The sequence below is a fragment of the Bidens hawaiensis genome, unplaced genomic scaffold (genome assembly GCF_021521415.1).
Source record: "Bidens hawaiensis isolate Kalapana, Puna unplaced genomic scaffold, B.hawaiensis_p1.1 tig00029340_1, whole genome shotgun sequence".
In the NCBI taxonomy this organism is placed as follows: domain Eukaryota; kingdom Viridiplantae; phylum Streptophyta; class Magnoliopsida; order Asterales; family Asteraceae; genus Bidens; species Bidens hawaiensis.
In genome coordinates this window covers 184,548-247,384 of record NW_027494856.1, presented here as the reverse complement: position 1 = coordinate 247,384, position 62,837 = coordinate 184,548, and the positions used below count along the sequence as shown (strand labels likewise).

The following is a 62,837-nucleotide window of genomic DNA, read 5'->3' as shown; positions in this document are numbered from 1 at the left end:
CGTACCGAACCAGTACCGACCGAACAGAAAATATCAGTACAATATATGGTATACAGTTTCACTCATTTTTAGTATCGGTGTCTTTCACCCTGGTACCGGTACTGGTACTGTACCGATCTCATCTCTAGTATTTGCTTCCAATAGACGGATTTTATGAATCAGTACTGACCGAATCGAAAACAGTTTACGTCTTACTTGTTCAACAAGTTAATAATATTAGCTACGAATGAGCATTTTTTTTACCGAATACTGTTACCGTACTGAGTCGGTACTGACTGAACATAATCATTTGTTTTTCATGTTTTCGGTATTTGTGCCATTTGGCTTCGGTATTATGGTACCGGTATCGAACAGAAAAAATCAGTAGAGTATTCGGTATACAGTTTCACTCATTTTTGGTATCGGTATAGGTACTGTATCGATCTCATGTCTAATAATCGCTTTAAATTTACGGATTTTGTGAGTTTCCGGTTTTAGAGTTCATATGATTATGAATCTCATATAATTATTATTACAGTATTTTAATTATTTATAAACATATAATTATGAATCTGATATGATATTTTGATGTGTAATCGAACATGTTAATTTTATATTAATTTGATATACGGAGTAATTTGCTTTTACACGCGGATTTGGTCAATATCAGAGCCCGAGGAACCAAGGATTTATATTTAGTAGAATAGGCTTTGCGATTCAAAAGGGGATAGCGGCGCAACTTGTTGCTCGCTTACCCATTATCCAGATGTAGCTCGGTTTGTGTTATATATAAAATCGAATTACATAAAAAATAAATAAATTACAAATAATATGATTGATATGAATCTGATATAATATATATATTAGATGCATAATTTTATATCGATTTAATTTCAGGTTGTAGAAGATATGGCAAATGCTGTTATAGTCAATGACGCCATTAATGGACTGAAGAAGCTTCTAAGGTTATGGTTGTTATTATTATTATTTTCCGAGATAACGGGATCGGAATCATTCTTTTTAGTAATTTCACGCGCTTTGAATTTATTGCTATAATTTAATATTATAGATACTCGAAATCGGATTGATAAAACACTCTAAATGAGTTGAGCTGAGCCTTTTCGAGCTCAAGCCGAGCTGAAACCTCAAATAAAGTTTGTTTAGTTACGAAACGTGAGCTTGAGTCTTGTGTATTTTTTTAAAATTTACTTGTCTTGGGTACGTATGTATTGATTTTAAAAATATATAAAAAGTAAGAAAAAACATAAAATAAATGAGTTGTGCTTGAGCTTGAAGAACAACACACAAGCCGAGCTCGAGCTCGAGCTCTCGTAAGTCAAGATGAGATGAGCTCGAGCCAAGCCGCGTTCGGACTCGGCTCGACTCGACTTGTTTACACCTCTACCCCAAACATTTGAAAAACCAAACCAAAACAAAAACCGAAGTTTTATATTGTAGTAAAAACTAAACTTATGGCTCGGTTTAGGTTTTGTCGGTAGCAAAAACTGAAAAAAACCCAAACCGGACATATAGATTTTTAATATTTTTTATAAGTTTTTAATATATATTGTTTTGCTGAAATATCTTAGGTCAAAATGCATAACAATAAGTTAATTATTAGCTAACAAAAGAATTTCATGTCCAAATTCATTATTTTTAACGAACATTTCTTTTTCTACCAAAAATTTTTAAGCCGAAATGACAAAACTGAAAAATAAATGACGAAACGTTAAGGCCTAAATTGAACAGTTTTCAAAAACTCATAAACAACGTTTCAATTTTTTGTTCGGTTTGGCCCAAAACTGATCAAAATCGACCCATGCACACCGCCAAACTTAATCACCATAGACACTGAGATTTGACATTTTTGCAGCGAGAAAGATGGCCTTCTAGCCGTCGCGGCCACAAAGATCAAAGAGCTCACCGCGGAGTTGCAGGCGCTAACACCACACCACCAAGGGCGCTAGAGGGGCGCTAGAGGGAGGCTAGAGGGAGGCGTGAGCATGGTAGCGGGAGAAGAGAGAGAGGAGGGCCCAAAAAAAGAGCCGTTGGCTCATTAATAATTTAAAAAAATATATATATTTTCTATATAAACTATATTCCATTTCACCCATTTTTATACCAAAACTTCAAACCTTCACCCAAAATCAATTCATCTTCTCAACTTTTTTTAAAAAAAATGGCTGGAAATTGGTTCCCAAACCTTGATTCAGATTATCTTGACGACAATTCATTTTATTTTTAGATATTAATGTGTTTTTTTATTAATGAGTGTTTTTTTTAATAATTTATGTGTTTTTTTAATACTATGTTGTTTGAATATATTTATAAAAAAAATAAAAAAAAATTTCGCTGGAGCCCCTGCTGGAGCCCTCCACACCAGGGGCCAGGGGCTCCAACACCCCCCTTATCCAGTTTCCCTCTCTGCCACACGTCATAATATTATTGGTTCTTGGCTCCGCTGGAGCCCCCACTGAAGCCCCCACACCCCTCAGTCTTAGGAACACATGGTTTGTGGTTCCATTTTGGCATTTTGTTACCACCCTTAACCTATCAAATTCATGGGAAAATTAAAAAATGACCCAAAGAGAGACAATGCAAAACTAACAATTTTTTTTTCAAGATTTCATAAAAGTTCTTTCGAATCCGTTGGGTCAGACTACTTTTGAACGAAAACTGTCACCTTGGACGACTTATACGAAGACCGTCATTTTTAAAATTCGTGTTTTTGAAACCACTCATTTTTTGATAAAACGGCTGGTTTCAAAAACACGAATTTCAAAAACGACAGGTTTCGTAAAAGTTGGTAAAAACGACGGGTTTTGAAAAGGTTGGTAAAAAACGACGGATTTCAAAAACTCGAATTTCAAAAACGACGGGTTTCGTAAAATTCGTCTAAGTCGACGGATTTGGAAGGACTTTTATTGAATCTTGAAGAAAAAGAGGGTTATTTTGGGATTATCTTTTGGATCACTTTATGAATTTTCCCTATCCTTTATTAATTTTTTTATATTTTTTAGTTTTTTTTATAGATTGAAAGATACATGACTAGAAGAGTATAATTTTACAAAGGCACATAATTAAGCATAATCATCAAACTGTAAATACAATCATGTTTAAGAAGTTATTATAGATATAATGCTTGTTATACAAAATCAACTTTAAATAGATAACTGTCACAATTGCAATCGTAAACATTTATAACTATCACTTTAACTATGATCCATATTCCATAAGATGATTATGTAATGAGTGTACAAGTGTGTATATAATTTTGACAGTTCTCTAATTATGTACTGTATGTGTTCGTGTGTATTTATTAAAACTTAGACACGTTTCATGGTTTTAGAGTGTATAGTCAATACCATGATTTTTCTAAAAGAATGTTATTTTCTAGGATCTTGAAATCGACTTTTATTTAAAAAAAACATAAAAAGTTGATATGCTATATTATATTTTGAAAATAATGCATTAAACTAATTATTAGTAGCAATTTAAAGATATATTTATTTTATAGTATAACTAGTTTTTATCCCCCGTATTACGGGGGCTGTTTTACATTAGTCGTTTTTAATATTTATATACTTTTTTGAGTTTAATTTTATTTATTGTTAGGAAATTTATAATATAATTAGAGTTTGATGATAAAAGAGTATCACAAATAACTAAGATGTTATAACCCGGTTTAAAAGTTATATGAGTTTAGTGAGACCCAAGACCGCTTATTTTTTTTACTATAAAGTTGTTTCTTAATTATAGATAATATCTTTTTTTTATTAAAACATATAATAATTTTTAGTATATCCTATTTTATAGGATTTTCACATCAATAATTTGGTGAGAATAATTTTTAATTTAATGGGATTTTATAACCTGTTTAAGTAATATCTGGGTTTGGTAAGACCCATACCCGTGAATTCGGGTCAAATACATGAGAAACCTCCATTTAAAAATCAAGCAAAACTGGTGACTCCAAAAAAAGGGGGAGCGACCACATCGCGACACGTAGGATTTTTATGTTTTCGTTTATATATATTATAGATTTTATAGTGTTATGTTCTTTACTTAATCAATTTTAAATATAAAATTAAAAAAAAATCGAGAAAACAAACCTATATACAAGTGTTATTGTTATTGTAATTCTTAACTAATTAATTTTGTACTTTACATGTTCACTGTAATAAATTCTTCGTATATCTTATTGTATTACTTGTATAATTTTAAATTGTGTACACTTTATATGGATAAAATTGATATAATGCTGAAGAAACACTAATCGACCCTGGGCATATTACGGATAATCTGGGGGTTAAGTAATGTTTCCCACGAGGATGAGGTCCAGCAAAGAAGGTTGTTATTCAGGTGACCTGCAAAACAGACACCGTAAGCTCGTCACTGAGAAGGGGGGGGGGGTTCCTCCTTGTGACCACCCTCCGGCGTGAGAATCAGACTAGATTGCTCTGAATATAAGTGTATATTAAGAGATTGCTAGAGAAGATAAGATAATGATATATCAGATGATGTCCTTACCATTCCAAGGTGTTGGAGTATTTATAGCCGAAGGTAGGTTTCCTAGAAGGTACAGCCGGCTGAATAGTATTCCTGTTCTACCAACAGTGGGCTACGCACAAGCCATGCTGGTTGGTGGATAGGCTGCGGCCGATAGTGACAAGGTCGGCTGTATACTGTTCCTTTACTGCCGGCTATGCACTGTTCCACCAACTGTTGGCTGCGCACGTCCCATAGTAAGGGTTGGTGAGTAGGCAGCGGCTAATAGTGACAAACAGTACTAGAGGGTGCTCCTCCTCGTACTGTTGTCGGTGAGCTGTCACCCTGTGATTGGTTCATGGGCTGTTTTGGTCAGATCGTCTGTTTTGCCCATACCTTGGCAGGTATAGTACAAAAGATCTTCCAGAAGCATACGGACTGGCTCATTTGGGCGGGAGTATTCCCGCCTTGCTCATTCCTTCAGGTGACTACTGAAGTAGCAAGAGTTAGTGCCTTGTGCGTGTAGCCTTGCTATTAGTGCGGGTAGCCTTCCCTGATGGCTTGTATCCGCAACTGCGGGAACAAGCGGGGTACTTCACCATTGGGAGGCTTTCCCTGCGGGTACAGCTGGCGTACTGCGCGTAAGGTCTTCTCTGAGCATGGTGGGTCCTGCGGAAGCAGTTGGTCGTTGCGCAGACGTCCCTCTTCAAGGTGAGTCTTGCGGGTCCAACTGGGCTCTGCTGGGACCTACCTCTTCAAGTCCCCCCCAGTCCAATGTTCTTCTCATGAATTATTAATAAGTGAGGTGAACTTTTAGACTAGCAAGGGGTTTTGAAAAGGGTTTTTAGTTTTAAGGTTTTCCGTGGGGATTCTTCCCGCGGTTTTCCTAATGTCACGCAGAAATTCCCGACTTTTCTGCTTGATCTTTGGGTATGAAGCGGGTAGGTCTATAACCTCCTCGCAAGTCAGGAGCGTTAAGTCCCACTTGTGTGGATTCTCCATGGGGTTTTGATAGTTTTCAACATAGTGATCAATTATGTTAAAACCACCAATTCCATCTTGGAGTTTCAAACAATATAATTCTCGACGTTCCCGCCATGCGGGGATGTTATTCCCGTTTCCGCAAGCATGGCCCAGAAAATCCTTCTTGGTTTGAATTCCCTGCGGAGCGCTAAGTATGTGAAGGGTTTTGCCTTGACACTGTACCCGCACTCGTCTTACGGTTACTTTACTTCCAAGGTATTCCTGGCGTCAATTCCCTGCGGGTGCTAAGTATGTGAAGGGTTTTGCCTTAACACTTTACTCGCACCTGTCTTATAGTTACTTGGATGCCAAGGTAAGGGGTATTTTCCCGCTTTTGAATCTTTTTGAAATTTTGAAATTCGAAGAGTTGGTGAAAGGATAAGAACAGTCCAAACTATTGAAACGTCGTCCGACGGTTTCTTCTGACAGTGTCAGGACGTGTAGGAAGTTATGGCGACGTGACAGTATATGGTCATTCCAGGCGCTTTTTCAGGCGCGTGGGCGCGAATTTTCGGGCGCGTGGCCGCGAAATTACTGGCACGCGTCCTTTCAACAACTGTTGCCAGCTTGCTTTTTGCCACGTGTCATAGTTTCATTGCACCTGCGATTTCTCTCTCTTCCGCATTAAATTCATCGCATTAATTGCGATTAGTATATAAAGGGGGAGAGGGTCCTTTGTAATCCACACTTTCACTTTTCTCTTCATCTTCAAAACGATTTCCGGCGAATATTCACCTTTTCAGTCGAGCATTCTCTTGAAATCGTTCTCTTTTTCATACCTGCAAGATGTCTTCGGTTCACGATCTTGAGGCTACAGCCCAGGAGGCTGGGGTGTACGCCGAGAACCCGTCATCCACGTTCGACAAGGATGACAAGAGTACTGCTGGCGAGTGCCAGTGTGCTCTGCCTGTCGATCTATATCAGTACATCGTCAGGAAGTTCATGCTCGAGTCTCTCGAGCCTGAGTTTCCTGAACCTCATCAGACGGTGTATGATGCCCCCAGAGGCAAGATCGGGGTATATGCCGCATTCTTTGTCTATGGGAATCTTAGGTTCCCTTTGACGAAGTTTGTGTACCGTGTTCTGGAGAGGCACGGTGTACACCTGACCGAGGTACACCCGATGGCGATCGCAAAGATTCGCCACTTCGAGTGGGTGTGCCGGATTCTGGGCGTTGAGCCCTTCGTCGACCGCCTGATGACCTTCTACTCTTGGAGGTGCATCCAGGGGTGGTATACTCTGATAACCCGGATCAAGGGTTTGAAGATTTGCGCAACCGAGCGCAGTCTTCGTTCATGGAAGCGGGAGTTCTTTTATATCTCCGCTTGCGCCATCCCCCTTGCCATGAAGTTCAAGAATGGGCAAGCACTCCCCAGCCTTCACGCCTCCAACTACCAGGAGGCGGAATGGTTCTCAAAGATATCCCGAGTCCAATCTCCGGTTTACCGCTTTGCGGAGTCCGGGATGGTGATGCTCGGGATGAGCCGTGTGGAAGGATGCGGAGGCGCAAAAGATCCCGATCGTCCTTGAATACGGTTTGAACTCTGTCCCTTACGGTATGCTCTGTCTTCTTTGTTTATATAGGTTTGTCTTCTAACTGTTTTTCTTTTATTTCAGAAGGGAACGACTTGCAGTCGCTCCTGTATCCGCGGGAGGCTGATAGTCCCGCTCGGATGGGTACTCGTGCTCTAGATGAGAACGAGTTGCCCATCCTTGAACAGACGGCGGATCGGTTCGTGGAGGTCTACCCGCCAGGCCACGAGATCCTGAGCGCCAGGCGGCCAGGTAAGGCGTTATTCAACCCTCGACCCCTCAATGCTGAAACCTCTGCTGGAATTCCTCTAATCTTGTGTTCTGATGAGGAATCCGCAGATGGTCCTCCGTTGGTGCTGAAGAAGAAGGCTGCCGGCGGGAAGGGGAAGGCGAAGGTAGCCTCCACTGCCGATCCGGTGTCTCGGTCTGATTCAGAGACCGAGAGCGAGGAGGTGGCGGGGAACCCTGGTGGTGATAAGACCACTGCTCCGGAGGCTGCGACGACTGTCACCTCCGGAGAGCCCAGGATGACGACGGTGAGCGGCGCAAAGAGGCCGGCTCCATCGGGTTCGTCCCCGCCTGTCCGCACTTTTAGGCTCAAGAAAACCCGTAAGTACAAACTTCCTTTATTTTTAACTTCATAGCTTTCCATCATTAATACTTATCTTCCTTGTGCAGGCGTGGATGCTACCGCATTCCAGGGTGGAGCGGGGAGGAGTACCTCCGGACCCATGACGGTAGGCTTGGTCAGCCTACCTGAGGCGACGACTCAGGCGGCTGCGCCTGTTTCAGTTGGTTCAGTTGCTCACCCAGTTGAGCCAACTGTTCCAACTGTGATGACATCACCGCCGGCTGTCAGTGCCATATTTACCGCATCTTTCACTGAGCCGGCGGTTACTTTTTCTGCGGACTCCGCAGCGGCGACCACGGTTGTGAGTTCACCTACGGTGAGTTCACCTCCGTTGGTTTCTACTACCGCGGCGGCCTTCACCAATGCCTCCTCCGTCATCGGCAACGACGACCGATCCTTCAGGTATGCATGGGGCTTCTCGCCAACCTCTGCCTCCTTCCCATCTACCTGACCTCTTGGACGGAATTGCCTTGGGTTCAGGTGATGGGTTTGGCGGCTATCGGCCTGTTGTTGACCCTACAGGTGCGTAGGGTTCTTTTGGCCTCTTTTTTTTTTTTTTCATCTTTTCCTAACTGCTTTTTATTTTTTGCAGTGTCAGATTCCAATGAAGTGTATGTTCCACGATGGAACATCCGCCGAGGAACAACCCTTCGCACACCTGTGGAGTGCGTGGAGTGGGCTCGTCACGCAGCTCCCAGTGGTGCGTTGGGGGAAGCCATGGCTAGCTACCAGGAGGGTAGGCTAACCGATGAGCTTCGGGTTCTCCTGGCCCGGAGGCAGCCGTGCGTCGAGCTGCTTTGTCGTGAAAACGACAAGTTAAAAGCAGCTCGTATCCAAGAAGTAGCTCAGTCGCGGGCTGTCCGGGAGGAGAATAGGAGGCTCTCCGCCGCTGCTGCGGAGAAGGAGAAGGCGTTCAAGGGCCTTGAAGTTGAAGTTCAGGCCCGTCTCGAGGCCCGTTCCAAGGCTGCCCAAGCTGTTAACGAACAGCTTCGGCTGGCTAAGGAAACTGCTCGGAACGCAACTGAAAGGGCCACCAAGGCTAAAGCTGTTGCTGAGCCTCTACGCCTCGAGAATGAGGAACTCAAAGCCAAACTAGAGGCGCTCCAACAGGCTCATGATGCCTTGGCGATGGAAGACACGAAGAAGCTCCAAGAGATCCTGGACCAGAGGGGGGTGCTTGACCAGACTGAGCGGAAGCTAAAGGGCGTTGAAGAGGCTGCGGCTAAAGAAGTGTTGCTTGCCAACCTCAACAAAAGTGAAGCCGAACGCGCCCGTAACCAAGCTCAAGCTGCCATCCAGGAAGCTCTGGTTACCAAGGAATGGCTTCTTCGAGAAGCGTTGTCTCAGGTATGCGTAATTTCATATCTTTACTCTTTTCTTTGCACATGGAAGAGATTTTGACTTTGTATTTTTTCTTGTAGGTTGTGCATCGAGTCTTCACGGACACATCATACGACGATGCCATGAGCGCAGCCCTCAACGCTTCTCATGAGGATGGGGAAAAGGCCGGCTTCCTGCTTGGTCTAGGGTTCGTTGAGAAAGGCATCCCGCCTTCCAACTTCCCTTTGTACGATGTGGATACTGAAGCTGTTTATGACCAAGCAGTGAACCAGTATGCCGCTTTCCCGCATCCGGTGGTGGAGAAGGTGAACGAAGTTGCTGCTGCTGATGATGGGCTAGCTATCCTTAAAGCTTTCCTTGAACCGCCACGCTCTACTGATGGTGCGGGTCCAAATGGAAGTGGTCATGAAGCTTGATCATGAAGATCCCTTTCCACCATTAGCGTAGATTTTTGTTTTTGTATAGCTTCTTTTGTATGCGGCTATGCACCCAGCAATCTTTGTAATATTTGAATTTTGATGGAATAAAGATTGTGTTAATTCCTTGCCATGTTTATTTTACGCATGTTTTGATTTAACTTAGCAATTTCTTTAGTACTTAGATAAGTTAAATTTTTAACGTGGCAAATTATAAGTTTGTTTCGCTTCCTCTTTCATGATTGTGCGGGTATGACCGTCACTTACACTTAGTAGGATGGCTTAACTTTACTTATATCTGACCTGCGTGGAAGTTTTCCTCATCTTTTCCTTTGAAATTTTCTAAGTGTTTAGAATAAGTTAACCTTTGAACGTGATAGATAATAGGTTGAAGTTTTGCCTCCTTGTTCGTGATTGTGCGGGTAAGACCGTCACTTGCACTTAGTAGGATGGCTAAACTTTGCCTACATCTGACCTGCGTGGAGGTTTTCCTTAAAACTTTTGAAATTTTTACCGTTTTGTGTTTATGCGGGTTTTGCCGCCTTCCACACGTAACGACTTACTTCTTCCCATATTTATGCGGTGAATACCGGCACATCAGTGTGGGAAGTTCATAAGTATAAAGGTAAGGCTATCAACACATTGTGAAAGGATAATCATTTCCATTAGAAGTGGCTCTAGGCCTTTTCTTTACAAGTTTGGAATTGATCTACATATAACATTTGCGTAATTGAGCTCCATTCCATGTTCTTGGGATGGGAGTGCCATCGAGCCTTTCGAGCCGGTATGCGCCCTTTCCCAGAACTTCTTTGATAATGTATGGCCCTTCCCAGACCGGGGCCAGTTTTCTTGGGCGTTGTTGGTTCGAAGCCTCGTTGTTACGCATTATGTAGTCTCCTACATTGAAGTTGCAGAGTTTTACCCGCGTGTTGTAGTACTTTTGCATTTGTCGCTTGTAGTTCTCTTCACGCACTGCGGCTAAGTCTATGCGTTCCTCGGTTAGCATAAGGTCTAACCGTCTTTCCGCATCATTGTCTTCTGGCTGAATCAAGACTCTTGGTGAGGGTAAACCAATTTCGACCGGTACCATGGCTTCAGTGCCATAAGTGAGACTGAATGGGGTTTCTCCCGTACTGGCCTTTTTCAGCGTTCTGTTTGCCTAAAGGATGTGCGGAAGCTCGTCCACCCAGCCGGATCTGTGTTCCAAGAGTCTTTTCTTTATGCCTTCGACGATGCTCTTATTTGCTCTTTCTACCTCACCATTACCCTGCGGGTGCGCCACTGAGGTAAAAGTGTGGGTGATTTGAAGTTCTTCCAGCCACTTTTGTAGCTTCTTGTCGGCAAAGTTGGTGCCGTTATCGCTCACCAAATTCTGTGGAAGTCCAAAACGACAAATAATAAATTCCCAAATAAATTTTTTGATATGTTTCGCGGTTGTTTGGGCTAAGGGTTTTGCTTCTATCCACTTGGTGAAGTAGTCGATGGCTACCACTAGGAACTGAACATTTCCTGCTGCTGTAGGAAATGGGCCTGTCACATCGATGGCCCACTTCTGAAATGGCCATGAAGAGGTGACTGGAACAAGTTCATTCTTCGGGCGGTGCGTGTTGTGACATCTGACCCGATCCGACCCGACCCAGGTACCCGTTTCTCCGATCCGATCTCTTTCTTTTATGATTTAATATTTATTTATACTTATACTTTATTTTTAATAATAACGTTTTCCTTCCCGCCTCTTCCTCTCTTTTCCTTTCCGCCGTCCCGTCCCTCTTCTTCTCTCCGCCTTCTTTTCCCTCTTGTTGCCGTCCCGCCTCTTTCTCTCTCTTGTCGCCGTTCCGCCCTTACGCCTTGAACCCCTTTTTCTCTTAACTCTTTGCTTGTCCTTTGTTTCTTCCCGCCTAAGGTTGTCTGCGCAGCTCCACGCGCCAGACTCCTTGCAAGGAAGCCTGCGCGAAGACCAGTTGTTCCTGCGATACGCGAGGCGAACTGTTCTCGCAGTGCGCTAAGAATTGTATTTCTTCCCGCAGCGCGCTAAGAATTGTAGTTCTTCTCGCAGCGCGCTAAGAACGGTAGTTCTTCCCGCGACGCGCTAAGAATTGTAGTTCTTCTCGCAGCGCGCTAAGAACGGTAGTTCTTCCCGCGACGCGCTAAGAATTGTAGTTCTTCTTGCAGCGCGCTAAGAACGGAAGTTCTTCCCGCGGCGCGCTAAGAATGGTAATTCTTCCCGCGGCGCACTAAGGATAATAGTTCTTCCCGCGGCGCGCTAAGGTTTGTTCTGTCAGCCTTCGCCCTCGCGCGTGCGCTCGAGCTTTCTCGCGCTAAACCCTTTGAGTTTCCTTCTGTTTAATCTAGCCGTTTGCTTTTATGTTGTCTTATCTTCTGTGCTGTTGACCTGACCTATCTTATGTCTGAAAAGTTACTTTCGGCGTAGCATGCGCGCCAACCCCATTGGTTGACAGAAAAAGTGACTGACATTATCTTTGGAGATCTGCTTTTCCATGCTTGACCAGTACCTTTTCTGACACCTCCCATGCCTGTTTACTGTTCCCTGTCAGTCTTCCCTTTTTGCTTTTTCTCTTTTCCTGCAGCCGTCATATCTTTTGTTATCTTTTGGTTTGTCTTGTTCTGTTTGCCTTGGAGATCTTTTCCCCTTTTCTAGGGATTGTGTTCCCTAGGGTTTCCCTATAAATAATAATGTTATTTTCCTAACACTTCACACACAAACACTTATTTTAACCTCCTCCTTGATCTCTCTGCCCCCTCCCTCTCTGCCTCCGTCTTCCTCCCTGTTCTGCCCTGCTTTTCCGGTAATATATATTATATATAATAATTTACTTATTAATTATGCTAACTTATAATCAAGACTTAAAACCAATCATTAAAACAATAATCTTTAATTATAGGTTAACTTGTGCTTGTTTAAAGTTGGTTCTTGCTTTATCTTACACCGCATCGTTTATCAAGTGAGTAATCCCGTACCTAATCCCTTTTTATTTTTAATGTTTTGGGATGTTCATGTGTTCGTACAAACTTAGAGTCTTAAACTTGTTTATGAACTTTAGTCGCGCAGTATCCCATGTGTTGAGGACGTTTACTTGGCTGTTTATTTGTATGTGTGTATCATTAACCGCTTTGTTCGGCCTATTCCGAAGTTTTCATGGATCCATTAGATGAACACGGGAGACCTATCGTTTACGGTTTTCTTTGTTTACACTTGCACAGATGTTTTCTCGTTTTTGTGCTCATTTGGGAGCACGGATTGAACTATGAACTATGAGCTATGATCTATTTAGGCTTGATCACAATCAAATTGCACCCTTGTTAAACACCAGACATACACGTGTTGCGCGCAGATTTATTGTTATCTATGTATTGTATTAAACTTGATTTCTCACCAACACGCAAGTGTTTGACGTTTTATTTTAACACATGTTCAGGTTTGCTGTAGCTACATTTGGAGCTTGTGGACACGTAGGACGTTTTTACTTTTGGACCTAGATTAAAATGTATCAAGACAAGTTATTGTTGTTCGAATATTCTGCCTTATAATATATTGATTATTGTTGTTTTATGTTATCTTCTGTCTACTTTGCGTGTGCGCGAATGAATGTATTTATTAAATATTGACACCCAATAGTGTCACGAGTAATGAAACAATATGTGGCGCCCCGATGTATAATCCGCCTTTGGTCGGGGTGTTACACGTGTTGGGTGCGTAGAGCTGACAAGACCTGCATTTTCTGATGTATGCCAGCGCATCCGTATGCATCCCCGGCCAAAAGTATCCCGCGTTGTTTAGCTTAGCTACAACAGCGCGTGGACCTGCGTGTACTCCACAGATGCCTTCGTGTACTTCCCTTAGGAGGTAGTCAGCATCTTGGTTGTCCACGCATCTTAAGAGTGGGCCAAGAAAGTTACGTCTGTAAAGGATGTCATCGATGAGTTGATAATTCAGTGCTTTACAGCGTAGTTTTCTTGCCTGTGTTTTTGACTCTGGTAGTGTACCTGCCGCAAGGTATTTTATTATTGGTGTCATCCACGTTTCTGTGCCGGTTTGGATGACACAAATTTCCTTGTGCGGGACCGAAGGTGCCTCGAGGAGTTCAATGCGGATGTCCTTTCCCAAGTGGGTGAAGGCTAATGATGCAAGCTTGCTTAACGCATCCGCAGATTTGTTTTCACTACGCTTGACGTGTATGACTTTGCAATCGTTAAAATCGCGCATAAGGGTTTTTGCTTGTGCGAGGTACAGGGCTATTGTGTCGTTCACGGCCGTGTACGTCCCGTTGATTTGGTTGGCTACTAACATGGAATCCACGTGGGCTTCCAAGTGTTTCACTCCCATCTTACGCGCAATTCTCAGCCCGGCCAAGAATGCTTCATACTCGGCTTCGTTATTCGTACTTGGAAAATCCAGTCGAATAGCGTAAGTGTATTCTTGGCCTGCTAGGTTGGTTAGTTTCAGCCCTGCGCCTGAACCCTCGTTACTGGCTGCTCCATCTGTGTAGAGTCGCCAGACATCATTGATGTTCTGTGCTGGAGAGGGTTGAGCCTCTTCCTGGCACTCTTTTTCCCGCGATGCAGGCACTTCCGCAATAAAGTCGGCCAAAACCTGGCCTTTTATGGCTGGTCTTGGCTTATACTTTATCGCGTATTCCCCCAACTCAATTGCCCATTTGGCTAGGCGTCCCGATAACTCGGGTTTGCGTAGAACGTTTGCAAGTTTGAAGTTGGAGAGAATGGTGATTGGGTGACGCTGGAAATATCGTCTTAACCTGCGTGAAGCGTGTATAAGTGCTAAGACTAATTTTTCGAGGGTAGAGTACCGGGTTTCTACGTCTGTTAGTTTACGGCTGACATAATAGATTGGCATCTGGATGCTTTTCCGTTCAACTAGCAGGACCGCCCCGGTTGCTCTATCTGTTGCGGAAAGGTATAGGATTAACTCCTCTCCCGCTTTTGGTGCTGTGAGCGTTGGGAGTTCGATCAAGCGTGACCGAATCTCCTGAAAAGCTGCTTCCGCTTCTGGTGTCCAGCGGAAGTGCGTTTTCTTTAAACAGTTTCTCAACGTTGACACGAAAGGAAACGACTTATCCGCGTGGTTTGCCAAAAAGCGATTAAGTGCCACTAGTCGTCCATTCAGTGTCTGAGCCTGTTTGATGGTAGTAGGTGATTCCATTTTGATAATGGCTTCGACCTTTTCAGGGTTCGCTCTGAAGCCATCTTTAGTGACGATGACCCCCAAGAACTTCCCTTCTTCCATTCCAAAGGCACACTTGCTCGGGTTGAGTTTCATGTTTATCTTCCTAAGCGTGTTGAAAGTTTCTTCGATGTCTTTCAACATCGCTTCTGCGTCAGGGCTTTTGATGACCAAGTCATCCATGTAGACTTCCAAGTTCCTCCCAATTTGGGCATGAAACTGGTTGTCCATCAGGCGTTGGTATGTGGACCCGGCATTCTTAAGTCCAAATGGCATCATTTGGTAACAAAATGTGCCATCGGGCGTCCGAAAAACGGTTTTGTCCTGATCATCAACGGCCATGTGGATTTGATGGTACCCCTTATACGCATTCAGGAAGCATTTAAGGCGAAACGGTGCTAACGAATCCACCTTAAGATCAATTTCGGGTAACGGATAACAATCTTTGGGGCATGCTTTGTTTAAGTCCTTGAAATCTATGCACATGCGCCATTGTTTGTTATTCTTCGGTACCATAACGGGATTTGCAACCCATGTTTGATATCTGCTAACGCGTACGATGCCTGCGTCAAGGAGTTCCTTGACTTGGGTTCTACACGCGTTAGTTTGTTCTGGCCCCATTACTCTGCGCTTTTGTACAACTGGCGTAACAGCCGGATCGCACTTGAGCTTATGCTCTGCCTTACTTCGGGGTACACCAGTCATGTCAGCTGGTGTCCACGCGAAGATGTCAGCGTTTTTCTGTAATAAGCGTTTGAGTAAGGTGCGTGTGGGATCAACAACTGTTGGGCCAATGGAAACGGCCTGGTCCGGATATTTGCCGTTGAAGGCCCATCTTTCCGGTTCGGTGATGGTTGGTTTAGCTATCTTTGGTTTGGGTTTAGATGAGACAGATGCGATGCATACCTGGGGAATGCCGGTGATCATCGCTACACCCTCAGCTGTTGGCCATCCCATCATGCCGTGGACTGAAGATACCACGGCGTTGAATCTTGCCATCCCGTCTCTTCCGAAGAGAATGTCGTATGTGTGGTGTGGCTTCCTCATCACGACAAAATCCACGTCTTCTGTGCGTGAGTGATTCCCGTCCGTAAGAGTGACGGGGAAAGATAGGATACCCAGGGGGGTGTTTGTGCTGCCGTCGAACCCTTCCATCGAGGCGTAGATCGTTTCCAGGCGTTCCTTGTCTTCGTCATCTAGCTTGTCGAAGAACTGCCTGTACATCACCGTTGACGAGGCGCCGTTGTCAGCAAGAGTGCGAGAAGTGATGTAGTGCCCCAGCTGGCTTTTGATGACGATAGGGCCTTCTTTGCTGGGTCCTCCTGGCACTCGCGGGAAGCGCACCTCAGCTTCCTTCCACGCGCATGGTTCTGTCGCTCGCCTTTTTCTTCCTCTGATCTTGCCATGAACCATGTTGATGCTGATGTCAACGGGCTTTCGTCCGTTGCCTCTGTACCGGTTATCATTCCTTCCTCCCTTCTTGATTGATGCCACAAGGTGTGCAAGTCTTCCATCCTTGACGAATGTTTCAACAATATCCTTCAAGGATGTACACTCCTCCGTACTATGACCTTTTGTCCCGTGGAAGTCACAGGATTTGCTTTGATCCGCATTAGGTCGCTGCCGGATCATTGGAGCTTTTGGCCATGGTAGTTTTTCGGTGACAAATATCTCCGTGACGCTTTTGGTGAGTGGCGTCCACCGGTGTTTTCGGCTTGAAGGGTGTGTGTTATCTCTTCCGCCAACAAGAGGGTGAGAGCTGGATGAGGTGTCAAAGTTTACCCTTGACTGCCAAATACCTAGCTTCCTCTTTTTGTTCTGCCGGGCGATCCGAACATTGTTTTCTCTAGTCCTTTGCGTGTAGAGGTGTGTACTCTGGGGAAGATCCCTTCCCAGTTGCTTCTCCGTCTCGGCAAAGCGCTTGGCCGCCGTCATGATGGCATCCCATGTCGATGGCATGCCGTCCTTACCCGTCAATGTGCGGATAAGCTCTGGGTATTCGGCGCCCTGGATGAAAGCGGCGCGAACAAGATCTTCACTTATGTTGCCCAGACTCAGCTTTTTGGAGTTGAAGCGAGTAATGAAGTCTAGTAAAGATTCATCCTACTCTCTAACGCAGTTGAGGATCGTCCACTGTTATTCAGTTTATTTCCTCTGTTGGCTGAAGTGTTGGCTGAACTTGTTCTGAAAGTCCGCCCAATCATAGATGTGGTGGACAGGTAAACGATCGAACCATGCCCTGGCCGCTCCAACCAGAGTCATCTGGAACATATAACACCACGTGGGTTCCGTCCAGTTACTGACGGTTGCCCCCGCAATGAATCTGTTCAAGTGGTCGTCTGGGTCGGATAGACCATCATAAGTGCCGATGTTGGACATTTGTCCCACGGATGGCGCCAATGAAGAAACACTAATCGACCCTGGGCAGATTACGGATAATCTGGGGGTTAAGTAATGTTTCCCACGAGGATGAGGTCCAGCAAAGAAGGTTGTTCTTCAGGTGACCTGCAAAACAGACACCGTAAGCTCGTCACTGAGAAGGGGGGGGTTCCTCCTTGTGACCACCCTCCGGCGTGAGAATCAGACTAGATTGCTCTGAATATAAGTGTATATTAAGAGATTGCTAGAGAATATAAGATAATGATATATCAGATGATGTCCTTACCATTCCAAGGTGTTGGAGTATTTATAGCCGAAGGTAGGTTTCCTAGAAGGTACAGCCGGCTGAATAGTATTCCTGTTCTACCAACAGTGGGCTACGCACAAGCCATGTTGGTTGGTGGATAGGCTGCGGCCGATAGTGACAAGGTCGGCTGTATACTGTTCCTTTACTGCCGGCTATGCACTGTTCCACCAACTGTAGGCTGCGCACGTCCCATAGTAAGGGTTGGTGAGTAGGCAGCGGCTAATAGTGACAAACAGTACTAGAGGGTGCTCCTCATCGTACTGTTGTCGGTGAGCAGTCACCCTGGGATTGGTTCTTGGGTTGTTTTGGTCAGATCGTCTGTTTTGCCCATACCTTGGCAGGTATAGTACAAAAGATCTTCCAGAAGCATACGGACTGGCTCATTTGGGCGGGAGTATTCCCGCCTTGCTCATTCCTTCAGGTGACTACTGAAGTAGCAAGAGTTAGTGCCTTGTGCGTGTAGCCTTGCTATTAGTGCGGGTAGCCTTCCCTGATGGCTTGTATCCGCAACTGCGGGAACAAGCGGGGTACTTCACCATTGGGAGGCTTTCCCTGCTGGTACAGCTGGCGTACTGCGCGTAAGGTCTTCTCTGAGCATGGTGGGTCCTGCGGAAGCAGTTGGTCGTTGCGCAGACGTCCCTCTTCAAGGTGAGTCTTGCGGGTCCAACTGGGCTCTGCTGGGACCTACCTATTCAAATGCAGTTTTTAGTGTTTGCCCATCACACATCCTGGATTTTCAACCCGGTGAAGCCTTTGTGGTTAGAAACATCGCCAACATGGTTCCTCCTTATGATACGGTATTAATTCAAACTCTTACAAGTAAATATGACAATCATGGCTCATTCGTCACGAAATGAGCTTATTTGAGTAAATTTTGTTTACTTTTATATTTTATATATATGTAAACTTAAAATGGATCCAAACGGGTGAGCATCACCATTAACATTACGGGTGTACGTGGTGCGGTTTTGGGTTTAATGTAGATTACTTAAAATAAAAATAAAAAAATAAAAATCTTGAATTTGGTTCGGTTCTTTGGTTTTTATTACATGTAAAACCAAAATCAAACTATAAGTTCAGTTTTTACAACAACATAAAACCAAACCGTGATTTTTGTTTCGGTTCTTTTGATTCAAGATATATTTGTTCGGTTTCTTACACACCTCTAATTATCACTATGTAGGAGATTTATAATAATTGCAAAATATCAACAGTTGACTTTATCTAATGATTTGAAAGTACAAGTGGATGCTTTGAATAATAATATTTAATTTGGTTCAATAGATGTTGGATTCCTTATTGCTTTGTTGACTCATCAAAAGTCAAAAATCACTTTGTGTAGATAAAGCACTCTGGAGCTGGAGCAGCCATTGAATATGCAGTATTGCACCTAAGACTGAGGGGTGTGGGGCTTCAACGGGGGCGCTAGAGCCCCTCCGCTCGCGCCCCCAGGCGCTAACACCACACCACCAGGGCGCTAGCGGGGGCGCTAACGGGGCGCTAACGCGAAAAACAATGCAGGCGTGAGCCGGTTAGCGGGAGAAGAGAGAGGGCTGCACAACTTTTGATGGTTTTTTGACCGTTGGGAGCCGAACAAACCAAAAAAAAAAATATTTTTCCTATATAATTATACCCAATTTCACCCATTTTTATACCAAAACTTCAAACCTTCACCCAAAATCAATTCATCTTCTCAACTTTTTTAAAAAAAAATGGCTGGAAATTGGTTCCCAAACCTTGATTCAGATTATCTTGACGATGATTTATGGTCGTCACCGCACCAACCGATGTTTTATTCGGAGCCGCAAGAATCATCCGGCTTTCAACCATCCAACACACAACCGTCTCCTAACTTTGTTGTTCCGGAGACACAAGAATCACACGGTGAAGCTACGGGACCAAAAAGACGCGTCCACCGGAAAAAACAAGTTGCAACGGACGGGTCGGGACCGGCTTCGACTCCGAGGACAAAACGGAAAGCCACTCCGTGGTCATCGGATGAGAAGGAAGCCTTGTGTCGGGCTTGGATAGTCATTTATGAGGATCGGCGTTGCGGTAATTGTTTTAACGTTTTTAAAAATGATTTTTAATAAAAAAGTTAAATAAAAAAGTTAAATGGAAATCTAATTTATTTAGTCATTTTGCAGCCGACTACCAAAAGAACAAGATTTTTTGGACAAAGGTTAGGGAGACGTTCTACATGCTCGTTGGGAGTACAGAGCGGAACGCCGATATGATTTCGGGTCGGTGGTCCGAAATCAGAAAATTTGTCGGCTTGTTTACTAATCTTTTCAACAGGAACAGCGGTCGTATGAGACCAAGTGGCAGTGATGATTTGGCGGTTTACAATTTCACGGTCGAAGATTGGAAGCAGGAGTGTTTGCGGAGGTATGGGATGGTGAAGACGTGGGACGATTTAAAGTTGTGGGAGAGGTTGAAAAGGTGTTCCAAGTGGGTTGAGCTGGTTGCGCCGGACTTTGATGCGGAAGTAAGGCCGAAACGGACTAAAACTAGTTCGTCTGGAGCGTATAGCACTTCAACCGGGTCGGATTGCCGCGTTGGATTCGACCTAAACATTGCGGAGGAGGAAACGTCTTCACCGCCGAGGAGGTGGCCATTGGGAAGGGACGCCAAGGGGAAAAAACCGGCTGAGGGGGAAGCCGTAAACATCGCCAATCTTGTTGAATCCCTCAATAAATTCAACAAAACCATGGAGGTGGTCTCTTATGACAAAAAGGAAAAAAGTCGAATGAGAGATTTGGACTTTCTTACTAGAGACTTCAGTAACCTAAATCCGGTCGATCAAATGCTAATGGAAAAGCAAAAGGAACGTATCCGAAAGAGGTTGATCGAAGAAGACCAAGCCGAAGAATAAGAAGAATGTTTTTTTTAGTACTTTAATTTTATTTTATTTTTAGATATTAATGTGTTTTTTTATTAATGTGTGTTTTTTTAATAATTTATAAGTTTTTTTAATAATACGTTGTTTGAATATATTTATAAAAAAATAAAAAAAAAATTCGGTTGAGCCCCTGCTGGAGCCCCTCCACACCAGGGCCAGAGACTCCAACGGGGGCTCCAACACCCCCTTATCCAGTTTCTCTCTCTGCCACACGTCATAATATTATTGGTTGGAGCCCCCATTAAAGCCCCCACACCTCTCAGCCTAAAAGTGAATCTTAAAACCTTTTATAGTTTCATTAGTCAACTTATATCTAAAATATTATTAAAGAGGAATAATTTTTATTACTAATTTGTTAAATACATTTCATTTTTCTAACAGCAAAAATAATAAAAATTTAGGACTCTAAATGAGTTGAGTTCTGACTAACCATGAGTTCGGCTCGTTTAATTTAAAAGAGCTCAAATGGAACTAGTTTTATTTAGTTATCTTTTATGTATAGCATTTTAGGACCGTAAATGAGTTGATTTCTGACTAAACATGAGTTCGACTCGTTTAATATAAAAGAGCTCAAATTGAACTAGTTTTATTTAGTTAGCTTTTATGTATAGCATTTTAGGACTGTAAATGTGTTGAGTTCTGACTAAACATTTGTTCGGCTCGTTTAATTTAAAAGAGCTTAAATTGAACTAGTATTATTTAGTTATCTTTTATGTATAGCATTTTAGGACCGTAAATGAGTTGAGTTCTGACTAAAAACGAGTTCGGCTCGTTTAATTTAAAAGAGCTCATATGGAACTAGTGTTATTTAGTTATCTTTAATGTATATCAATTTAGGACCGTAAATGAGTTGAGTTCTGACTAAACATGAGTTCGGCTCGTTTAATTTAAAAGAGCTTAATTGAACCAGTATTATTTAGTTATCTTTCATGTATATCATTTTAGGACCGTAAATGAGATAAGTTCTGACTAAACACGAGCTCGGCTCGTTTAATTTAAAAGAGCTTATATGGAACTAGCTTATTTAGTAATCTTTTATGTATGTCATTTAATATTTGCTAGTTGTTTTATACTTTTATATAGTTACATATATAAATGTTAATATTGTGTTTTTAGGTGGAGAATATTGTAGTTATTGGACACAGTTGTTGTGGTGGAATTAAAGGACTCATGAACATCCCTGATGATGGAACCACTGCTGGGTAATTAAATTAGTTGATATGCCATTTACTAGTAATAAAATTTAATATTATTTAATTAAAACTAGCTGAAAAAGGGGTGGCGGCGCAGCTTGTTGCCCGCCTACCTGCTATATTGATGTAATATCTATGTTTCATCAGTAGAAATAAATAAAATATAAGATTTATAAACTAAAAAAAAAAAAAAAAAAAAAAAAAAGCTGAAAAACCACTCCTGTTTTAGTTTTCTTTCTTTGCTGTATTTTATTTTTCATAAATTACTTTAGGTTAGTATTAAAAATAATAGCATTAATAATAATTAAGTGAGTTTTATTAGTGTTCTATTGACAAAATGTTTTAGTGATTTTAGTTGGAAAAAATTGGTTAAAACCGGTTATCTTGCATCATAACGCTCTTTTTTTCTCTCTCCCGTTAAATCTTTAAATCACTATCTACGAACCTGTGCTACGAGGCACGTTTATTACAAAACCAATTTTATATACGAACTTCATAAATCTTATAGTAAGGGATAGAAAGAGAGACAATTACGCAATTAGTCTAAATTATGATAATTTAGAAAACATGTATAAATATTTATATATAGTTCTTATAGTTGTTTATTTAAAATCGGTTATATGTTAACAAATATGTTTCGGATTTTAAATGATTAGTGACTTCATCGAGCAATGGGTGAAAATCGGGTTGCCCTCTAAGAGCAAGGTGAAAGCCGATTGCAGCGATTTAGAGAACTCAGATCTGCATACCAAGTGTGAGAAGGTATGTTTATACTAAATTACCTCATTTTTTATAATTTAAAGAGTTTATAAACATCTTTTAGACTATAACCGGAATAATATACGACTATTAAAAGTGATGATAAAATTTTGGGCCAAAACGCTAACTACGACTTGTTAAACAAACCAAAAGTTATTAAATTGTCAAACCGTCAAAACTGAACTGTGAACGGTGCATATCTTTAACTGACTTAAACCTCCTAACCTCAATAAATACTTTCTTTTTTCGAACCGCTCTTAATTAAATGCATCCTGAATTAACCCATTTTTCTAAACGACTTAGATTTTAACCGAATGTAGGGGTGCAAACGAGCCGAGCTGCTCGAGATTGGCTCGCTAAAGATATCGATCGAGCCCGAGCCTAAAAGTAAGCCCGTTTAATAAACGAGCCCGAGCCCGAACTTCACTTATCAAGTTCGAGCCGACTCGTGAGCCTAAATGAGCCTATCATTTATATCATTTTTAAAATATATATTAAAAATTATTAATTAATATATATAATGCTATGAAAAAATAAACAAAAATAACTAAACATTATATACTATTTTATACATATAAAATTGTAAAAGAAAAAAATTATAAAAATAATTATAATTATATAAAATATAATTGAAAATAGTAAACGAGCGAGCCCGAGCCGGAATCAAGCTTGAAAAGTTACTCACGAGACGAGCTCGAGCCTTGAAATAGAGCTCAAAAAGAGCAGAGCTCGAGCTCGAGTACTGTGTAATTTAAACGAGCCGAGCCCGAGCCTAAAAGTAAGCCCGTTTAATAAATGAGCCCGAGCTTCACTTATCGAGCTCGAGCCGGCTCGTGAGCGTAAACGAGCCTGTCAGTTATATAATTTTTAAAATATGTATTAAATAATTATTAATTAATATATATAATGCTATGGAAAAATAAATAAAAATAACTAAACATTATATATTATTTTATACATAAAACTGTAATAGAAAAAATATATAAATATATTATAATTATATAAAAAATAATTTAAAATAGTAAACGAGCCGAGCCCGAGCCGAACTCAAGCTTGAAAATCTACTCACGAGCCGAGCTCGAGCCTTGAAAATAGAGCTCGAACGAGCCTAGCTTGAGCTCGAGCTCTGTGTAATTTAAACGAGCCGAGTCTAACCGAAAGTTATGTGTTTGTGCAACAAAAACAGGAAGCAGTGAATGTATCTTTGGGGAACCTATTAACATATCCATTTGTGAGAGAAGCTTTGGCAAACAAAAAGCTATCAATTAAGGGAGCACATTATGATTTTGTGAATGGGACTTTTGACCTTTGGAATCTTGACTTTGGCATCACACCATCTCTACTTTAATGAGTCATCTTACTCTGCATATATATCTTTACAATATCTATGCTAGTATGCTATAACTATGCTTTATAAGTCTTTTAATTTAGTTTTGGACTTTATCATAGTTGTAAAGTTTTTGGTATGCATTTTATATATGTGTAATATATGTTCCGAGTTTCGGATATCTGTCTTTTTATTTCATTTAGTTTTCGTTTATGTGTAACATCTCGTGTTTAATCAGAAGACTATGACATATGAGCAGTGTTGTAAAAATCGCTAATCGGTAGTCGGGCGGTGGGGTGGAGACTAACGATAAATTGGGATTAATCAGATCGAAAGATGATGTATATTTTTCAATTTTATATATGCACGCATACATTTTTATGTGTAAGTTTCAGTTTTTATACACACAAATATATTTTGGCCCAAAAGTGGCTGAATTCTCGCTGGAAACCGCTGGTTTTTGCTGGAATCTCGTCGGAAACCGCTGATTTTGGTCGGAATCTCGCCGGAAACCGCCGATTATGGCCGGATTTGACCGTTGACCGATTAATTAGCCGAGTAGCCCAAAATTAATCAGTGAAGTGGGGACTAGCGATTAATCGGGGATTAATCGGCGCCTAGTCGGGATTTTTGCATATGAGGGAATGAAAAGAGACGATGATGAACACAAATGTCTAAAACTTGTATCGAACATTAAATGTATTAAACATGGATTTTAGTCGTGTGTAGTGTTACTCTCGCGTTTATTCTTACTTAACTTGTTTTTAACAAAAATAAGCACGCATGATTTAACAAACATGTGTTAACTACAAGTGACATAGGTATTCATGGCCTAGTTTTAGTAACTTTAGGTTAAACCGTTAGCCAAACTTGTTTTAAAACTCTTTAAACCAAAAGCGAGAATGATCGCTGATTTTTGTCAAACTGAAAGCCACACCGACCGATCCAGTTAGAACATATATAAGATTAGCAACCATAGTTTTTTTAGTTAGACCTTGAAACAAACTTGATGTCTGATTTAGGCGGTTTCAATGGGTTTAACCGACACATAAACACCTCTTACATCTAATTAATAATGGGACTCAGACCATCAACTGTTTGAAGAGGAACACATTTTTACACATCTTGATATCGATAGGTTACAAACCATACTTATAGTTTTGGTAAATGTATAAGTTAGAGTAAAAAGTTACATAACAAGACCGTGTGTCCCACTTAAAAGTAAAAGGTATATATGTTCATACGGTTTCTTAACTGTTCACTTAATATTTTGTTCTATATTAGTCGTTTATGATGCATCTAACTAGCAACATGCTAGTATCAAACATCAAAGTACAAACACTACCAATTATAGTTACAAGAAGACATCACACTAGGAGACCATTGTAATGACCCGTACTTTAACCTTTTCTTTTTTTCACACAAAGAAAACCGAGCGTCTTGATCTCTTCCATAATTTCATGGATCAAGGCGCCTTTGTAATTAAATATCTTATTGTTTCGAGCTTTCCAAATACACCAACACGCCACAAGGAGGATATCATGCCATCACTTTCTTTCTCTTTTTGTCACCTCGAATTAAATATCGTATTAATGTTTCCTTTTTTCTGTTCACCATCTGAAAATATTAACTTTAACAGAATTCGATTATTCCATTCAAAAGCGAAATTTAAACTCCTAGTGTTTTGTTTTTCTGAACGACTAAATAAATGTTGTATCATACATGGGTTTGAACCCTTAACATTCAATTTTATTTTATTATTTTACATATTAACCGTCTTACCACCCCATCAAAGTGAAATGTGATCAGTAATATTACATTTATTTAAACAAACTTGAAACAATGCTCCCTTATCTTTTGTATCGGACTCCATAAAGCAAGGTTGCAAAAGTTGCATGGTGGACCCTAGGCGGCTGACTAAGGAGTTGGGTGTACTCGGAGTACTTGGGGAGTACTCGGACATGGTAAATATAAAGAAACTTAGTTTTTGGATATTATATATATATGTCGAATATCATAAATTTACTAATATTTATAACAAAATAGGTAAATATCGATATAAATAAGAGAAATACATTTTTAAATAATAAATTATTTTAAAAATTGTTAGTCATTAAGTAAAAAAATGATATTTATTCTTTAATATTAAAGAAATACGAGTTATATTTTATTCTTTTAATCCAAAATCGGCCTAAGTTTACTGACTAGATGCGATTCTAACTAAGGTTGACCACCTTTAATCAATTCTTAGTAACTAGGCGGAATTAAAGAAACACGCCTCGGCGACATACCTTGTAGCGAGTACTCGGCCTTGGAAACATACCTTTACAACATTGCCATAAAGTATAAAGTACAAACTGGTGTTTCGTGTTGTATCATATATGGGAGAAGCGACGTGCCTTTAATTTCATGTTATAGCGGGTGTTTGAGAAGCGTGTCTCTGTGCTTATTTTTTGTATAATGTATGGGGGTGGTGGTTGTTTTTGTTTGTTGTTGGTGTCTTGTTTGTAACGATAGCTGTTTATTTTAATAAAGTTTTAGCCGGTCGTTTAAAAATAAATAAATAATAAAAACAGCTGAATATCCATGGGTACAAATCGGGGCTCCATATTCGTTTTCGTCAGCTATAAAAGCCCTAACCATCAATTTCAGTTCCTTCCTACACAGATCTTCTTGTTCTTCAACCATTTTTCTCGATCTTAACGAAAATCAATTACTCAGGTAATTATTATTATTATTATTATTTTATTATCCGATTTGTTCATCAGATTCTGATCTACGAGTTATGGTTATGCATCTAATTATCTGCTCAAATTCGTACGGAATTGATGATTAATCGTGAAATTTATACAATTAGGGTTCCGATCTCGTTTAATTTGAGTTAGCTACGTTAGAATAATGATTTAGATTCAATCTGCTTGTTGAATTGTTTTATAATTGGAAAATTAGGTTTGATTTTAACTCCATGCATGTAATTGTGTATTTGATTGTGGATCGATTATTATTTAGCTCAAGCTCAAGGTTCGTCTATTATTTATTAATTAGTTTATTTATATATCATTATAATGAATGATTTACATATAGGAGTATATATTTTGTAACTTTTATATATTTTTATAATATGCCTAGGGGTGGAACCGAGCCAGCCGAGCCGCTCGATCTCTGCTTGTTTAGATTTTCATTTTTAAAGCTCGAGCTCGTGCTCGTTTATTATTTATTAATTATGTTATTTAAATATCTTTACAATGATTTACATATATATATAATTGTTATAATATATATTTTAGTCTATTATATTAATATAAAACTTGTACATATAAAATACTTGTGTAGGCTTGCGAGCTAGCTCCAGCTCGTGCTCGTTTATTAAATGATCTTATGTTAATGAGTTAGATACGTTAGAAGAATGTTGTAGATTCAATCTGCTTGTTGAATTGAATTAAAATTGGAAAATTAGGTTTAATTTTAACGCCATGGATGTATTTGAGTATTTGATTGTGGATCTATTATTATATGCCTAAGGGTGGAGCCGAGCCATTATTAATTAAGAGAGCTCGAACTCGACTCATGAGTAGTTTGTCAAGCTCAAGCTCAAGCTCGGCTTCGGTAAGCTCGTTTATTAATTATTTAATTTATATATCTTTATGATTATTATTTACATATAATTATATATGTTTATAATTATTTTATTTATCTATATATGTGGAAATTTGGGTTTTAATAAACCAAACTACTAACCACTGGTCAATAATAATCCCAATTAACAATCTGACCGGTGGCAGACCCAACTTTCAGTTTTGTTATCAATAACAATGGCAGTCTGACAATCTATTTACTCCGTTAGTTACTGAGATTGTTATTGATAACAAAACTGAAAGTTGGGATTGTCATTGGTCAGATTGTTAGTTGGGATTATCATTGACCGGTGGTTAATAGTTTGGATTATTAAAATCCAAGTTTCCATATATATATATATATATAAAACATATAATAATTATAAAGATATATATATATATATATATATATATATTGTGTGTGTGTATGTGTTTATAATTTTTATATATATAATATGATATATATAAACTAGTTATATTATATTTTATTAATATAAAACTTGTATATATAAAGAAGCTCGTGTAGGCTCACGAGATGGCTCAAACTCAATATGTGAAGTTCGGGCTTGAGCTTGTTTATTAAATGATCTCGTTTGATTTCAGTTAGATAATTTAGAGGAGTGCTTTAGAATCAAGCTGCTTGTTAAATTAGGTTTAATTTTAACTCCATGCATGTATTTGTGTATTTGATTGTGGGCCGATTTTTATAACCTTATTTGCCAATTGTTGTTATTCATATAATTAAAAAGTCAATATTTTTTTGTTTGTTATAAAGATATTTGTTGAATTAGGGTTCTGATCTCGTGTAATTTGAGTATATACGTTAGAAGAATGCTTAAGATTCAAGGTGCCTGTTGAATTGTTTTAAAATTGGGAAATTAGTTTATATTTGAACTTCATGCATGTATATGTGTATTTTCTATTGGATCGATTGTTATGTACATATGCGCCTAAATTTGCCAACTGTGATTATTTGGATCATGAGAAAGTCGAGTAATTTTATTCATAAAAATATCGTCTGTTATATTGATGATCATCATGCATTTATACACAGAAAAACTGGCTGTAGTTTAAGACTGGTGACTAAACTTCGGTTCGGTTTTTATCCATAACCAAAACCGATTACCGAAATCAGTCTGCTTCAGTTAATAGACAGATTATTATCATAATGAAATGGAGGTATAAAAGCTAGAATATTTGCCATATGTTTTTAGCCAGATCATGAAAAACACGCTAGTTTAATTTATGAAATAAGTCGTCTGTTTTGATCTTATTAATGGTGATCAGTATACATGCATACACAATGCTACATTCAAATTAAATAAAAACTAGTTGTAGTTGTTTATGCATGCATCTAGGGGTGTTTAAATTCCGTTAAACCGGCGGAACTGCCCAAATTGAACAAGTGGGTCGGTTTGAATAGGATGTGGTTCTCGGTTCTGTTTTGATGGTTTGGAATCTGGAACTAGCCGTTAACTGTTAACATTTATTATTATTATTATTATTATTATTATTATTATTATTTCCCCGTTATGAATATGTACTCATTTTTCCGAAATCGTAATTAGCAATTCGGTTCAAAATGTTTGCCAAAACTGTCCGAGCCGGACAGCTGTGAACACTTCTAGGCGTATCGATACATCTTTAAATTAATGATTCTTTGTTTTGTTGCCAATCATCTTTATTACCCTTTTACACAACTAAGTGTCTAGTTAAGGAAAATATCTTAATTTTAGGCTGTTATAGTATCTAACACTCATTAATCTTATATGATTGCGATCATACAAAATATCACATTTTGAATGTGGAATTTTTTTTTGTAGTTTCAGCCAATGCATATATCTTTGTTTGGCAGCCAAATACACTTTTTTTATAAAGTCTTACACAGTCTAAACAACAAAATTATCAAATTTTAGGTTGTTACAATATTAAGTTAGTGTTTGAGTTAAAAAGGGCTTCTTGTTAGTGTTATATCGTATACTAACCGAGCCTTGAAAAAGTGTGTTTTTCATAAGTATATCATTGGATTCAACGTGTAGATACGATGATTGTATAAATCTGGTTCCTTTTCTAACTAATGTTATTGTTTGGAAAATATTATTTTAGGGTTTGTTGGAAAATGGCTGAACAAATTAAGCAGCAAGCAGCTTTCGTCAAGATCAACCAGCTTCGTCCCGGTGCTTTTGGTCTTAACCTAACTGTAAAAGTGGTTAGCTCAAAAGCAATAACGACACGAGGTCGCAACGGAACTCAAGGTCGTAACATGCGTCTTGCTGAATGTTTGGTTGGTGATGAAACTGGAATTGTTGTTTTCACTGCTAGAAATGATCAAGGTATGATTTACTTACTCACTTTCCATAAAACATGGTTATCAATTATTACATTTACTTGAAAAGATTTCTAAAACCAATGTTTTAAATCCGATTTTTAACTCGTATTGGATTGGACCAAAAAATGGTACAACCGGTTGAACCTTCAACCTTGTAATTTCAAATAAACGCAACTTCAATTCAAAAAGAACCCAAAAGTATATGATTCCATAACAAAATATAATCCAAAAGTTAATCTATAATTAAAATATAATACAAAAGCACTCGATTTTCAAAAAAATAATCGAAAAGGTTACTCGTTTCAATGTTAATCGTTAGGTTAAAATTAAACTTTTGAAAATATGGGTCGCAAAATATCAAAAATATCTTGGGCTTAAAACCGGTATTTTAGAAAAAAAAAACGCTGGCTTGATGTTCTAGCAAACCGCCCAAAAATACCGGTCTCGATTCAAACGGCTGGTACTAACTGGCTTTTAAAACACTGTAAAACTACCTCCATATTTAGGAATGCAATGAAACTCACAAAAATATGTGTATTCTCAGTTGACGCGATGAAGGAGGGTAGCACTGTAATTTTGCGAAATGCGAAAATCGACATGTACAGAGGGTCAATGAGACTTGCAGTTGACAAATGGGGCCGTGTTGAAGTTACCGAACCTGCTGATTTTTCTGTTAAGGAAGAAAATAACTTGTCGCTTATCGAGTTTGAGCTTATCACCGTTGAAGAGTGAGAAATTACCGTTTTGCCCTTGCGTTCGCCCTCGAGTCTAAACAATATGTGTTCCTGTGTTATAGGGCGGTTTATTTACAGCTTTTAAGTTAAGAGTCTGGTAGTAGTACTGAAAAGTGTTTGTTTTGGATTAATATTGAAATGAGAAATAGCCTTTGAGACCATATAAGTTGAAAGTTGTTTATTTATTTTACCCTTTGTTTTGATTTGTTTTTAAGCATGATTTTACATGATTAAAATCTAATTAGAAAGTGTGAGGCGCTCCGAGTAGGGGTGCAAACGAGCCGAGCCAACTCGTTTAACTTACATAGAGCTTGAACGAGCTCTATTTCCAAAGCTCGAGCTCGGCTCGTGAGTAGAATTTTCAAACTCGAGCTCGGCTCGTGAGTAGATTTTTCAAACTCGAGCTCGGCTCAGGCTCAGCTCGTTTACCATTTATAAGTTTGTTTTTGAATGTTATAATTATTTTTATATATTTTTTCTATTATAATTTTTTGTATAAAATATATATATTATTTAGTTAATTTTATTTATTTTTTATAACATGATATTATACATATATATATATATTAATTAATAATTATTAAATATATATTTTAAAAAATTATATAAATGGCAGGCTTGTTAAGGCTTGCGAGCCGGCTCGAGCTCGATAAGTGAAGCTTGGGCTCGGGCTCGTTTATTAAACGAGCTTACTTTTAGGCTCGGGCTCGGGCTCGATTAAGTTCGGCTCGTTCGAGCTGTTTAACGAGCCGATCTCGAGTAGCTCGTGAGCACGTTTGTACCCGTAGCTCCTTTGTGTTTAGGTCTGGAAAGCAAAGGCGAGAGCTTCATGTACACGAGGTGTTGCTCTATGTACAAACCAATAAGCTTTATGAACAACCAAAAGTTGCATCTTTTTTGTCTCTTTTACGTATAAGCCTTTTAATCAAGTTAAACATATCATAATCTATTCATCTTTTGGTCATTTATGCATACGAGCTTCCTCTAGACCTTATATTTGACCAAATCTGACCTTCGTCTAAAGGCTTTTGAGATGATTTTACGACGTTTTGAGACTTTTTAAAACTAAGGGTCTCGTGAGTTTTTCGGTAACAAATTTTGATGGTTAGCCAACAAAACTGCATATGATCAATATTAATTTGAGTCATATAATTCATTTAATTTGCTTTATTGAATGTGATAACTTGTTTTAATTTAAGTTGCATGACAATCTGGCAAAAATTGCATAATTGTAAAGTGATTTTGGCATTATTCGATTTTAAGGCTGTTGTGGAGGCTCTAAAGAGGCTTTAAGATGAAAAAAAGTTGTCACGTTTGGTCAAATAGACTTGGTAGAAAGGGCTCCACAGAGAAGGCTATGCGGCCATACACATGAAAGGGGCTTGCGACCAGTACCCGTCCACGCCCAAAGGGCCAAAGCCCCTTCCAACACCCTATGTTGTGTTGTTGGGGCGCTAAGTATGATGTGACATGTGGGGTGTTGTGGGTTTGATTCGCACAATACATAAACTAAGGTTGTTTTAATTAGTTAGTTGAATCGATATAGTGGTTTGTTTGATAATTGGTTATCCGGTTTTCAAGATATTCCAATTGGTGAATTGAATTGTTAGAGCGTTCGGTTTGATGACAATCGGTATGGTTTTCAAATCATTAAATATAAGGCTATGCGCACTGGGCGAGAAATTGGGGCGAAAAGGGGCGATTTTTGTGGAGCACACCGCCCCCCTGGCCGAATTTGGGGCGGGGGCGGGATGTTTTTGTCGCCGGAAGAGGGAGGGGGATATATTATTATTTTATGCATATGTGTGTGTGTTATGTGTTATATATATACATATATATGTATATATTATTATATTACTATTTGTAGCCCTACACCATTACACTCCCAAAAACAAATTCCTATCCTTTGCTGATTGGACGTCACATGGCGCAAAACGCCCCATTTTGTAGCCTCTCCACTACGCATAGCCTAATAAATAACATTATGGAATTCTGTTTACACACTTAAAAATAGTTATATTAAAAATTAACGTTGCAAGCTTCATATAGATAATGTGATATCTATTTTGATTGATGACTTGTCGACTTCTAACATGACAAAAAAATGAAAATGTTGATTTGTATTCAAAAAAATATATTTTATTTTTGTTAATCTTGAATAGTATTTAGTTGACATAAAATCAAAGAACGGCTATTATTTGACAATTTTTTTTATTTAATCGTTATTTATCACGTTTGTAAAGTAAATACAAAAAAACCCATTATAGTTTGCAAAGATGTTTAATCATGGACAAGATTTATTTGTCATGAGAAGGAAATATAGATATATGAATACTACATTATAAATTGCCTCACGACAGCATCGTACGGGTTTCCTACCTATATATACTAATACATGTAGGTCTATAGTAAACTGGAAATTACAATGATCAAACACAAAATGTAGATGTCAACCATAATGAATCAAGAATCGTCAGCATCGTCATTTCAGTACGAGGTAATGACCACATACATATGGACCGAGGATGGCGATGCTAGACAACGATTGATATACATTTCTATTGTAAGAACATTATCAATCATTGTATAGATTGATCTTTCATATACTTTTAATTCCATGTTTATAATGTTGTCAACTCGCATGTGTGCTAGATACTAAGTTAACCCTAAGCTCTTTGCATAACTTTTGTAATGAATCGTTTTTAAGTGACTCGGTCAAAATAGTTGCATCCATCATTTGAAGACGGTCAATTTTTAAGACTGGATTGACACGAGGAACCGTGAAAACAGGTTTATCAAATAGTATGATTTTGAAAATATCATTTTCAACAAAAGCAAAAGACAACTATATAAAAAAACCCATTACATACTAGTAATATGAACCAACGCACGCCAAATCACTTTAGGGGTTTTTATGGTGAGAGGCCAGTCAATATCGTACAATTACTGTACATAAAACGTGTGAAACCATAATCCGAAAACCACACTAATTGAAAACACCGAGACCAAAAACATGAATGATGAGTACCGATGTCATACTAGTACCATTGTAAATATCATGCCCGATATTTTCAATCAGTATAGGTACTAGTTTTTGATGTTTTCAGTTTCGGGTATTTCAATCGGTACAATATCCGGTATATGATTTCACTCATTTTCAATACCAGTATATTTCAATACAATATCGGTCTAATCCCTAAATAAAATACTGAATACCATACCGATCGATACTGACACCACTAAAAATACCGAAACCTACTTAAAAAACAAATACCAGTACTCGTGAACGCTCACTCCTATAGTGTCAAGTTATCAAAACTTCAGGGTTACTTCTGTTCATATATTGAAACGTCCAAATATCCCTAAACGACATCGTTTAAGCCACTCTACCCGCCCAAATTGAATAATAATAATAATAATAATAATAATAACAATAATAATAATAAACAAGTCAACAGTAAATAATAAGCTGACCTTTTCACCTTCATCTTTAAACGCTCCACAATACGCTCCCATAACCAAAAATCCTAAATTCATTCAAACTCTGTTCAACTAATCTCCGTAAATCCATCACAATTTTTCAATTCAACACCTGATTACCGTTCAATCATCATCCTGTTCAATACCCAGTTCTCAGTTTTCCGCAATTTGTTCCCAGTTTTGCGAATTTTGAAAACTGAATTTGAACTCATAAACCCTAGTTTTTTTCAAATTCTGTTTGTGAATCATTACACTACTTCAATTGAACACTTAGTTCTTGTTCGATCATCATCTTGTTCAATACCCTGTTCTTAGTTTTCCGGAATTTGTTCCCAGTTTTGCGAATTTTGGAAACTGAATTTGAACACAAAAACCCTAATTCACCGTAAACTGATCATAATTGTTCAATTAAACAGCTGGGTCTTGTCTGATCAATATCTTGTTCAATACCCTGTTTCTAGTTTTACGGAATTTGTTCCCAGTTTTGCGATTTTTGGAAACTGAATTCGTTCACATAAACCCTAATATCTTCAAATTCTGTTCGTGAATCATTACGAAACTTCAATTGAACACGTAATTCTTGTTCTGTTATCATCTTGTTCAATACCCTGTTCTTAGTTTTCCGGAATTTGTTCCCAATTTTGCGAATTTCGAAAACTGAAATTAAACCCATAAACCCTAATTTTTTTCAAAATCTGTTCATAATCATTACAAGACTTCAATTGAACACCCAGTTTCAATTTGATCATCATCTTGTTTAATACCCTGTTTCCAATTTTATGAAATTTGTTCCCAGTTTTGCGAATTTTGTAAACTGAATTACACCCAAAAACTCTATTTTTTTTTCATAATTTGTTCAAGAATCACCGAAAATTGATCACAACAGTTCAATTAAACATCTGGGTCTTGTCTGATTAGCATCTTGTTCAATACCCTGTTCCCAATTTAACGAATTTTGAAAACTGAATTTGAACTCAAAAACCCTAAATTTCATCACAATATTTCAATTAAACAACTGGGTTTTGTTCAATCAATATCATTTTCAGTTTCCCGTTCTCAATTTTACAAATTTCAAAATTTGAAAAAAATTAATGAAATGTCGAAATTGACACCGGGATCACTGTTGAAGCTGTTAGACGGAATGAATTCAGGTGTGAAACCCACAAGTGAACACCGGAATACACTTTTACAAGTTACCGATATAATGCCAGTCGATCTTGACGAGAAAGACCTCTGGCCGAAACAGGGGTTTTGCGTTAAAGTTTCGGACTCGTCTCATTCGGTTTACGTGAGTTTACCTTCTGATCTTATTCTCAGTAATCAAATCCAGCTTGGGCAGTTTGTGTTTGTGGAAAAATTAGAGTTCGGTTCACTTGTTCCGGTGGCTAAAGGCGTGAAACCGGTCCCGGGCCGCCAAGTGTTCGTTGGAATGCCTGAACCATTACTCGGGTTTAATGGAAAGGGGGAGATTGTAAATAAAAAGGTAGTCGAGAATCTTGATCGTATATCAAGTTTAAATCCGAAATTTTGTACTCCTAAAAGAGGTTCGTGGGTTACATCTCGAAAGGATGAACATAGTGTTTGTGCATCATCTTTGAATTTAAATCTAAACGGGAAGTTGTCGGGTTCTAGGAGAAGTTCTTGGGTTATAGGACCGAAAAGCGGACATGGGATTTGTGAAAAATCAACTCATTTTAATAAGAATTTGAATTTAAACACGAAGGTATCGGGTTCAAGAAGAAGTTCTTGGGTTGTAGGGCCGAAAAGAGAACATGGGATTTGTGAATCGTCAACGCCTTTTGATCAATTTACGGCTGCGAAAAAATGTTGTTCGGTTATTACTGAAAGTCCTGTGATTGTTAATAAAAGCTGTGTTTCATCTTCTATGGTAAAGATGTTAAGAAGTCCTTTTAATTCATCTGTAGGTACACACCACTTCTCATTTTATTAAGTTTTGTATTATTCTGGTTGTACATGTGTTATGTGTATATTTTTTTTATTAATGGCAAATTGCAAGATTTAGAAAAAAAAAGTTACTTTTTTTTTTCTTCTCATTTTTAACAATCAACTTTATTATTTATCACTGTCTTTAGCAACCAACCTTATTTTGATTTTATTGGTAAAATTGTTGAAATCTTGACATGCCTAATTCTGGTTGTACATTTGTATGTTTTTTTTATATTAATGTCAAATTTAAAGATTTAGAAAAAAAAATCACTTTTTTTTGTCATTTTTAACAACCAACTTTACTATTTGTCACTGTCTTTAGCAACCAACCTTATTTTGATTTTATTGGTAAATTATTGATGTTTTTGGTAAACAAACGAGGACATGTTCGTGTTCGTTTGTTTGACTTTAAACGAACACGAACACTTAGTCGAACACATATTTTGTGTTCATGTTCGTTTGTTTAAATTCTAAATGAACAGTTCATGAACATAAATGAATACAAGTGAACAAAAAACAAACATAAATGAACGCATATGAACAAATGTGAATGAACACAAACAAGCATAAATGAATATATTTAAATCAACACAAATGAACAAATATTAAACCATTAAGTAGCTGACTTTTCAAAATAATATTTAATTATTTTCTATTAATATGTAAACCAACATAAATACTGGACATAAATGAACATAAATAAACGAACATAAATGAACGAACGAAACATGTGTTCATGTTCGTTCGTTTAATTAATCGAACACAATTTTTTTGTTCATGGGTTCGTTTACAGGCCTATGTTTCACTAGTTGATGCTATGACACTCGCTGCATCGATGTCACATATGCCAATAAAAACTGCTTTAAAATAATTAATCAATGACAAATAAGGCGCTATGTCACATTTACATGTACACGAATTCTTGTTCAAGATGTCATATCAACAGTTGTTGAAAATGATCAAAAAACGCTTTAGCACGCTTATTAAAGTCACAAGCAAGACATGAAATCTTGATCATGAGAATTTGTTCAGATAATTAAGTTTCTTAAGTGGTCCTTTTGTTTTAATAATTTGCAGGAAAAATTAATGTCACACCACCAAGTTCGCAGAGCACACGAGTACTGTCTTCTCCGCGTTCATCTTCCAAAACCAGTTTATCATTTAATTTGCCACAAAAGTTTAGCTTACTGGAAAAGGTAACTTCAAGTTTTATATATATATATATATATATATATATAAATTTTTTAATTTTTTTTAAACTCTTATGAATGAACAATGATAATGATGCATTTTAGGAAGCCGTACAACAACAAGAAAGAGCGCAGAAAATTGCCCATCAGTCACTTAGGAACGCCTCAGCAACCGAAACTCTTGTTTGGTCTCTCAAGTATGATTATTTGAGCATGTTCTTTGTTATGTACAAGTGGCATTTCGACCCGTTTGCTAAATTATTAAATTTGATTGAAAAACCATTGTGTGTATATTTAATGAATGCAACCTTTTAAATCACTTTATTATAAATTTATAATATTTACCTTTCATATAGCGCGTTAGTTATTTATTAAACGCCTAAAATGAAAGTAAGATTATTATTTAACAAAACAGATTTTGTAATATTTTTGGTGCATTACATATTTATAAAAACTAAAAAAACTGCCGAAAAAAACGTGCTAACGGGTCAGGCGGGTCGCTCTTCTTGCTGCATCTAACATCAAGTTTTTATTTAAATTGCAGGACTTTATCTGCTTTGACCAAGTCAGCTAACTCTGATGACCCGACCGATTGTTTTGAGCAGTTTCTTGACTTCCATAACCAAATCGTTCAAGCGATAACCAACATGGTGTCAATCAAAGCCGCAACCGAAACAGCTAACAAAGATTTAAAAGACACTCAGATCTTGCATGACACCATCCGAAAATACCCATTACACATAAGTCAACAAAAGTCAACAGTCATGGGAAAAAAGTCAACGTCACCGGGTAGTTTGACCGATACGATAAAACTCGGGAAGCAGATTGAGAAAGAGGCTGGAAACTGGTTCATGGAGTTCTTGGAAAAGTCAATGGAAAAGGGTATGAAAAAGTCAAACCTAGGCGGTAAAAAAGTGCCTCGGTTAGTTTTGAAAAAGGTTGTGACTTGGGTGGAAACCGAACAATGTGATTCTAGTAAGAGGCCAGTGCATCCGAAAGCCGTAGATATTGCTAGGAGATTGAGGATCAAATTAAGGAGTGCTTGAATATTTTGTGTACATTGATTGATTGTTTTCTCATAGTATGATGTTTGATACAATAACCGAAAAAAGTGATTTTTTTTTACATGGCAAAAAGTTACTTGCTGGTTTAACCTGCTTATGTTTTCAGTCAACTTGACTAATGACTATATTATAATTTATCTTCTCTATTGAATCTTGGCCAACTGGTTTTTGAGTAGGGGTACAAACGAGTGAAGCTGCTTGCGAGCTTCTCAAGATTGAAAAATAAAAATCTCGAAACGAGCCGAACCTTATTGAGCTTGAGTCAAGGTCGAGTCTCAAATAAAGCTCGTTTACTTGTCAACCCCTAGCTCGAGCCATGTATGGTAAGATCTTGTAGGCTTGTCGTTGAGCCTTAACGAGCATGGTGTATTTTTAAGTTTTAATACTTTTGGACTTATATGTATTAATTTCACACTACATAGCCTAGCTCGAGCTTCTGAAAATGAGCTCGAGACGATATTTAATATATATTTTATCAATTAGAAACAAGAATAATATTGTTCAGATACAGAGTGCCATTAATAACCTTAGAAACTGCTAGAAAAAAATAGCAAATAAATAAAAAATGCGTTTGCCGGGAGTCGAACCCGGGTCTATTGCTTGGAAGGCAATTATCCTAACCGTTGGACTACAAACGCTGCATGTATTTACTAAAACTTTGTCTTATATTTATGCTAATGTTTTTAATTTTATTTTATGATTATTAACCTAATAACCTCTGCCCCGCTTAAATGTTGCTTCCAAAGGCATTTCATTATTCTATACCGATGGTAGAACAACCCAGTCTCGATTTAAAATTCAAATTGATATAAAGCGACTATGTTTGTAATATATTTTTTTATAACATAATATAAAGAGACTTAGTTATCTTTTTTTTATTTGTATTAAATTATTGATTGTAATATATACATTAACTTATCCTGTGGGTTTCTATAACCAGTTATAGATACGTGAAAACTTGTATTGAGTCCGAGTTCATGTGTCTGACTCGTCTTTTGGTCTTGTGCCATGTTCAGATTCTTGTTGGTCAATTAGCAAATACGACTCGTTTACAACCCCTATTCATAAGCTATGGAAAAAACCCCCTTTACTCAAAGTCCAAATCACTTCAAAGTTTAATACTTGATGAACTTTAGTAAACTTTTTAGAAAAAAATAAAAAAGAAAAAAAAAACTAAACTGTACACTGTATGATAATTCATTTTATTAAAACTTGATGAACTTAGTAAACTTTTAGAGAAAAAAAAACAAAAGAAAAAAAAACTAAAATATGCACTTTATGATAATTCATTTTATTCAAATCTGTAAAAAAAAAATAGAGAACACATAATAATATATTTCACTGAAACGTAGTGTCTTGCATCGACATGATATCTTCACTCTCCTATCACATAGTTTCACCCACAAACACAATATATATTATTATTCCACCATCACAAAAGCATCCAATCACCATGAACCACCAATTAGCAAGGCGGAGCGGGGAGGCTACACTTAACGGGTAACCCCACCGCAAGCACCGGGTCAATTCCTAAAGAAGGCAACATACTCGAGTTCCTATACGAACACAAACATTTAATGTCAGCCCCCTCAACCGCTTTGCAACACTCTGGTGTGGGGTCCACTGGGCCTGGATTCGTCACTGACGGCTTGCACACTACCAAACCGTCCTTGGTCATGTTGCATATTTCCAACGCGCCAATCGCAACCGCCAACGCCAACACCAACACCAAAACTACCACAACTTGAGCCTTAGCTACCATTTTAGTAAGTTTTAATATCACTATATGTCTATAATATGTTGTCACAAGTTGTAAAATAAGTTGTATACTTAAAGGGCTTAAAGTAGGGCCCAAATTAATAAGACCCGTGAAGGAGGAATAATTTATGTACTATCTATATATTATTATTATTAACTAACTATTAAGTCACGGGTTGTGTGTGGGCCGTAATATGGGCTGATGTCAAGCCATGTGGTCTTTTGTGTGAAACTAAAAACTATATTGGGGCCCACCCAAGATTGTGATAAGATGAGTCATGAGTCATGTGTTAGGTAAGTACGGGGTGCACCCATAAACCCGGGTCCTGAAAATACCATTAAACGGGTACATGTCGGAAATGGGTTCGGGTTGGGTATGGTGGGTAAGATTCGTTTGCTCACCCCTAACTAGTTACGAACTAAAACATTAGTTATTTATAACTTTTTTTAAGATAGCGCATTGGTAAAAAATTTTAAGGGTATTTTCTGGCTTTTTGGTTTATTTAAAATGTGTTAAAAGCTGTAAAGTCTTTAGAAAATAAAAAAATGTATTGTTAATTGTTGTAAAGACTATTATACAACGACTATGTATCGATTATCTTAATCTTAAATATATATATAAACGAAACCTTTAAAAGTTTTGTGGTTGCTCCCCGTCATCTCAAGCAACCAGATTTGTTTCTTTAATGTATGTTTCTTATGCATTTGATTCGAATTAATGAGTATGAGTCTCACAAAACCAATATTAGCCCTTAGTTATAACATCTCATTATATTGAAAATTAATCTCACCAAATATTTGATATGAAAATCCTATAAAATAAGGATATACTCTAAATTAATATTTGATTTAAAAAATATTATTTATATTTAAAAAACAATTGTATAGTAAAAAAATAAGCTGGTCATAGATCTCACCAAACCCAAATAGCTTTTAAACGGGTTATAACGTCTCATTTATTTTTGAAACTAATTTATCATCAAACTCTAAATATATTATTATTTTTTTACAATAAATCTATATATATATATATATATATATATATATATATATATATATAAATTATAGAAGCGAAAAATGTAAAACAACCCCGGTAATATGGGGGGATAAAAACTAGTCTATCATATTTGTATGTCTTAATATCGTAAAAACATACGACAATAAAAAATTCTTCAGAGTTAATTGTTAAAAAGTTGAATATTTGATGACGTACTAGAGGTTAAATATTATGATTATGGATCTAGATAGGCTATGATGAACAAGTAATTTGAGTGATATTTGAGATGTATGATAGTTTATAGAAAACACATAGTTAAAGGTGAAATGATATATTTGATATTCATATATTATGAGCATTCTTACAGATATTTGAGATATATATATACAAGGCAATATCGCATCTACAGTTGTACTATTATTTCTCATGGCCATGCGCGATAGCACGTTTCTATTGGTTGAGCACGATGGATTTGTCCTATTTCCAGCTGTCGTATGTTGTACGACCGCCTTTGTCTTTTACCGAGCCCTTATGCTCTCTTAATCTCCTTTCGTAACAATGCTCTGAGCAAGGCTCTTTCAATTGCATTTGTGTCGATGCTTCTTTTAAGGTGTTACCCTTACATGTACAAAACTTGTATCCCTTTGATTACGGCTTTACAAGTCAACTAAAACTAGAAGTATAAAATAAAAAAATACACTAATTAGTTAAGAAGCACACATGGATAGTAATTACATTTTCTATATATTAAGGCATGTTTGTGATTCCTTATTTACACCTATTTATACCTTATATAAAGAGTTTTTCATAAATTATAAAATCCTAATTTATTAAAACTTCTTTTCTTTTAAAATGTTTAATAAGTTAAATTATCTAAACACTATTTTAATATTTAAAAATGAATAAATTATAAGAAGGTAAAAATAAGAATACCCAAACACCCCTAAGTACAAACATCAACATCACACAAGACCTAGACTTGACTTTATAGGCTTTTCATTATTTTGATTTTATTACAATAACAAAACTTATCGATTCTTGTGGACTTCATCATCTTAGATTCGATTTTCGGTAGACCTTTTTTATGTTTCCTACTCATACTTCACTACTCTTTGTTCTTGCTACTACTATCCAACCAACAATTTTGGATGTCAACTTTTGCTACTTAGTCACACATTCAACGAAGAAATATTTTTTGACCCCGGTGAAAAGACTGTAAAAAAAATAAAAATAAAAGGATTTTAATATGTTAAACAAATCCTAAACAAAAAAATCCTGCAAATAATAGACTGATAGGTATGCGTTAAAAAAAATAGACTAATAGGTATATATTTAAACTTTTTATCCAACAAAACCAAACAAAAGCATGCACGCGTTTCTTGATTTTGTAAAGGGAAAATTCCTAAAATGACCCAAAAGTAGAGAGAGAAAAAAAAATGATCCTATTTAAGTTAAGATTCTCAAAACAACCCAACAAATATGTACTGAGGCGACGAGTTAGGAAAATAAACGACCATATTTTTTAACCAGACAAAATGTGACACGTGTAAAGGTACTGACACACCAGACGAGATTTTTATAAAGCTCGTCTGGTCCAACCATATTTTTAAGTTAATTAACTTTTTAAAAAACCGTCTCTCCAGACGGTTTTTTTATGTTTCTCATCTGGTGCGTTCAGATTATTATTAATCCTAACTTCATCTTCTTCATCTTCATCTTCTTCTTCATACCTACAAGATCTAATACGCACCTCCACGACCACCACGGTCATCACCGCTGTAACCACCGCCACCACCATTGGGACACTCCCTAGCCATGCGACCATCCTCCCCACACTTGAAAACAACCACCACCGCCTCCACCACCTCCATAACCACCACCACCACCTTAGTTATGTACACGTACGAAGTGAGAGATGATGAAATAAAGATGAGTAGATCAAATTAGAATGCATTAAAGAAGAAACTGATCATTATTATTAGTATTATTATACCTGATTAATTGGAGAAGATGATACACACACAGTAGCCAAATAACAATAATAATAAAGCAACAAGTTTTGATTAAATGGAAATGAAGAAGATCTTGTAGGTACGAAGAAGAAGAAGAAGAAGAAGATGAAGATGAAGAAGATGAAGTTATGATTAATAATAATTTGAACGTACCAGACGAGAAACATAAAAAAACCGTCTGAAGAGACGGTTTTTTAAAAAGTTAATTAACTTAAAAATATGGTTGGATCAGACGCTTAAAAATCTCGTCTGGTGTGTCAGTACCTTTACACGTGTCACATTTTGACTGGTTAAAAAATATGGTCGTTTATTTTTCCAATGCGTCTTCTCAGTACATATTTTAAGGGTTGTTTTGGGAATCTTGATTTAGTTATGATTATTTTTTTCTCTCTCCTCATTTGGATCATTTTGGGAATTTTCCCTTTTGTAAATCAAAAAGTATTTCTTCTTCTTAGTGCAGTGGGCAACATCTAGGGGCGAGAAGAGGCGATTTTGGCTTAAAACACCGTTCCTGGCGATTTTTAGGGGGGGGGGAGGAATGCAAGCTGCCTGGCTGTGTGTGTGCAATTATTATTATTTCTCCGGCTCGGTGAACATATCTTTTTAGCAATACTGACAAAATTTCAAACGGGCCCTGGGATAGCGTCAGTACATAATTATTGATCTGATTCTTTCGTATGTTTATAAAATATTGTATGGAAGTCTCCAAGACCGAATTTCTGATCCGATTCAGTGGTTCGACCCATACACAGTTTTTTCTCCGGCTCGGTGAACATACCCCTTTGGCAATACTGGCAAAATTTCGAACGGGCCCCAAGGTGGCGTCAGGGCATAATTATTGATCCGATTCTTTCGTATGTGTATAAAATATTGTATGGAAGTCCCCAAGACAGAATTTATGATCCGATTCAGTGGTTTAACCCATACTAAGTTTTTTCTACGGCTCGATGAACATACCCCTTTGGCCATACTGGCAAAATTTCGAACAGGCCTCGAGGTGGCGGCTGGGCATAATTATCGATCCGATTCTTTCGTATGTTTATAAAATATTGTATGGAAGTCTCCAAGACTGAATTTCTGATTCGATTCAGTGGTTCGACCCATACTCAGTGTTTTCTCCAGCTCGGTGAACAAACCCATTTGACAATACTGGCAAAATTTCGAACGGGCCCCGGGGTGGCGTCAGGGCATAATTATTGATCCGATTCTTTCGTATGTGTATAAAATATTGTATGGAAGTCCCCAAGACAGAATTTATGATCCGATTCAGTGGTTTAACCCATACTAAGTTTTTTCTTTGACTCGGTGAACATACCCCTTTGGCGAATACTGGCAAAATTTTGAACGGGCCGCGGGGGTGGCGTCAGGGCATAATTATTGATCCGATTCTATTGTATGTTTATAAAATATTGTATGGAAGTCTCCCAGTCCGAATTTCTGATCCGATTTAGTGGTTCGACCCATACTCATTTTATTCTCCGGCTCGGTGAACATACCACTTTAGCAATACTGGCATAATTTCGAACGGGACCCGAGGTGGCGTCAGGGCATAATTATTGATCCGATTCTCTCGTTTGTGTATAAAATGTTGTATGGAAATCCCCAAGACCGAATTTCTGATCCGATTCATTGGTTCGACCCATACTAAGTTTTTTCTCCGGCTCGGTGAACACACCCCTTTGGCAATAGTGGAAAAATTTCGAACGGGCCTCGGGGTGGCGTCAGGGCATAATTATTGATCCGATTCTTTCGTATGTGTATAAATATTGTATGAAAGTCTCAAAGACCGAATTTCTAATCCGATTTAGTGGTTCGACCCATACTCAGTTTTTTCTCCGGCCCGTTGAACATACCCCTTTGGCAATACTGACAAAATTTTGAATGGGCCTCGGGGTGGCGTCAGGGCATAATTATTGATCCGATTCTTTCGTATGTGTATAAAAAATTGTATGGAAGTCTCCAAGACCGAATAGCTCCATACTCGATTAATAGCTCTATACTCAGTTTTTTCGGGCTGACAGTAAACATACCCCTTTGGCCGTAGTAGCAAAATTTCGAACCGGCCACGGGAAAGCTCTAGGGACATCAAATTAATCCGATTCTTTCGTATTGTCATTAAATATTCGATGGTGGTCTCCAGGACCGAAAATATGGTCAGAATCGGTGAATAGCCCCATTCTTTCGTAGGGTAATAAAATATTCGATGGAGATATCTAGGACCAAAAATATGGTCAGATTCAGTGAATAGCTCCATACTCAGTTTTTTCAGGCTGACGGTGAACATACCACTTTGCCCATAGTAGCAAAGTTTCGAACGGTCCACGGGAAAGCTCTATGAACATCAAATTGATCCGATTCTTTTATAGGGTTATAAAATATTCAACGAAGGTCTCAAGGACCAAAAATATGGTCAGATTCGGTGAATAGCCCCATACTCAGTTTTTTCGGGCTGACGATGAACATACCCCTTTGGTCGTAGTAGCAAAATTTCGAACGGGCCATGGGAAATATTTAGGGACATCAAATTAATCTGATTCTTTTGTAGGGTCATAAAGTATTCGATGGAGGTTTCTAAAACCGAAATACGGTCAGATTCGGTGAATAGCCCCATACTTAGTTTTTTCAGGCTGACGGTGAACATATCTCTTGGCCGTAGTAGCAAAATTTCGAACGTGCCACGGGAAAGATTTAGGGACATCAAATTGATCCAATTCTTTCGTAGGGTAATAAAATATTCGATGGAGGTCTCTAGGACCAAAAATATGGTCAGATTCGGTGAATATCTCCATACTCAGTTTTTTCAGGCTGAAGGTGAACATACCACTTTGCCCGTAGTAGCAAAATGGGCCACGGGAAAGCTTTAGGGACATCAAAATGATCATATTCTTTCATAGGGTCATAAAATATTCGACGAAGGTCTACAGGACCAAAAATATAGTCAGATTCGGTGAATAGCCCAATACTCAGTTTTTTCGGGCTGACGGTGAATATACCCCTTTGGCCGTAGTAGCAAAATTTCGAACGGGCCACGGGAAAGCTTTAGGGACATTAAATTGAACCGATTCTTTCGTAAGGTCATAAAATATTCGATGGAGGTCTTCTGGACCGAAAATATGGTCAGATTCGGTGAATACCCCATACTCAGTTTTTCGGGCTGACGGTGAACATACCCCTTTGGCCGTAGTAGCAAAATTTGGAACGGGCCACGGGAAAGCTCTAGGGACATCAAATTGATCCGATTCTTTCGTAGGGTCATTAAATATTCGACGAAGGTCTCCAGGAACAAAAATATAGTCAGATTCGGTGAATAGCCAAATACTCAGTTTTTTCGGGCTAACGGTGAACATATCCCTTTGGCCGTAGTAGCAAAATTTCAAACGGGCCACGGGAAAGCTTTATGGACATTAAATAGAACCGATTCTTTCGTATGGTTATAAAATATTCGATGGAGGTCTTTAGGACCGAAAATATGGTCAAATTCGGTGAATAGCCCAATACTCAGTTTTTACGGGCTGACGGTGAACATACCCCTTTGGCCGTAGTAGCAAAATTTCGAACGGGCCACGGGAAAGCTCTAGGGATATCGAATTGATTCGATTCTTTCGTAGGGTTAAAATATTCGATAGAGGTCTTAAGGACCGAAATATGGTCAGATTCGGTGAATAGCCCCATACTCAGTTTTTTCGGGCTGACGGTGAACATACCCCTTTGGCTGTAGTAGCAAAATTTCGAACGGGCCACGAGAAAGCTCTAAGGACATCAAAATGATCATATTATTTCGTAGGGTCATAAAATATTCGATGAAGGTCTTTATGACCGAAAATATGGTCAAATTCGGTGAATAGCCCCATACTCAGTTTTTTCGGGCTGACGGTGAACATAACCCTTTTGCCGTGGTAGCAAAATTTGGAACGGGTCACGGGAAAGCTCCAGGGACATCAAATTGATCTGATTTTTTCGTAGGGTCATTAAATATTGGATGGTGGTCTCAGGACCGAAAAAATGGTCAGATTCGACTAATAGCTCCATACTCCGTTTTTTCGGGCTAACGGTGAACGTACCCTTTAGCCGTAGTAGCAAAATTTCGAACCGGCCACGGGAAATCTCTAGGGACATCAAATTGATCCGATTCTATCGTAGGGCCATAAAATATTCGATGAAGGTCTCTAGGACCAAAAATATGGCCAGATTCGGTCAATCGCCCCATACTCAGTTTTTTTGGGCTGACGGTGAACATACCCCTTTAGCCATAGTAGCAAATTTTTGAACGGGCCACGAAAAAGCTCTAGGAACATCAAATTGATCCGATTCTTTCGTAGGGTCATAAAATATTCGATGGTGGTCTCAAGGATCGAAAATATGGTCAGATTCGGCGAATAGCCCCATACTTAGTTTTTTCGGGCTGATGATAAACATACCCCTTTGGCCGTAGTAGCAAAATTTCGAACGGGCCACGGAAAATCTATAGGGACATCTAAATGATCCTATTTTTTATAGGGCCATAAAATATTCGATGGAGGTCTCCACGACCAAAAATATGGTCAGATTCGGTGAATAGCTCCATACTCAGTTTTTTCGGGCTGACGGTGAACTTACCCATTTGGCCGTAGTAGCAAAATTTCGAACGGGCCACGGGAAAGCTGTAGGGACATGAAATTGATCCTATTCTTTCGTAGGGTTCTAAAATATTCGATGGAGGTCTCCAGGACCAAAAATATGGTCAGATTCGGTGAATAGCCCCGTAGTAGCAAAATTTCAAACGGGCCAATGGAAAGCTTTAGGGACATCAAATTGATCTGATTCTTTCGAACGGGCCCCGAGGTGGCGTCAGGGCATAATTATTGATCCGATTTTATCGTATGATTATAAAATATTGTACGGAAGTCTCTAAGACCGAATTTTGGATCCGATTCAGTGGTTCGACTCATACTCAGTTTTTTCTCCGGCTCGGTGAACATAACCCTTTGGCAATACTGGCAAAATTTCGAACGGGCCTCAAGGTGGCGTCATGGCATTATTATTGATCCGATTCTTTCGTATGTGTATAAATTCTTGTATGGAAGTCTCCAAGACCGAATTTCTGATCCGATTCAGTGGTTCGACTCATACACTGTTTTTTCTCCGGCTTGGTGAACATACCCATTTGGAAATACTGGCAAAATTTCGAACGGGCCCCGAGGTGGCGTCGGGGCATAATTGTTGATCCGATTCTATCGTATGTTAATAAAATATTGTATGGAAGTCTCCAAGACCAAATTTCTGATCCGATTAAGTGGTTCAGCCCATACTCAGTTTTTCTCCGGCTCGGTGAACATACCCCTTTGGCAATACTAGCAAAATTTTGAATAGGCCGCGGGGTGGCATCAGGGCATAATTATTGATCTGATTCTTTCGTATGTGTAGAAAAGGGACAAACCGACTACCTATTACCTCTCGGTCGCAAGGAAGGTGAACCTACTAAATTTTATTAATAAATCACATGTAAGATTCATATGGTCGCGCTAACCACAAATAGATCAAAAACATCAAGTCTATGACCTAATCGAATAACCCTAACCTGACGATACAAAATCAATCAATCAAGGCAACAAGGGAAATCAATATGCAATAATTATATAACAACAATAATTAACACATCCAAAACCAAATAAACCGTCAACCAAAGTCAACATTCATCTCAACCTAGGTAGCTAGGGGCTTTAGCCAACAATCATAGTCATAATGACAAAGGCAAAAGTGCTTGAGTTCATGACAATAAACTGGATGGAAAACAAATTAAAGATCTCAAACCAAATAATTATAAATCTCTTCCAGTTGTTAACCTTAGGTGGGATCTAAGGCTAGGGTCTGAGTTCCCACGTTTTGGTTCAAATGTCTAACCTTAGGTGGTGTCTAAAGCTGGGCATTAAAAAGGGGAACCCTGGTAACTTAAGAATATTAGAATCCAATCAAAGTGTTCACAGCTTAAAATTCCAAACCGACTATATTGCTTTCTTATATTTTAATACCTTCTTGCTATGGTTAGAAATATTTGATCCAGGATTGTAATCAAGACAACGGAATTCGGTTACTTGATTTACCTTCCTCTTCTTTTGTTTTGGTATCACAGTTGTATCATCACCTGCTCCTTGTATCACAGTTGTATCACCACTTGCTCCTGCTCCTGGTATCACAGTTGTATCATCACCTGCTCCTGTTTTTCCTTTCCTTCTATATTGAACGAACGGTGTCTGCTGTGGCTTCTTCTGCACAACGATCGGTGCCTGCAACATTTTCTTCTGCTCCTATCTTTCTTTCATGAGTAAGCTTTTCAATCTACTTCTCAAACAATCAATTTCTTTATTTTTAAAGCACTTAATCTTAAACTGAAAATTTGAAACATGTTGACCAAGTAAAAGACCAGCAAAATAAAATAATGATTTAAATATCATAGGAAGACAACAATCAACACGTACCATTTTTTCAAATTCTTTTTTCGTTCTTCTCTTCGGGGCCTGGTTAATGAAGTGCTCAATAAACAGAAGAGCATAGAAACCACAATCAGAAGAATTTGGTTGTTGTGGAACCTAATAGGAAAAATCAATCACATAAAACCTATTTTTTCCGCTTCAAAAACTAAAACAAAGATTTGAATTGTGTATTAGGTTTTAGACCTTGATGCTGACTTCTTCAACTTTAGTGACTCCATGGTTCACTTCTTCTTTCTCCATGAACCTAAAAACAAAGATTTAAATTGGTTACACTTTACTCTTTCCAACACCATATAATAATCATTTGGCTTATTTTTGTCTCACCTTCGAATATTTTGAAAATTTTGAGCTGCATCATGGATACCAGGTAATGAATCCAAATGAAGTATAAGTAGTTTTGATTTGATGGTTTTGTTACACATACACACTATAACCACACTCCAATGGGAACTAGATAAAATAAAATGAGCTGAATCAATATATCTTATGAAACAATATGTAAATATCTTATCAATATATCTGATTTAAAACAAATTGTCGTTGAATTTAAATATCTTAGAAAAACGTATCTTTCATTAATTGGGATAACAATATATTCTTTCTGAAAAATATTGTCTCCACACCACCACCTTCTTAACTTGTCAAACGAATTTTCAGCAATTCCCTATTTAAGGAATACAAGGACCACACAAGCATGAGTGGGAGCTATGCAGTCAATAGCGTGCTATAGCGGTGTTATAACGCTGCTATAGCGCTTAGCGGACATACAATCTCATAGCGATTCAAATAGCGGTGCTAAAGGCCGCTATTTGACTGCTATTTTGAAACCTGTATGGCGGTCATAGCACTGCTTTTAGCGGGGCTTTTTTTTATTTCAGCCCAAAAGCCCGTATTAAACAAGTTTTTGTTTAAAATAAACCCAAAACTAAAGGCCCAAAATTAAACCTAAATCAAGGCTTAAAGTCTTCATTCATTCGTTGTTCACTGTTTCTTCATTAGTCGACAAAAAATCGTTGGACTTCCATTTCCTAAATTCTAATTTGTTGGTGGTTCCTAATAATATTTTGTATGATATCATTATAGAATTTGATATTACTCTTAGTATTTTCAAATATAGATTTATATAAATATAAATACATAATCGTGCATGATATAAAAATTACCGCTATATCACCGCTATAACCTATATATCACATAGCGGACCATGACCACCATATGATTTTGGACTGCTATAACTGCATAGAGTGGGAGAAATGATGATCATAAATTTAGGCCTAGCAAACTGGGAAGATATATAAAACCTAGGATGATAGAACATTTTTCAGCTTCAAGTAAAAAAATGTGTTGGCTAAGTGATAATCACTTATTGCTCCATTTCTTGGAGATGCATTCTGCCCTAAATATATGGCCAAAACACATACCGAAGGTAAAAGTTCATCAAAATCAATTAAACACATAGCAAAGTTAAAAGAAAAAACAGTTAAACACATACTGAAGGTAAAAGTTCATATGCCTATCATTCAACCATTTTCTAGGCTCAAGCATCTGAATATCAGTATAAAATATGACTACATCCCATCCACTTGTAAAAGCTTCCCCAGTATTCCAAGTGTGATCACCTGTAGAAGCTTCCCCAGTATTCCTAGTATGAGAAGAAATTGTACTTTTAGAAATTGTACAAGCAAAAATCGTACTCTTACATTTCTCGTTAAATTTATCAAGCTCCAAAAGTAACCCCAGCTCTATCTTTTCTGGTTCAGCCTTGATAAGATGAGGGATATATGTTTCAGGTCTTTGCAAATCTTTTCTGCCAAGTATTTCTTTCTCTTCCTCTCGGGAGCATGATCAATCTGTAAGTAGGGGAAGTCAGTTAAAAAGATCACAAAAGTCATAATATTAATAAACATAATAAAATACTACACATATTTTTAATAACCATCCAATTCTGGCGGAACTCTTTAATCACATCGTCATTGATCTCAGAAATGTTCAACGCTTCCATTTTCTTATTCATACAGTATAACTGTAAAAAGCGGACACACCCACATAGATTCCTATCAATCTCATCCCCTTTAAAAAACGTTTGAATGCCATTCTTGAGACCATCAAGAGCAATATTTGCCCACGGTTGGTCATGAAGTTTATTTGCATTCTTCAAAAACGACAAATACTTTTTTCCCAATATACCCCGCAGAGTAGGACAAACAATACAGTGCAATGCTATTAAGGCAAAAGTTTGCCTAATAACATCGTCATCAACAGCTTTCTCGAGTTCCTCGTGAACCATCTTAATATTGATATTCTTATATCTGTCATTTTTTTCCAAACTGCAATATTTTTTAGAAGATCGTCATCCACTTTCTTACTTTCTTTAGTTGATGAGACATTTTTATCATCCAACTCCTTAGTTTCTTTAGTTAATGAGTCATTTCCATCTCGTATACCCATTATCTCATAAAAATCCTTAACTGTAATACGGAAGACTTGGGTATTACCCCCTTTATGTATAGTTAGGGTCATTTCTTCACAACTGAAATTCCTAACTATTGACTTCACAACATCTCGTTCTAAGCTTAAACTTCTTTTCTGTAAGTCTAGAAGCTTTACAAAAGGGGTTTGTAATATTACCTTTTTTTATGCTCATATACTAGTGTTTTCTTCAAAGCTTCACGAAACAGGTTTGTCCTGCACCTTATACGGGTCTTATTACTTGTTTTCTTCTTTGGCTCATTTCCGGTATTCTTTTCATTTTCCTTTTTTTCCTTGTATTTATCAACCAAATCTTTTTTGTTTAAACCTTAGTGCTCCTCCCTAAACAACATCACAGGAAGTTAAGGATGGAAGAGTATATGCTTAACTGCCTAATTAGTAACTACACAGCACATTGAACATTTTTTTCTTTATAATCAATCAAAATTGCTCTTAATTTTTAGTTCTTTTCTATAATAAAAATTTATCCCTATAATAAATAAGCACAGTTTCACAACAATAAGAAGCTTAACCAAACCAGAATCTATGATAAACTTTGAATTCAAGCGTACAGTTTCAGGAAACAAATTAAGCGCTGTAATAAATTGCGATTTAAATAGAGAAACATACTGAAATTGGTTCCATGGATTATGCGTTATGTCTTCTATCTTCTCCATTTGATTAGGTCTTTATGATGATGTTGAAAGACGGAGGATCGTGTGAAAATTGATCGTGGAGAAAATTGAAAAAGGGCCTATTGAGAAAATTGATCGTGTGAAAAAGGGCGGTTTTTATAATTTCAATTGGTTGCTAAATGTATGGTAAAAGACTAAAAATCCCTTAACCTTAGGTGGGATATATTAGGGGTGGCAATCGTGTCGGGTTGACAGGTTAACGGGTTGATAGGTTTCGGGTTACCGCGTTGAGATTCTTCAACCCTAACCCAACCCATATTTTTATTCGTGTCAGGTCGTGTCGACCCATTTAAATTCGTGTCGTGTTCGGGTTGTGTTTTGGGTCAACCCAGTTTACGTTCATATACGATATGAGTAATATCTATTGACTTCGTGTCGGGTAGTGTTGACCCATTTAAATTCGTGTGTTGTTCGGGTTGTGTTTCGGGTCAACCCATTTTACGTTCATATACAAAAATGAGTAATATCTATTGACTTAATGATAAATTAAATAATTAGTTACTCTTATTCATATAAAACTTGTTAATAATTTGTGATAAATCTAATTGTTTTTGTGTATTTATCTCTCTTTTTCAATTAACAAACTTAGGTTCACATATTTAACTCAAGAAATGACATGTTATTCCGGCAGAGCACTTCCAGCTTCTTCATTCTCTTCAGACGCCGTTGGCTGTTTTAACGGCAACAGCGAAGATGCTGCTTGCGTTTGCTTTAGGGTTCACAGTAGTGATGCCTAAAAGAATCACTGTTGATGCGGTGGTGATGATGCCGGAGTTGCGTGTGACTCCGGCGACCTCGTCGAATCGTCGTCGACAGCTGGTGGTGCAAATTAATTATGTTACAGGTTAGGTTTACCTTATCAAATATATCTTCTTTCAAATTACTGTCTTAACCTCTGTACTATACCAAACGCAACTAGTTTCTCTCTCACTCAAACTCTAGCATTTCAAATGAAGACGCCGAATTCTGATCTGATTGAGCCGCAGCAGGAGTTACCAGTTTCTCCGGCGAAGTACTTACAGCTTCATCATTCTCTTCAGACGTTGTTGCTACTTCAACGGCAACAGTGAAGTTGGTGCTTGCATTTGCTTTAGGTTCGCAGTAATGATGCCTGAAAGAATCACAGATGACACGATGGTGATGCCGCCGGAGTTGTGTGACTCCATCGACTTCGCGATTCGCCTTTGACAACTGGCGGTGCAAATCGATTATGTTACAGGTTAGGTTTACCTTTTCAAATCTATTTTCTTTCAAATTACGGTCTCAACCTATGTAATATACCAAATGCATCTGATTTCTCTCTCACTCAAACTATAACATTTCTAATGTAGGCCTCGAATTCCGATTAGAATGAGCGGCCACCGGAGTTACCCGTTATTCCGGCAAAGTACTTCCAACTTCTTCATACACTTTAGACGTCGTTGGATGTTTCAACAGCAACGGTGAAGATACCGCTTGCGTTTGCTTTAGGGTTCGTAGTAGTGATCCCGAAAGAATCACTGATGACGGCAACGGTGAGTACTTCCGGTCTAATAGTCCAATATATACTTCCAGTCTAATAGTCCAATATATAGTAATTTTAGTGGATAAAATTTAAAAATAAACAATATTTGTACATTAACAAGATGTACTTTTCTTTTTTACATCTTTGTCTTCTTTCATTTATGATGATATGGAGTTTACAATGCCTTCTAACAACTTTTGCTACTACTATACAAATCCATTTTAATTTATAACACTACTTGAAGTCCAAACTATACTTTATCAATGGTGGTAGGTCGAGCTTCAAGTTGGTCTCGGGTGCAAACAGTTTTAAACACCATTCGAAAACCGAAAATGCATAAAACTAATGACCGAAAACCGGACTAATAACACCTATTCGGGTCGGTACCGAGCAGATTTCGGTTAGGGTCATCGGTTTTATTTAGGTTGGACCGAAATATACTCAACCCTAGACTCGAGCTTGATTTTTCAGATGGATAATGTAAACGAACCGAGCACAAACCAGCTCGTATAAGTTCGAGCTCCCCGTGGCTCGGCTCAATTACAATTTCACAAAAGTGAAAAAGCAAAACATATCTTACAAAATCATCAAATATTTGATGCTAATAATTTGATAATTCCACAAGTGATTAGTATAATGTAAAACGAAATAACTAAGTTATGAACATGAACATGAACAAACTTAAAATACATGAGAATAATTTACCTGTATGGTTATATAGTATAATTCCGAGACTGTCTATTCCAACATTATATGTTAGATTGTTGTAGTTATGGGTTTATGGACTGAAACAAATCTGTATATACAGATAGAGCTCTTCCACGCTGATTCAAACATTTCAACTCGGGAATATTAAGCTCTTATGGCAATGTGGGTAGATTAAAAATGGTGCGGATGAAGGTGGCTGTTTTATAGAGATGGGAGAAGAACTAGACTTGATAAAGATATTGGTTCTTTAAAAAAGCAATATATTAGATTAAAATTTTGTCGTTTCCTTAACTTTAACTGGCTTATTTAAAGCTTTTAGACAGCTTTTATTAAATACAGCTGGCACTTAAATTTACTAGGGTGAATTTATTAAAGTTGTTAGGCTATTTTTACTGGGTCAGGTTATTCTACAAAGGGGAATAAAAATGAGAAGGATAAGAAGCCATAATTAATTGACATGTGTCAAGTATGGACCAAAGAAAAAAGGGTATAGAGGTAATTGTATACATTTTCTCTCTCCACATGCAAGACACATATTAATACCCTATCATTTTATAACGTTTATAACTTTTTCATATGATATTTTTTAAAAAAAAAAATTCACCATAATTACAAGCGTTTTTTACCTTTAATATGAGTATAATTTTGTTATATAAGAATAAAAAATAATTTACGTCATTGTGTTATTGTGTCATATAAGATCATTTGTGTGAGTGTATAACACAATAGAAATAGAGTCTGGTAAATATAACACAATGGAGACAGAGTCTGAAACAACATTATTGTGTCATTATGCAGTTAGACTATTGTGTTATGGTGCATAAGATGAGTCATGTGAATATGACACAATGGAAACAGAGTCTGATAAATATAACACAATGGATACAGAGTCTGGTAAATATAACACAATGAAAACACAGTCAGGTAATTATAACACAATGGAGACATTGTGTGGTAAATATAACACAATTGAGACAGAGTCTGAAACCATATTATTGTGTTATTGTGTATAAGATGAGTCATGTGAATATGACACAATGGAAATAGGGTCTGGTAAATATAACACAATGGAAATAGAGTCTGGTAAATATAACACAATGGAAACAGAGTCTGGTAAATATAACACAATGGAAACAGCGTCTGGTAAATATAACACAATGAAAATAGCGTCTGGTAAATATAACACAATGAAAACAGCGTCTGGTAAATATAACACAATGGAAACAGAGTCTGGTAAATATAACACAATGGAAACAGCGTCTGGTAAATATAACACAATGGAAACAGAGTCTGGTAAATATAACACAATGGAAACAACGTCTGATAAATATAACACAATGGAAACAGAGTCTGGTAAATATAACACAATTGAAACAACATATTACATAATGAACAACAAAAAAAACACAATTAAAAAAACCCATTAATTTTTTTTATTTTTATATAACAATATGATACTCATATTAAAGATAAAAAACGCTTATTATTATGGTGAATTTTTTTTAAAAAATTAATGTCGTGTGAAAAAGTTATGGACATTTTAAAATGATGGGGGAATTGACATGTGTCTTGCATGTGGAGAGAGAAAGTCAACAAAAGTGGTTTATTACCTTCATGCCCTTTTCATCAATTTTTATTTATTAAATTAATCTCATCCATTCAAATTTAGGATCAATGGACTAGATTTCTTCTCACCCTTCTCATTTTTGTTGTTCTTTGTATTTTAACTTTACCCACTTTTACTAGGGTGAATTTATTAAATTTATTAATGTATGATATGATAGTCAAACAAATTTGTTGTTTAAATGAGCGATATCTATGAACATGAAACACACACTAACAAAAAATACATCAGACACTACTACAAAAATTGGCATTTGTTACGGCCAGATTCATAGCTAATCCATAGCAAACAACCTGTTTGCTATGAATTTGCTACGGATTTGGTTCGTAGGTACAAGTCTCGTAGCTAATTTTTTTTCTAGCAGTTTTAACTATGGAATCATACTTTGCAACCGTTTTAGCTACGAAAAGAGACGTTGCTATTTTAGTTATGTTTGCTACGAGTTTTGCTATAGAAATTTTTGCTATGGATCTTTAGCTACAAATTGTTAGCTACGGAAATTTGCTACGTTTTTTAGCTACGAAATTTTGCTATGGCTTTTAGTCACGGAATTTTGCTACGGGATTTTTTTTACCCGAATTTTGCTATGGGTTTTTTAGCTATGGGGTTTGCTATGATTATTGCTACCAATTTAGCTATGAAATATAGCTACAACTTTTGGATGATCTTTGCAATGAACTTAGCTACAACTATGGCAAGATTTTGCAACGAACTTTATAAGATTTTAGCTACAAATTTAGCTACTTATTTGTAAGGAATTTATCAATTTTGATATTTTTTTCAATATTTTCATCTAAACATTAAATTCACGTTTTGTAAATGAAGAAACGTGGATCTACTCACTGGTAGCAGATCTACTTTCCTCGGGTGTGATTATACTAATTCACCGATGGTTCTTCTGGTTCCGTGTTCTTCCACCTACAAAATGAACAGCGCCGTTACTTACCCCTCAGAAAGGGACAGAGGGGTCCTCTTTGGGGTAACCCTCCGGCGTGAGAATCAGTATCTTGTGGAGAAGATGATAATGAGTGTGTAAGAATCTCAAGAGTCTTGCTGAATAGCTGATACCCTCTGATTGTGAGACTGTCCGTTTTGTTTGTAACTGACTGTGAGTGAATATAATTCAATATGATTGAATGTGATATCACTGCTTGTAACTGTCAATGATTGAGTATCAATCTGTCATCAAAGTGGAGTTGATGCTGTATTTATAGTGCTAGGGTTACCACCGGTTGGGCTCAACCTCGTTGGCTTCCTCCAATCGCACTGCGCCACATGTCCTCTGGGACACCTGGCGCTTTCTCGTTGGTTGTAATCACGTGGCAACACATGTGTCATGCTGAGTTGTCGACCTTTCATTTGGCAGCTGTCAACATCAGCATATTCTTACTCCTTAAAAAGATGCCTTCTGGAAGGTTGTCTGACGTGCACAATCAAGGTTGCCCTAATCCTGATTTGGATAAGGACGAGGTTGATTATGCGCACGTGTGATATGCGCCCATCCTGAGGATGCGCGAGGTCTTCTCTTTATTCTCACGCGCAGATATTTCATGCGCAGATGTGATATGCACGAGCATGTGATATGCGCCGCGCGCTGATGCGCTGCGCGCATATGTGATGCGCGAGCATGTGATATGCGCCGCGCGCTGATGCGCCGCGCGCATATGTGATGCGCGAGCATATGTGTGCCTGGGCATGTGATGCCTGAGCATGTTTTGTATGCGCCATGCGCATAGGTTTTGGCTTTGTGCCTTCATAATGTCTTTATCTTGTGGGTTGACCCGCCTTGCTCGGTGTTGAGGCGGGTACATACCTCTTCAAGCCCCCCCAGTCTAATGTGTGTCTTATCTCGCGCGAGCGCGGTAAGATAGATATTAGACTTAATGATTTGGTCTTTTAAAAGGGGTTTTGTCGTTTTCTTGGTTGTTTCCCTCGTTGCGCGAAGTTCTATCCATTTGGTTGAAACGAAGGGTCCAAGCACGTGACGGTTGCTGACGTGGGTCAGTGATGGAGACGTGTCAGACATTTCGTGTGCTCGAGGTGCTACAGTTTCCTTTCGTGTCCCCTCACAAGCTGTCAGGGACACGTGTCGCGCTCGTGTTGGCCAAGACCTGCGAGTAGGGGCTCGTGAAGTCTGGCACCCGCCGTATTTTTCTTTTCGTGTCCTCTCACACAGCTGTCAGGGACACGTGTCGCGCTCGCGTTGGCTATTACCTGCGAGTGGGGGCGCGTCAAGTCCGTTCAGAGCCCAAATTTCTCTCTCCTCGGCCTATAAAATCCAGCCCTTGGAGTTCTTTATCCTTCATCTTCTTGTTTTCTCTTCTGATTTTTTCTTTCTTTGTCTTCTGAAATATCTGTTGTTAAGAATTTTCCGTTGTTAGATTTGACAGTTGTATGTCTGATAGCTCGGACTCGTCGAACCTGTCGATCACTTCAATCGTCTCCCGAAAACGCCGTGTGAAATCTGTGGTGATGTCGACATTGAAGCAAAAGGGGAAGGGGAAGAGGGTTGTTGAGACCACATCGGAGGAAGTAGGGAGGACCAAGGCCACCAAAAGGTGGAATGAAATCCTCTGCAAATTGAAGCAGGCCGATCTCGACAACCTCATCGCCTCTCAGGGCTTTCCCACCCTGTTTGGCTGCATGTTGCCTAGGTCCGGGCAAACGGCGGCGGACCCGCCTACCGGCTATATATCCCTATATAGCCACTTTTTCACCCACTGCAACCTTCGTCTCCCGATAACAAGGTTTGTGGGTGCACTGCTGAAGTTCTATGGGATTCATATATCCCAAGTCCATCCGTTTGGACTCGTGCGCGTGACTCACTTTGAGTTCATGTGCAAATCCCAGCGCGAGGAACCCACTCCTCGGCGCTTTCAGTATTTTTACAAGCCCAAGATCCAAGACAATTGGATCTCTTTTATTCCTCGCAGTCAGAAGGTGAAGTGCTCCACTGTTTCATTCAAGAGCCTTCATGACTGGTCTGAGAGGTTCTTTTACATAAGGGCTGGTGTGATCCCCATCCGCATGACCATGCGCTCTATCTCTTCTGCGCCTGCGGATGAGGGTGTCCTCAAGAACCCAACTGGCGCCTGGGTTAAGAAACTGACCGCCGAACCATCCCCTGCGAAGAAAATTTGCGAGGAGGCGCTGGTGGGGGTCGGCATGAGTAAGCTTTGGGCCGACAGCGCGCTTGAGCCCGTTATCCAAGTCGACGGGTTGTGTAAGTTTATTTCATTTCTTTATTTATTTTTTCTGCGCGAACATAATTCTTTTGCTGATATCATTTGACTTGTTTTTGCGCAGTCACCAAGGATTATGTCCTTGCCGCTTATGACGAACAAGTGGAGGGTGGCTCCGTCGCGCTTGGCACTGGGGAAGTTGGTTTCCCAGATCGCTTCGATGACATGTTCATCCCAGTGGATCTGGAATTTGACTTTGACAGTGACGCGCCTGGTAAGCCTTCGCGCTTATGCTCATTCCTTTAGAATACCCAAGTTTATTAACAGTTCTGTTGGTTGTTTTTGCAGATGCGCTTGAAAACTACGAGCTGGAGCTCGCGGAAGAGGAGGAGGAGGAAGAGGAGGCGCCCCTACTAAAGCGCAAAGCTAAGGGGAAATCTGGCGCAGGGGCCAGTAAGAAACAGAAGAAAAATGACACCCCTGTTGCTCATCCCCATGCTCAAACGAAGGGACCTAAGGAAACCCAGGTGTTTACCACCAAGGTTTCTTTAGCTTCCCTGCCTGTGAGAGTGGGCAGACCTCCTGTCCACTTGAGGTATGGTGGCGTCGCCTCCTCCGTTCGCGCGGCTGAAGAGAGAAGCAGTGCCGCGCCTGCAACAGGTATACTTTGTTTATCTTCATCTGGCTGAATTGTTATTAAACCTTTGCTCCTTTGAATGTTTGCAGAACCGGCGACGGTAGCAGATCAGCCACAGGCGCCACAAGGTGCTGAGGCTGCGCCGGGGGCTGCTTCGGAGTCCCCTGTTCTACCCTCTGAAAAGGGTAGAATGAACTTTATGGCGATGTTCGCCGCGCGAACAGAATTGCGCCAAGGTATGTTTTGCACACTTGTCTTCTTTATTTTTCTTTTGGATTCAGTCATAAACCATTTTTCCTTGTTGATTTGTTCATAGGAGTTGTAGCTGGCGTACAAGTTGCTGGCGACACTCCTGGCGCCGTTGGCGGCGCCGCTGGTTCTGGTCCTGCTCCTGCTAGTGCTGATTCTCCCCTTATTGGGGTTACAAAGGAGCAGGAAGCCGTATTGCGCGCCGAACTGGCGGCGTCGAGACCTCCCTCGCCTCCTCCTACGCGCAGCCCTCTCCGCGAGGCTGGTTTGGAGCCCCCCAGGTCGCAGGAGAAGAGGCCTATTCAAGAAGATGAGGAGGATGAGGGGGCTCAAGCTGAGGACTCCTTGGGAGACCGCGCCAGCCCTGCGATGCCACAAGTCTTCGCAGCGCATACTTCTGGTGGGGCTGGCGCTGACTTTTCTGCTTCATCCCCGCAGGTATGTTTTAATTTGTTGCTCCGCTGCGCGTACCTCCATATAAGTATGTTTATGACTTAGAACATTTCTTGTGTTTTGTAGGAGACCACGTTTATCGCCCGAGATGGAATATTAATGAAGACAGTTCCTTCCAATCCATGGGCGTATGCGAGGACTTCTGGGCTCATGCCGTGCCTCCTACTGAAAGGAGGTATCAGGAGGAGCGCACCCGCGCTGACTTGCTCAACGATCACATTTTCGCTGGGTCAGCTTTCTTTGCTGCCTCCCAAGAGCTTCATCGCGATTATATTAAAGTACGCGATGCTCTTGTAGCAGCCCAGCAAGAGGCTAAGGTGGCCGCCTGGAACCTTTCAGATGCTCGCGCACGAGCTGAGAAACTCCAGGCGGAGCTCAGCGAAAACCGAGCAAGTGCCAACACCGCCTATATTAAGCGCGGGCATGAGCTCCAAGCTGCGCGGGAGAAGCAGCAGTTGGCGGAGGCCGAAGTTGCCAAGTACGCGCGTAGAGTGCGTGTCTTGGAACAGCAGGCTGAGGCGCGTGACCAAGCTATCGTCCAGAGTATCACTGAGAAATCATCACTGGAGAGCGAGGTTGTGCGCCTGAAGAGGGAGTTGGCGGCCGCGCAGGCCGATAGAGATGAGGCCCTAGCGACGGCAGCGTCCAGCCAGGAAGCACTTGGTGCTGCGCATGCGGAGAAAGAAAAAATTTTGGCGGCAGCAGCGTCTGATAAGGAGGAGCTAAAAAAGACCAAGGAAACTGTTGAGTTATTAAACTCCCAGGTTCCTGCCCTCGAGACGTCTGTTGCTGGCCTCGCGCAGGATCGCCAATGGCTGGTGTCACAGGGCATGACTCGTTGCGCTTTGGCGATGAAATATTCCGCCGAGTTTCAGGCCCTTGTGATGGACTGCAATGCCGCCGCGCGCTTGGTGGGCCGAGCTGAAGGGTTTACGGATGGGTATGAATATGGCATGCTGAAGAAGAACCCATCCGAGTACCCTTACAAGAGCGACGCGGCCTGCGCGGACATGGCCGCGGTGGGGGAAAAGTATATGAATACTCCCATCCCCATCCTTATGCAGGTACCTTGACCTTCATGAGTTTTACTTGATTAATTTTCCAAGTGTTTTGTACTCAATACTTTTCTATTGATTTTGCAGATAGCTGCGCTTGCTGACCAGCCCGACCTCGGCGCGCTAAAGAAGTTGCTCGATGAATGCGAGAGGGCTGGTAGCGATGATGGTGGCGCGGGGGATGTTGCCCCTGCCAGCGGCTCTGGCGCTGCGAAAAAATCTGCTCCTGACACCGTCGTGATAGAAGACTCCAATGAGGAGGAAGAACTTGACTATGGTCAGTTCGGAGATGAGGAGCAGGCCACGCCAGATGCTGCGGGAGATGATGAGGGTGATGAAGTGGCTGACGTCGACGTGGAGACTTGAGAAGCCCTTCATCAAATTTTGTATATATATATATTTTTTTTTTATACTTGTAATTTGTAACTCATCATACTTGTAAATTTCAATGCAATGGAATGAAACTTGTTCTCTTTTTCACATCTTTCGCATTTCCATTCATCTCTTCATGTTTGCTTGTATAGATATAAGATATGCTTGCACGTTAAAATAAGAACAAGGTTGTAAGGAAATTATTCACTTAACCATAGTCTTATTTTGTAAGTGGTTTCGCAGTATCTTGTTTATGCTGACATGCGCGATAACTTTTCACAATTCCTTTTTCGCGCTTCGTAGTCGCGCTGTTTTTACATGGAAGTATGAGTATTAGCCATTACATGTCAGCATGTGTTACTCAGATATCCACTATGATTCCGCGCGCGACCTCGACCTGAGACCTTAACAACTATGATTTGGCATGTACTTTGCCTTAGTTGTGTTTAAGGATTTTTATGATCAGGCTGCGCGTGATGTAAGATGGATGTTTGTGAGTGTTTTGAGCTAAGGCTCTTTGTTTTGGGCTAAGGCCCTGACTTTTTAGAGTTAAGACTCGTTAACGTGTTTGAGCTAAGGCTCGTAGGTTTGGGCTAAGGCCCTGGCGTTTTAGAGTTAAGACTCATTAACGCGTTTGAGCTAAGGCTCGCGCATGTATGTTTTACTTCGTTTTATTTTGTTTTGAAGTCAATATAGTGTTGTCATATTGCTCCAAATTAATAAAGGAAGTGTGAAACATGTATGCAAAGGTAATAGAACAAATATTGAAAGATAACGCGAATCATCATTCATGATGGCTTAAAAGCCTTGATTACA

The 62,837-nt window shown here is 38.9% G+C and overlaps 3 protein-coding genes, 1 long non-coding RNA gene and 1 other non-coding gene across 5 annotated transcripts; 4 read left to right on the top strand and 1 right to left on the bottom strand.

Annotated features, from left to right (window-relative positions):
- Positions 1-18,013: 18,013 nt before the first annotated feature.
- On the top strand, positions 18,014-23,659 carry LOC143578814 (carbonic anhydrase 2-like). The gene is made up of 5 exons (XM_077062289.1): positions 18,014-18,094; positions 18,640-18,691; positions 21,314-21,401; positions 22,049-22,154; positions 23,338-23,659. The coding sequence occupies exons 1-5, from the start codon at positions 18,074-18,076 to the stop codon at positions 23,497-23,499; spliced, it is 429 nt and encodes a 142-aa protein (XP_076918404.1). The 5' UTR covers positions 18,014-18,073; the 3' UTR covers positions 23,500-23,659.
- Positions 23,660-26,115: 2,456 nt separating this feature from the next.
- LOC143578813 (uncharacterized protein At4g28440-like) lies at positions 26,116-30,317 on the top strand. The gene is made up of 3 exons (XM_077062288.1): positions 26,116-26,199; positions 29,199-29,425; positions 29,966-30,317. Exons 2-3 carry the CDS (start codon positions 29,212-29,214, stop codon positions 30,151-30,153), a joined length of 402 nt encoding a protein of 133 aa, XP_076918403.1. The 5' UTR covers positions 26,116-26,199; positions 29,199-29,211; the 3' UTR covers positions 30,154-30,317.
- A 4,414-nt stretch (positions 30,318-34,731) lies between these two features.
- On the top strand, positions 34,732-38,085 carry LOC143578809 (uncharacterized). The gene is made up of 4 exons (XM_077062284.1): positions 34,732-35,560; positions 36,660-36,778; positions 36,878-36,969; positions 37,317-38,085. The coding sequence occupies exons 1-4, from the start codon at positions 34,732-34,734 to the stop codon at positions 37,816-37,818; spliced, it is 1,542 nt and encodes a 513-aa protein (XP_076918399.1). The 3' UTR covers positions 37,819-38,085.
- A 317-nt stretch (positions 38,086-38,402) lies between these two features.
- Positions 38,403-38,474, bottom strand: TRNAG-UCC (transfer RNA glycine (anticodon UCC)). The gene has a single exon. It is a non-coding gene; the product is annotated as a tRNA-Gly (tRNA).
- Positions 38,475-54,875: 16,401 nt separating this feature from the next.
- LOC143578812 (uncharacterized) lies at positions 54,876-55,838 on the top strand. The gene is made up of 2 exons (XR_013143335.1): positions 54,876-55,398; positions 55,469-55,838. It is a non-coding gene; the product is annotated as an uncharacterized LOC143578812 (long non-coding RNA).
- Positions 55,839-62,837: the final 6,999 nt, after the last annotated feature.

Bases quoted from the DNA above. Each gene is read 5' to 3' on its own strand.
- LOC143578814 (XM_077062289.1), top strand. From the start codon at position 18,074: ATGGTTCCTCCTTATGATACG. The intron at 18,095-18,639 runs GTATTAATTCAA...CACTTTGTGTAG, and splicing joins TGGTTCCTCCTTATGATACG to ATAAAGCACTCTGGAGCTGG. The intron at 22,155-23,337 runs GTATGTTTATAC...CAACAAAAACAG, and splicing joins TGCATACCAAGTGTGAGAAG to GAAGCAGTGAATGTATCTTT.
- LOC143578813 (XM_077062288.1), top strand. From the start codon at position 29,212: ATGGCTGAACAAATTAAGCAGCAAGCAGCTTTCGTCAAGATCAACCAG. The intron at 29,426-29,965 runs GTATGATTTACT...GTGTATTCTCAG, and splicing joins CACTGCTAGAAATGATCAAG to TTGACGCGATGAAGGAGGGT.
- LOC143578809 (XM_077062284.1), top strand. From the start codon at position 34,732: ATGTCGAAATTGACACCGGGATCACTGTTGAAGCTGTTAGACGGAATG. The intron at 35,561-36,659 runs GTACACACCACT...AATAATTTGCAG, and splicing joins TCCTTTTAATTCATCTGTAG to GAAAAATTAATGTCACACCA. The intron at 36,779-36,877 runs GTAACTTCAAGT...GATGCATTTTAG, and splicing joins AGTTTAGCTTACTGGAAAAG to GAAGCCGTACAACAACAAGA.